At 46.5% G+C, this 71181-nt stretch overlaps 1 protein-coding gene across 1 annotated transcript; it reads left to right on the top strand.

The window, feature by feature from the left end:
- Positions 1–17189: 17189 nt before the first annotated feature.
- LOC133277071 (store-operated calcium entry regulator STIMATE-like) lies at positions 17190–52786 on the top strand. Its single transcript, XM_061468622.1, has 8 exons — positions 17190–17354; positions 30208–30256; positions 31377–31472; positions 34043–34164; positions 43525–43637; positions 44678–44761; positions 45775–45891; positions 52152–52786. The coding sequence occupies exons 1-8, from the start codon at positions 17249–17251 to the stop codon at positions 52263–52265; spliced, it is 801 nt and encodes a 266-aa protein (XP_061324606.1). The 5' UTR covers positions 17190–17248; the 3' UTR covers positions 52266–52786.
- The last annotated feature ends 18395 nt before the right edge of the window (positions 52787–71181 follow it).

Raw genomic sequence — 71181 nt, 5'->3', positions numbered from 1 at the left:
TAGGAGCCATGGCAAAGGGGGGTCTATGGAAGAGATGCCACCAAGACAGGACCGGGGCAAATATTCTCTGTTTGGAAAGCAAGAAGTTAGAAATGTCAGGGATGAAAGCTCGTGTGACAATGTCTTTGCTTAAACTAGCAAGTGTAATGTCACTGCTGCATAATTGGGATGTGTCAATGGCTGTGCTTGAAAGGTTTATTCAGGTGGGTTGCACCTCCCTGCATCAGTACAACACAGGCTTCACAGCCAGTGCTCTTGACTCCTATTTGGCTTTGGAAGAAGCATATCTACAAAACCCTGCCAGTGTTTGTAATGATGCCTTTTCACAAGGTTTCTCCAAGCATAATTCTGTGATAACCATAAAACAAGCTTCACCTATTTATAACCAGGGGATAAGTGGTTTTTCTGTTATCATGACCAGCCCAAACTGGCCTAGGAAAACCTGGAGAGCAAGGCAGAGCATACAAGGAGGAAGAGGGGGAGATGTTGGCTGTGGGCAGGTCATTCTGCATTGCCTGTCTGCATCCATGGACTGTCTACAGAGTCTGGACCATCAGCCTGATGAGGTGCCTGGGATGCAGCTCCAGCTTAGCACACATCAATAGGTTTCATCAATCTGGGCATCTCCATGTGGCTCAGGGGATTGATGGAAATGCCTAAGTAGTTGTGGTCTTCAGTCTCTGACAACTCTTATGTTCTTCTATTATAAAATGACTTGGGCCCTGCCCAGTAGAAAGATGGGAGTAGTGAGCTATGTCCATGAAGACAGATCCTGATCTGATCAGTGTGACAGCACAAGGCAGAGAATTCATGTTCCTCCTCTGCTAAGTGACAACAGGAGCCAAGATAGGGAAGGAATTTGGTTTTCCTCATGACAAGCTTTTAAATAGACTGGATTTTAAGCTCAATTTTCAAGAACCTGACCGTCTAGAAGTAGCTTTCCAGGCATGGAATTAACTTTCCGGGCGTGGATGGACCATGCTTCCTGACAGAACAGGCTCCAAAGGCACTTCTCCAGCTATTTCAGAGCACGCTGCTACAGCAGAAAGTCAGACGACAGAGCATGAAAACTTGTTCAAAAGTGTTTGCACAGCAAAAGGAAAACTTCAAAAGGAGCCAGTGCAAATTCAGACCCGGTGGGAAAGGGGCAACATTTCCCTTGGACTGCTTGGGAAATCATCCCTGTGTGCCCTTGTGAGGGCAACCCATGTGCCTACAGAACAGCTTTTGGAAGGATTAGCACCAGTGCTTGCAGGTTGGAGGTACAGAAAGGTGACTTTCTATGTGAGTGGTCACAGCCCAGCAATCCATCATTAGGCCATTCTGCCTCCCCATTCTTCACTTCACCAGGTAGTTTGAATGCTAATCTGCTTAAATGCCTTTTTATAGCTGGTAGCTGGAGGCTAGTTGAGTTGAAAAACCATACAGCCGTTTACAGGGCTGCTTTAAGACACGGCATATATTATGTATGAAGCTTTATAACAACCATCCATATCAGAGCTGATGGGGAACATGAAAGCAATACAGCAGCACTCCTTCCTGCAGCACTTTGTTACAGGTGACAAGAGATAGGAGATCCAAAGGCTGAACAAAACCAGTAGCAGGAAATTATTTTCCTAAGAGACTCCTACAGAGTGTAATGATAAATAAGACTTTTAAAGTTACTGTGAAACAAAGGGACCCTTTAATTAAAAAGAACCTGATCCCTTAAATGTTGAAGGTTGTATTCATCTGTCTCAATTAGGATATATTGAGATAACTGCATCTGAAATATTAATCCTCTTTGTAACTGGTGGAGCAAATCACCATAGGGACATGCATAGGAAACTCGTATCACTCCACGGTAAATAACAAATGTTATTACTGTGCTTGGGAATTCTAATTCCCACATTTGAGTATCTGTTCCACTCATGCCCTGCCTCAGCGCAAGGAAAACTGGCTCCCAGGACCAAAGCAGCTGTGAGGCCCCAAGGTCTGGAGCTTCAGGTGGAAAGAGCCCTATATCCAACTGAAGTCCAAGAATAAATCCTGGCCCTTAGGATTCCCCATAGGGTCACTATTCATATGACAAAATTACTACATGCACGTAGGGGTTTCGCTGCACTGGATCTGCACTGCTTTGAGCACCTTTGAATTCAACCCTAAATGAGTGCTATAACTTGGAGAAGTTTTCCTTACAAAAGACAGACTCAAAACTACCTTAAACTCACTATTGCTGTAATCTTTCCCTATGCACACAGAAATCCTAATCATCCTCCTCCTATCCCAAATCAAAGCTATCAACTCCCATCTTCATGTTTCAATGCTAATTAGAAACAGAAAGTCAGGGTTCTCCTGGAGTTTAAACAGTTTCGCTTTCGTGCCAAAGAGGAGCACAAAAGTTGAGTTTCGCTCTCAGTGGTTTCAGCTTTTTCTTTTCTGGAGAGCTCAAGAGCCAGCTCTTGTGAATTAAAACCAATTCCCATCACTAAAGGCTTCTCATTTACACCCGCAGAGCACTTGGGCCAGCTGTTCCATTTGTGTTCTCACTCCTTACCATGGTGGTCTACCTCCAGGTAAAGCAAAACTTGTATAAACGCATTATTAGAAGCTCATGAGAAACACACGTGGGTGTAATGAGACTGAATGAAAATACATGTAATGAAAGCTTGGAGGGAAAACATTCTCTCTCAGAAGAGTGTTATCACATTAGCGCTGGTTATGGAGAACTAATGTCCACTTTAAGTGGTATCAAGAGCTGGAGCAATTGAAAGACAATAAGAAGACAATGAGTAATGAATCAATTTTATTGTGTGCTGTTGAGCAGTCCTGGCTGGAAGAGAATGCGTTGGTATGGCTCAATAAAAGGGATGGATGGGAACTGACAGCAGCAGGGACAAGCACTCCCACACTTTCTGAAGAAAGAAATGATTTTTGAAATTATTTTTGCCTTAGCCAATAGGATTCTGCTGAAAAAAAAATGGGATGTTTTGTTCTGGAGTTCAGCAGACACAGCAGGCGAGCACCATGCTCTTTATGCAGAGAGAAAATACCAGCTTTATTGGAGAGACAAACTCACTTTGCACCTTTCCTGAAGCTGGCTCTGCTGGCGTCCCCAGGAAAGGTTTTGCGTCGCTCAGATCTCTTTATGGGACTTGTCTCTGCTGCCGTATCTCCCTTTTTCATACACTCCACCCCTAAGCCACCACACTCCATTTCACCTCCTAGGTTTGGTACAGGTTCCTAATTCACACTCGCATCCTGATGCACACACACCTATCCAGAAGCGTAGAACACACTAGCACTGACCTATCTAAGGCTGCTGAAACACATTCACTGTTGAAAACAGGGTAAAATGAGCCCACAGAGACATTTATTACTTCTACAGCAAGGCTGATTCCTGCAACCAAGCAAGATCGGGTGTCCTTACTCTAGGCTGAATGGTAGCAACTGTTGTCTTCCAAAATGACAGTGATGTAGAGACTCTCTGATTATTTGGGACCATTTCACACACAGGCTTCCATCCCCAAGTCACTGCTGCAGTCTTCCACTAATATATAGTTCGCCAATTTAGGCTGCCCAGATGGTCATTATGTTTAAAAAGGCACCTCCAGAGGGTGATCCCGAGCACTTCTAGGTATTGGTCCCACACAGAAGGACTTGCAGGCTGGAGAACTTCATGTCTTTTCCTGGAAGAGCAGTCCAGGCAACAGGCTTAAGATAGATGCCCAGTTTCTCCTGGCTGACTCTGATCAAGAGTCCCCAGATGTCTTTGCAGTGCTTATACGGTGAGTTTTGTCTTGGGAGTGGACTCAAGACCACCGTCCCCGTGCTGTAATACTTGGTCAGAGAAGAAAAGCCAATGCTATTTCATTTCCACCACAATGAACAACTTCCTTTTCTTACTGCTTCTTATGTTTCTATGTTTTTCATCCCTGTTTAATTCTTCATCAAAGAACAATTTAATTTCATAATCTCACTGACCAATATTATTTCTCCCCTGTGTTAAGCTGCAAACATCTCTGATAGCAAGCAGATACCATCTGGCCTTTGGGAATCCCTGGACATTCAGAAGTTTGTGTTTCAGTTGTAACATCCAGAAGAGAGGAGGCAAGAGAACAAAAATGTACATCCTACATCAGCATTAAGCTATCAGGTCAACTGTTACAACGGCGACAGCACGGGTGAAAAAAGAAGAAACAGCAGAAAAAAGTAGAAACACCACTTAGGGTGAGTCTGAAATAAGCATTGAATTCAAGAATAAATCCTTATTGAATGGTATATAATAACAGACCTACTCCTCCCAGGCAAAGAGGAAAAATGTCAGTTTTGGGACCTCACCTTGAGCTGTGTCAAAGGCTAAGATCTCCAGAGAGGTCATGTGGGAACAGATAGCAAAAGTCACTAGGCACAGATCTCCTTGCAAAAAATTAGGTTCCCAGCCTGTAGAGTTACTGTTCAGGTGAAATGAGTAAAATTTAAGTCAGTTAAGCCTTGTTTTCAACTGCATGCGCCACAGGGAGATGGTTCTAAAACTTCACACCTTCACTGGTGCAACATCATGAGAAAAACTTCGAAGAGTAGATCTGGTCTCAGGCACATGAAGTGATTTGTAAATCATTCTGATAAATACCAATTTTCTATCACTTTTTGTTACAAGAAGAACTTTTTGCTATGTTATATTATGAAGAAACACATTCAGGTTTTTCCTTCTGAACCATCTGTAGGAAAAATCACCTTGCGGATGCTACTTGCGTAGTTTACAAAAAGCCTGCAGGCATCTTTCCATGGGTACGCTTGTGTATGCTCACCTAATTATGTTCCTGAATGAACCACTCCAGCAATAAACCTTGATTCACCTACAGACGCTTTCCAACTTCCAGGAGCCATATGTCAAATCAGTCCCTAAATAGAATAACCTTTGCTCAGCTTCCCCAGGGAGCAAACACTGGATCAGAAAATCAATGTCTATTTGTCACCAACTGGCTGAGTCCAGAAGTGCTTGCTGGGGAGCTGTGAGTGTGGGGACAGAACTGCTCACCTATTGTATGGTTGTCTTCAAGCAAAGGTCCCTGGTAGCTTTGATAGGACATTAAAGTGACAATACTACATCTTCCTTGTCCAAATAGCAGGCAAATAAGTCAATAAAAAATATTCCCATTAGAAAAAGACATTCCCATTAGAAACACCTTGTCATGTTGTAAAATAAGCCTATCAGCTCATGAGAGGGAAGCTTGGTTTTGCCCTTCTACCACAAAGAAGGGAAAGACACCCTCTGCCTCAGAGTTTTAACCATCCCTTCTAGCTTTGGAGAACTCATCTATTCCTAGGAGTCACACACAGCTTGATATGTACGTGTATGACCAAGGCTCCCTCCAAAGTGTAGAGGAGGCCACCGTCCCTGCTCTGAAAGCATTGCTGTTTCCCACACTGAGATAGTGGCCATCTGATACTAGGCACCTCATTGTAGCAGAAAATGAAAAGCTATAGGTGGAAGAGGAAGCAGATGAGATGCATGTGTCAGCTGCAGCAACAGTACAAGCTGAAGCTGCAAAGCTCTTTAAGACCTGCTCCTCATCGGCCAACCCTGTCAAAATACATTGTGGGGAGGTCTGCAATGCAAACAAATAGGCAGCTGCTAGAAGGGGACAGATGGGATTTCCAGCCAAAGAAAAAGCAGGCACAGGCTGTGGTTCTTCTCAACTGACTGTGGATGTTTAGGATTAAGGTGTTCAGGTCCCATGAAGGGAGATTGCACTGTTGGAGAGCAATTAATCTCATTATTTCAGACAGCAGTATAAAGAGGATTCTAAGGAGATGTATTCTGTGATTCTAAGAGGAGCTGTAGAGAACTCCGTTTCCCTCTGCCGCCTCTGGAGGCAGCTCAGACAGGTAACAGACTAATGGTCTAACTTTGGACAGCTAAAATTGACTGAGATGAATCCCACCCCACTGATATTTGGGTCTGAGTGACAAGAGTACTGCCATACTTTATATACAAAAACCCTGACCAAGGGTGCTGCAGCATCCTTAAGGGCAACAAGAGCTTATAACCATTATCCTTCTTTCTTAGAACTGACACCACCTTAGTCCTCTCCTTTTTTATTTGCATGTTGTCAGCTTTGCTCTCTCATCTGATTTTTCAGCAGAATCAACATTTTTTTAATCAGGATATATTCTTGGTGATAATATTCTTTTCAAAGGGAAATTTGTCTTTCTTTAGCTACTTCTGTACTTGGAGTTTAACTTTAGGTAGATGTTACCTACATCCCTCTGCCTTTATATTGTATTTTTGTATGAGTTTGGATTAGATGACCAAAGACAGGTCACCGTCTTGCCCCTTGCTGCAGGCTAGTGCTCAGAAGTAAACCCAGTTTTAGATTGCATCAAGACACAGAGGTGTTTCTTTCACAGCCTGAGCCATTGACCACAGTTCAAGATAGTCACAGATGGACCTGCTACCCTTGCCTCACCAATGAGGGAGCAAGCTTGGTTCTGTTTGTTCTGGAAACCTTCGCAAGAAAGGTCCTTGCAGACACTATTGAGAAAATAATGATCATAGATAATAACAGAAATCAAGGGTTTGAACCATAATGAAATCTGCAACTAACTCTGGAAAGTATTCCAGGCAGTTATGGAAAGCAAGAACAGAGCTGCAGGGTGGGATGGGTATGTATAATCATCTGCAGTGGCTGCTGTCCTGCTCCTCCAAATAGTTTTCTCCTGCTAAAGATGGAAATGCAGTAAAAGCCCCATGACTCCTCTGGGATACAGCTTCTCTGGGCAGCTGCCAGGCATTTCAGATAGCTTTGCATCTGCACAGTGCAGGGTTTTGGAACAGAGAAAAGAATACAGCCTGGTCTGTGAGCTGTGCTCTGGGGCTCCCCTGTAATCAGGTTCAAAGCTCCTTTTGTCTATCCCAGATGTTAAATTCAGGCATGGGGTGAAAAGACACAAGTTGAGAAAGCCTAGAAAGCCACCTTTGACTGTATGTCTGCATCTCAGACACCTTACACTGGTCAAAATGCAATATACCCAATGTCCTGCAGTTTCCCCCCCAAGGCCCAAAGGAGATGGTGAGCTCAGTATGTGTCTGTATTTATACGATAATGTTTCTGCCCTAAGTTGCATGTTGACTGTTTGTGGCATGAGTCCAGTGTTTGGGAACTGAAATGTGAAAACATATCTGTAATGATGGACTCATTCAACTGAGGTTGTTTTGTATCAGATCTCATCTAAAGAGTGTTTTACAGATCTGAGCTAACACCAGCTGGGGCCAGGAAGAAGATTCCCCTTGAACCCAAAAAAAACCAGAACTAACCTAAGTAACCTCATCACTGTGTTCATTGCTTTGGAAAACCCCTGGATATCATCATAAGTGAAAAGTAACAACAGTAAAGTTATTATTTTAAACAAAAGGCGTATTTTAGAGCAACTTGTCAGGTCTCCTGCCACAGGAGAAATGAGCAGTTCCCCCCCACCTTGATATTGTCTTTGTGACTTGTTTCCTGCTTAAACAGAGGATTGAACCCAAAACAGAGATCCCAGCAGTCAATCCTCCACAAAGAACTGATTTGGGCTATTCAGTTCATCTGCCTCATGCACCATTTGCCTTCTCCAGCACAAAAACAATGTTTGTTGGATGATGTACTGGGATGAGACTCACACTGGCTTTTTTCCTGGATAGGATCCTAAGTATCCCAATAAAAACAACATAGGTCTCATGGCTTTTATTCCTCCCTCTCATTTAATGTTCAGTATGATCATTACAGACTCTCTTGTGCTTCTCGTACAGCCGTCAAGAACTTGGCAATCTCTGCACTTGACTTTTATCCTGAAGAAAGAGTGCGCCTGTTTCTCATCAAAAACCAGCTAGAAGAGGAACAAACAACAGTTTTAAGACAGCTGATGGGTTTTTAGTAATCCCTTGAAAGAAACACAGGGGCAAATTTTACTACATTTCTAGGCTGAAGTCAGGCTTCTTCCTGAACCTTAAAAGGCTTATTTGCACAATATTCATTGCATCATTTCTAAACCTAGCACCTTTAACACCCCTTTTCCTGCACACCCAGATGTTTCTCTGGAAGGAAATACCCCTTTTAATCCAAAGAGTGAAACTTAGCCAGAGGGTCTCTTCTGAAAGGTGTTTTGTACCCATACGGTTACGTCATGCTCCTAACCTGTAGCTCTGCAGCTGAGATTGCACCATATATGCAGACCAGAGTGCTCGAGGAGGGTATTAGCTTCAAGTTAGGCAGCATTTGCTGGTTTGGAAATACCTCCGGAGAGGTAACTGAGGTCTCTTTCAGGATGGCTGTGTGCAGCCTGAATCAAAATATCATCTCTCCTGCAGCTGTGAAAAATGCATGAAAGGAGGTAGAAACGATGCCTTAGCTGTAACATTTATAAAACATCAAGGACGACTTGTGAAGGAACCTGTGGTTTTCAAGTGCTAATGGAAGAAAGCCTTGGGAGCAGGGAATACTCACCAGGTCTTGGAAAATGAGCATTTGATTTCAAGACTCTTGATGAGCGACAGAACTCAGGGGGAAAGAATCAAGGTCCTCTCTGGTTCATGCTACATGGATTTTGTGCATATTTAACACTTTGTCACTTGGGTAGGTCTCCATTTCCTCATAAATAGTTACCCAGGCAGTCAGATCCCAACATCCAGTAAAAGATCTGACAGGACTCATCCAAACCCACAACCGTGTAGAGAAAAAGGCTTCCTTTTCCCTGGGGAAATTTCAGGTCTGCCAGAGAAATGGAAGAGATGTAAAGAATAAAACTGTATTTGATTTGATTTTTCTCTCTTTACCCTTTTTTTCTTGCCTGAAAAGAAGTTTGATTCCCCCTAAGTGGAAGGGTGTGAGACAGGGAGATGGGCAAGTGCTGCCGCCGGCTTAACACGATCCCTGCCTGCAATAAGCCCATGTCGTGTCTGCCGTCCAACCTGGCCTTGAACACTGCCAGGGATGGGGCAGCCACAGCTTCTCTGGGCACCCTGGGCCAGCGCCTCAGCACCCTCACAGGGAAGAGCTTCTGCCTAAGAGCTCAGCTCAGCCCCTCCTCTGGCAGGTTAAAGCCATTCCCCTTGGCCTGTCCCTACAGGCCCTTGTCCCAAGCCCCTCTCCAGCTTTCCTGCAGCCCCTTTAGGCACTGGAGCTGCTCTCAGGTCTCCCCTTCAGGAGCCTTCTCTTCTCCAGGCTGACCCAGCCCAGCTCTCTCAGCCTGGCTCCAGAGCAGAGCTGCTCCAGCCCTTGCAGCATCTCCATGGCCTCCTCTAACTCAACCCATCCACCCTCCCAACTCAAGCAGCAGTTACCTAGCTGTCCCTGAGATAGGATTATCTAAAATAGATGGAAGTTCTTAAAACCCTCAAGCAGCAGAATTTCTCCCTCTGCCCCCAACAACAAAGTTTTATTCCTAAAAAGATGTCTTGATGCCAATCCAAACCCACTTTGATGCAGTTCAAATCCCAGAGCATTCAGCCCATGCTGCAATGGCTGTAAATTCAAACATCATCTTAAGCTTGAAGGAACTTGTATCTGGCTTGCTCTTACAAAAGATGGGACCCAGCCATGAATTGGAATGTAGTATACTCCCAAAATTCAGCCCCATACCAGGGGGGTACAGAGAGCAAGCTGAAATTGTCCTGTTATTTCTGGTTTATGGTTTGAGAAGAAAGTTTAGTTTTCAAGAAAGAAATTGATCTGAAAATCAAATTTTGAGCCTTTCAAACAGTTCTATTTGTATCTAAATAGTCACAAGTTCCAGGATCATCTTACCAGCACAAACACCGCATTCTAGTCCTAAAGTTCTGGTGTGATGCACTTGCACGGTACCCATGAGGAACTCTGGTTTCAGGCAATGTTAAGTGGCATTGCAGTATTGCTGCAATAATAATTAGATGTCCTACCAAAAATGAATTCACTCAATAAATCTAGGGTTGCCTCTGGGTATGCTTAGGTGGGTGCCTGTACTCCCGTTAGACACTGCTTGGTTTTGTCCTGTCATCTGTTAAGATACAGGTATACAGGTTACTTTCATTTCAGTGGCAAAGTTGATTTAAGAACTCCCTGCCTCTTGCCCCAGCTCTGCAGTTCACCACCCTCATAGACAGTGCCAGGTTAAACTTTATTGGAGTTTCCCTATACACAAAGTGATCTGAGATAAGGGAGAGCCAAATCATGTTACTTGCAGGGCTGCTGCCCCTTCTGGGCTACCTCCAAGCTATTGCATTGGAGACTAAAATAAGGCCATGCAAACCGTTTGCTCTGGTTGATCAAATAAACTCATCTCACTTTCTACTGTGATGGAATAATTGTGGTCCACAGAAAGCGTCCTCAAGATGTAAAGAATGGAAAGAACTGCAGTTGTCCTCCAGTTTACTCAGAGGAAGAGGAAAACCCAGAATGATTTACCAACTGGCCCAAGATAATGTACAAATACGGTAGCAAAGCCAGCCACTGAAACTGGAGTTCCAGTCCAAACCCTTGACCATTAAGTCATCATCCATCAAGCTGGAGTCCTACCAACAGTACATTAACTATCTGGTCCAAGATGGGCTCTGCGCTCCAGGGGTAGAGTAGAAAGGTAGTAAGGGGATTTCTCAGCTGTCATGAGCTCTGTGCAGAACTGAGGAGTGGGGTCTGGCCTCCAATTCCTAGCACCAGTAATGATTTCCGACCATCACTGAAGTCCATAGCCACTGAGATGGTGTAGGACCATCATCTCTGTAGGGACGTAGGGTGATATCTGAGCTTGAGAGGGTCAACCCTGATGCAAACCCATCATCCCAATAGGGATGGTGGGACCTGTGAGAGGTTCCTCTGTGCTTCTGTAGGTGTTTTGCCTCCTGAAACAGGTGATGAGATGGCCATGTAAGACCAGTGGGATGTTCTTAAAGGGGTGATTTGCACAGCTGAGGTGTTCTGAATGAATGAAAGGAGAAAAGGAGATTGAAACCTGTCTCTTTCCACAGATCAACACAGCCCAGACCTGAAAAACCACTGTTACCTTCCCTTCTGACTTGCACAGCCACAGGTGAACAGGGCAAATGATGTTTGAGAGCCTCATCTCCAAGCCAAACACAGCATGTGAACAACACCACAGGCCCTGTAAAGAGTGAAATCATTCCCATTCATTCAGAGCAAGACACCGAACATCTGAAAACCCAGCTAAAGCACTTACTGGCAGTGCACAAGAATTACCTTGACAATTACTCCATGGAGTATTCTGCAATACGAAGTTTTGGCTGATAAAAAAAAATTGGTGTTGGCCTCTTGCTTATGAATATAACCTAGAACTAATTGTTAAATGTGTCAGGCCTTCTAAAACATGTAATTCAGCAAGAATGAGGTCTATCCACTATTTAATCAGCAGGGATCATTGCTGCTGGCAGCATGAATAAAGCCTCTTCCAGCTATCAGTCAAAGGAGGTTTTCTCAAGAGACCTTGTTTTCAGAGGCAATTTCTCCATCAGATGAGAAATAAAAGCAGATTAATGATTTACACGAGTGTCATCCTGGAAAGGGCAGTTTGCTGTGCCCCCCTCCAATTCACCATAATAACCATCAGCAGACCTCCTCATCCCTACCATCACACTGGGGACTTTGGGGGTACAAAACACCTGAGTGCTTATGGGGCAAGTGAGTCGAAGAAAAAGATGTTGTGCTATAAGAAACCAGCACTCATGATTCTGTGACTCTTTTCTGATGCATGGGGCCACCACTGAACTGCCTGTAGATGGAGCAGGATTAGTTCATCTGAGAGCTGACCAGAATGGTCAGAGGAAGATGTCCTTCAAGAGGGTATTTCTCTCCTGTGGTTGTGAAAGGAGCCAAGAAATACCTCAACAGGGGACACAAAGCCAGGTGAGGGGGATCTCACCCAAAGGTAGATTGTACAGAGCAGTGACCAGTGGGACTTTGGACATGGAAAAGAATCATAGAATGGTTTAGGCTGGAAAGGACCTTAAGGTCATCCAGTTCCAACCCCCTGCCATGGGCCGGGACACCTCACACTAGACCATGTCACCCAAGGCTCTGTCCAGCCTGGCCTTGAACACTGGCAGGGATGGAGCATTTACCACTGCTTTGGGCAACCTGTGCCAGTGCCTCACCACCCTAACAGTAAACAACTGGGAAGGGGTGACGTGCAGACAGTTGTCATTAGCCATTGCAATGGGCTGGATGACTCCCAGGGCTCCAAAACACCCATTGTCTTGGCTTTTCAAGCAAGAACAAAAGAAAACAAACCTCCAAAACATTTTGTCCTCAAGGAATACAGGCGGCCCTTTGCAATGGAAGATAAATACTGAACATGGGAAGATGATGAATGAGGTCTCAACACTTATGGGGTATAAGATAGAGCAGGATTACTGGAAAAAACACACTCTAACCTAGCTCAGCACCATACAGGTATTGTACATGTTTCCTGACAACTGCCACTGTTGATTAATCAGACCGGTCCCAAAATGCTTGCATTGATCCATGCTGCTACTCTTGTGTGTTGAGCCCACGTCACACTCACACAACGTGGGAATGACACAGAAGATGTCCTGTTATCCCAGTTGTGATGTCCCCAGTCAAGGTTAGGTTATAACATGTAACAGGATGTCTTTTTCTGCCCTGACTCAAGTGCTGATGGGCTCTACCACTGCTATAACTCAAGCAAATGAAAAAGCTCTCTTTGGGCCCAAAATGAACATCTGATTTGCTCAGTCACTGTCTTATCAGCCAGAAAGGAATCATGAACAGCTCATAATGGTGCTGTTCTTTTCAGAAACAATCAGGGAGATGTAAAGGACAATTCTTATAACTTTAATGACTTCTCCTAATGATTTTCTCTGTACTGGAATAATTTTGCCACAAGTTTCTCCAATGACACCTATTACTCCTGCAGGTTTTCCTGGAGTAAAAAAAATCCCCATTTCTTTCCCAATTCCTATTTTCTCAAATGTTTTCTATCCCTCTTGCCCTTCTCCAGACTCCAGCATGGATCTGTCTTTGTATGATGGCAAAACTGGGCTGGACACAGCACCTACCCCAAGTTTTGTGTACAACACTCCAGACAACCTCCCAGAACAGGATGTGCTTCCCTCACGACACCTATTTGTATTGACTCACACCTTGTCTGTCGGCCATTTACATCTCTTGATCCCCTTTCCAGCCAGGTATGCCTCCCTTTCATAGGAACCATCCCACCATGTTTCTGCGATGCCTGTTACATCATACCCCCGTAGACGTGCCCACATCTCTAATTCCTCTTGTTTGTTCCCCATACTACAGGCATTTGTATAGAGGCATCTGAGCCGAGCTCCAAATGCAGCCGGCTCATTGCCTGGAGCGGCTGGGATATCTCTACATTGCTCCGAGCATTTATTATAGGTGCTGGCAACTGATCGGGAGTGTTGGGATGGAATGATGCCCCACTCCCCCAACACATCTAGTTTAAAGCATCCTTGACCAGCCTGGCAAGCCTCCTACCAAAGCAGCTCTTCCGCTTCGTTGTCAGACCAGCTCCACCAGCCCCAGTACAGCTGGCCTCCCAAAGAGGAGTCTTATAAATGATAAGTCTTATAAATGGATTCTTTGCTAATCTTATAAATGGATTCTTTGCTAATTTTTAATAGCATCTTCCTGGCTGCTGGAATAAAGCTGCTGGTCTCTGGTTCCACAGATTCTCATTTGCCTTCTCACACTATTTGCCCTTCTCCAGTCCTCTGAAACCTCCTCACCAAGTCCCCTGTGATAACCAACCCCTGAGGAGCCAGGCTTTACTCTGCCCGCTTCACAGCTACTCTCACAGCGGTTTCATCCGGCCCTTGAATACACTAGACTTGCTTCCTCTTGTCTTTTAACCTGTTCTTGTCCTGCACTGTTTCTGCTCCTACTGTTTTAAATCTGTTTTGCTTCTAATCCTTTTTTTAAGGGTTAAAAATATTTTGAAGTATTTTCTGTGGTTTCCACTGTTTGTTTTTCTCTATCTGAGAATTCATGGATTCATTCCATCTTTCATTTTCCTCTGGCTTTCTTGCATGTACAGAATTGCCTGGATTGACTTTTTGCACCCCTTGTTACTTGAAACCACTTTGGTGTCTTGGCTTTTCTTATTTCATGTTTGCACCCATGGTCTAATATTTAAATTCAGGTTTTCTGGTTCTTTTTTCTTCTTTAATGATTTAATTTCTATTTCTGAGGGAATTTCTTGCATAACTGCTCGCTTGGTTTGTTTTTTCTCACTTTTCTGTTTTGTCACTGATATTTCTCACCTCTGTTTCTGGAAGCTCACAAAGATGAATGGATAGAATGAAGTAAATCAGCATCAACTGACCATTGTACTGTGAGCCTCTCCAGACCTTTGTCCAACCAAAGTTAGGGGAAAAGAAAAGGATCACAGCTCTTATGTTCTCTTTTCTGTCATTAATGCCAACTCTCGCTGCTGAGATGGGCTGGGAAGTCTGGACATTGCCTAGCTTCAGAGGGCATTACCCTGAGCACATTGAATGTGAACTTTCCTGCTGGGAAGACAGCTTTACATCCACTCAGGATAAACTCCACATCCCCACAGGAAAATTTCCCTAAAGAAAATACTCAGTTGAGCTGAGGGGCACCACCCCCAGTTTGGGTGCAGCTGTCCTAAGGACTGTAGTGTGTGCTGGTCACAGCCAGGCAGACACACTTGGGAATGGTGCCAGGTATAAAGAGTGCTTTCTTACATATCTCCTTTTTTAATACGCAGGAGAGATGGAAAACCTTGGGGAAATAAGGAAGGGAGACATCTGTGGGGCATGTTAGTTGCCAAATGATACAGGAGGATCTAGTAGCCAGAGCGAGCTCCCAGACTGCCCCTAGGATACAGACGAGCCCTAAGGGCTTTTTGCATGGGTTCAGAAACTCCAGGTGTTTTGAAGTGCGAGTCATGCTGTTGATAAAGCAAAGCTGTGGTTTCACAGTGGAGTGTGGAGCAGCAACAGGATCTCTGCCTCCTCCTGCAATGAGGGCTGGGATGAGGAGGGCTTCTCTCAATTGCCTTCTTATAGCCTGGGTGTTTTCACACATGGGAGGCACTGTGCTCCCTTGTAAACACATCAGCACCTGAAAACAAGGCCTCAGACAACTTTGCACTGCTGAATGAAGCAGCTGGAAGAAATCACTGTTAACTGTGCTAGCAAGGAAAGGGAGGAGGCAGCGCTGGTTTGGAGAGAGCCTTAGGAACACTGTCCCCATCTACAATTCACTGATGCATTCTCTTAGGGGTGATTTGCAGGTTATTCATAGAAAATGAAATAGGTTTAAGAAATACCAATCTGGTTTCAATGCCTTTTATTTCCTGTATGCTCATCAATTGCTGTGCCATACCTGGGCAAATAGAGTCCAAGGTAATTCCCAGATCATCATCCAGCAACCAATTCTTGCAAATGGTTCTTTAGCAGCAAATGCAAAGTGTCTGAGTAAATTTGTGTGAAGATATGCATTTGCTTACTAGATGGCTCTACATATACTGTGTTCAGCTGGCTTATATAAGGATATCCACTTTAATATTTGATTTAGAATTCAATATAAAGGCAACTGATTGCAAAACACAATCAGATTTAGCAACTCACGGGAATGAAACTAACAATTACACATATAAAATCAGCTGAAAATGAGTTAGGAAGATGAAGCTTCCAGTTTGCTGACTGAACTCATGATTAAAGTTGGGGAGCTAAATGAGCACCTCTCAGCCCAAAATACTCCTGGTGGGGGTTATTTCAGTGATGTGGAGCCAGCAGGTTGGTACCTGGGGATGTGCTGGCTCACTTGAGGGGCTGGGGGAACTCAGGGCAAGCAGGACCAGGCAGCAGGAGGAAGGACAAACCTCCAGGCAGCTTGTCTGACCAGGGCTAACCTCTACCCAAACTGCTGGCACTATTGTCCTCACCATGACAGGGGATTCCCAAGCCCACGTTTAACACAGTTTCATCCTGAATTGTAAATGGGATTTGCTCTGGAAGTGCACCAGCTCCCATGATTTTCTGGTCTCATAACGTTTAAGGCCACTACTCTGAGTCGTATGATATGATGAGATTTGCAGCCTCTTTGGCTCTGTAACTACGTCTCAACGTCAGGGTCTCAGACCATCTTACCTCAGACCACAGAAATAGAAGCTATCCTCACTAGGACTGCCCCAACCTGGCATCCCAGTCCCACCAGGCCCCACATCTCCATAGAATCACAGACTAGTTTGGGTTGGAAAGGATCCAGTTCCAAGCCCCTGCCACGGGCAGGGACACCTTTCAGTAGAGCAGCTTGCTCCAAACCCCATCCAAACAGGCCTTGAATCCCCTGCACCCCCATCTCCATCCCCCTTCCTCATCCTTGCCCTTGCCCCTGTGTCTGTGTCCATCCCCATCTCTATGCCCACCCTTTTCCCACCTCCACCCCCACCCTATTTCACATGTCCATCTCCTCCCCACCCCTGTCTCCCTCCCTGTCCCCATCTCCATCCCGATCACATTCTCCCTCCTTATCCCAATCTCCCTCTCCACACCTATCTCCATCCTGATCCCAATCTCCTACCCCCATTTCCTTCTCTATCCCCATCCTGATCCCTAGCCCCATCCCATTCTCCCTCCTTATCCCAATCTCCCTCTCCACACCTATCTCCATCCTGATCCCAATCTCCTATCCCCATTTCCTTCTCTATCCCCATCCTGATCCCTAGCCCCATCCCATTCTCCCATCCCCATTTCCCTCTCTATCCCCATCCTGATCCCTATCGCCATCCCATTCTCCCTCCTTATCCCAATCTTCCTCTCCATACCTATCTCCATCCTGATCCCAATCTCCCATCCCCATTTCCCTCTCTATCCCCATCCTGATCCCAATCTCCCATCCCCATTTCCCTCTCTATCCACATCCTGATCCCTAGCCCCATCCCATTCTCCCATCCCCATTTCCCTCTCTATCCCTATCCCCATCCCATTCTCCCTCCTTATCCCCATCTCCCTCTCCATCCCTATCATCACCACCATCCCCCTTCCCAGCTCCCTCCTCACTTCCACCCCTCACAATCTCCCTCCTTATCCCCGATCCCTATCCCTATCCCCATCCCTACCCCTAACCCTCCGGCCCCACCCCGTCCCGCCTGCTCCCGGGTGTGGCCGCTCCGCCGGGGCGGGCCGGGGGGCGGTGGCTGCTCGGGGGCCGCCTTTGTGCGCGGCGGGGCCGCTTCGTCCCGCTGTGCTCCAGCCCGTCCCGCACCTCCGCACCCCGCTCCGTCCATGGCCCCGCGCCCCGCTCACGGCTGCGGCAGTGGCGCTCTGCTGGGGCGCTTCGGGGTGCTGCTGCAGGCGCTGCTGGCCCTCTGCGCCTTCAGCACCCTCATGCGTGAGTACCGGGGGTGCCTCTCGGCCAGCGCTGCCAGGTGGCTGGGGACCCGTTTCCTTATAAACACCAAGGTCTGCGTTGTCTGTGCTGGGGTTTAAAGCGGAGTGCGGGAGCTTGTTCGCGGCGCTGAGCAGGCGGTTAGGGCGACAGATGCTGCTGCTGCTGCTGCTGCTGCTTAAAACTTGTTTCCAGCCTTAATCTGATGGTAATGAAGCACCGCGAAGTTGGGCTGTAATCTGTTCAAATCGGCTCCGCTTGCATGAGCGATTGCTCAGTCGCTCAGAAGATTTTAATGAAGCGTGAGAGCTAATGGGGTAACGTGGGGATTTACAAGGAGAAGCAAAAGTATATCGCAGGGTGGGTGCTGGATGCAGCGTTGCCTGATTAGAGCCGTAGTGGCCCGACTCGATGTGGTGGTTAACTTTGCTTTAACTGTGAAGTCTGGGGGCTGAAAGGCTGGGGAAGGAGGTTACTGGGGTAAATGGTTGCTGTGGAGGGGTGGTAGGAGCAAAACGAAGGTGGGGAGCCCTGAAACCTGAGAAGGACCTAGGATACTTTACTGGTTTGTGCTGCAGCTGCGTTTTCCTCAGAGCAACGTGGTGCTTCTCTTTAGGGTTAAGCGGTTTAGCAAAAGCTGGATAACGTGCCAGAACCCGGTCTGTTTTCCTTGTTTAAAACCCTGTGGTGACGGTGAACTAAAACTTCCAAGTTTCCTGGCTCAGTCGCTGCACGTTTTGAGGCTCGTTTGCCCCTTTCTGCCTTTTGGAAACAGCTTCCAAAGTGCTGCGGTTAACGCCAAGCTGCGAGGGGATCCTGCAACAAGTTCTTCCTGTGATAACCGATAGCTTTTTCCAGCTGGAGTAGCCCAGTTGCAACACTTCACTGCTTGTGTTTCACCAAGTAGTGACAGTAAGGACTAGTTGTGAGTGTCTGTTCGCCTTAGTGATGTGCACATATGGGTTAATTGTCCCATAAACTCCACGGGGTGTCTGGTAGAAGCAAGGACATCGGTTCATCATATCAAAGTACTCCTGTGGATGAAGGCTGTGTAACCCCTGCTTAGCAAATCATCAACCCTGAGCTAACCTCCCCCTGGTGCAGGGGCTGATAATTTCCTTGAACATCAACCACCTCATGGTTAATGAGGAGAAACTGAAAGCTGATCCTGTTGTGGTTTCGTTGTGAATCAGCTCAATGTCTGAAGCTGTGACCGAAACTGCTGGCTGGGCCCCCAAAAGCAGATGTGTTTACAGCCCTGGGATCTCAACCGCAGCACCTCCTCTGGCTGCAGCTGAGCTGGTGGTCCCTTGTTCACCCCAACTGCCTCTTATCTGTGCCCTGTTCGCTCCCCATGTCTGGAGGGTTTCTCAGGTCTGCTGTTGGGGCTGTTTGTGTACACGCTTCTAACCCACACTGGTTGTAGCAGGCTTACCAATGACTCTACATTAGACCCTGACTTAAAAAGCAGCTTTTGGGTTATTCTTGTGGCCTGTTTGGATGGGAGCCTCTTGAGCTGGTGGTGGTATGTGTCCATCTTATAGATACTCATAGATACCTGGGAGCCTTGACTGCATCTCCATCAGCCCATCATCAAGCCAGCAGCCCCAGCTGAAACAGAAGCTGGGACACTGCTGTTACTGGAGTCAGTGTCAGCCCTTCTTGGGTACTTCTTCCTTCAGTACTGTGACATCCCTGGGGGTGGATTTCTGCTGTTTGTATGTCACTTCTGCTTTAATGGGGTGTTGCAGACCAGCTTGCTTGGTGTTACAGGCCAGTGAGTGGAAATTCAGCTCCCATCTGAACCCAAGCCAATGCTTTTTGTGTTCCTTCTACTTTCAAGTACCAGCTCAGCTGTAGGAGCACCTGAATTTGAATAGTTAATGTTTCCAAATTGTGCAGATATGGTTCAGAGCACTAGATACAGGAACTCCGACTAAGGGTAACACTATGCTCTGCAAAGTTTTGCATGTGGGTGTGCACAGGACGTGCTCACAGAGTGCACATCCAGTATGTGGGTCCCAAGTATAGCCCATTGCAGGAAGGATAAGATTATATGTTTTTATCAGAAGAGTTTGTGTCCTTGTAGTTCTGTCTCTTGAGGCTGTGGAAAGAGTCTCCTGCCAAGCTGGCAGGAGAACCCAGCGAAGGAGGAAGTTAGTGTTGGATGAGTGTCTGAATGGGATGACTGGTGTGGTTGCTCCCATTGCTGTGGGATACATGAAATGCACTGTGAAAACAGGTCCCAAAAGTAGATGATGCCCAGCCTTGGTAGTGAGTCAGGAAAGCTGCTTAGTGTGGTTATCTTAGCCATCAACTGCCATAGGCAATAGTGATGACAGAGTTCATTTGAGCCTGCAAACACTCTTGCTTTTCCAGCAAGAAGGCCTTTAAGGCTGTAGCAAAGCCTAGTTCCAGTATGTCTTGGGGCTTGCTGGGGTTTCAACTTTACCCCATTCAAATGACAATGAGTTGTTGCCCTTCCCATGTGCCTGTGGTGGCTTTGGAGGCGCTTTGGCTGTAAGGATACTTGCAAGAGCCGAGACACAAATACTAGAAAGAAGAGGCAGTGAAGCCAAGCAGATGTGTGTGTGTGGCAATCCAGCTTCCTCTGCAAGAAGTAGCCCTTAGGGAGGTCAGGACTTGGAGGAGTGTGGATAATTGTGCAATCCCATCTGAAGTCATTCGTAATGCTTTGCCTTGATGCTCACTCGTGTAAGTGGAGAAGGCACGTTGCAGCCATCTCTGCTGCAGATGCAGGGTGTGATGTGGGGCTTGAGTCGCTGTAGTTGCTGCTGTTTAAACCTTTTGAAGCAGGTTTGGGGAGTTAAAGGATCTTTTCCTCCATTGTGAATGGAAAAAGCTTTCCTTTGAGCTGGTAAACTTGTTTTCTACCCCACCACAAAGGACATGTGTAAGAATATTTATTGCTCTCCCAGCTTCCTCTTTCTGAAACTGTCCTGGCAGCTCTGAGCTGAATGAGGCTTAGCAGCACTTGTGCTGCAGGTGTCAGAATAGACTTGGCTCTTAAAGAGAGCTCATACTGCCAGACAAGGAGAGCTGTGTTGGACTGGTCTGCGTATCTCTGCACAGTGAAACCTGGTTTTCAGCTTGACATTTGAGGATGTCTTGATGCTGCCTAATGTGGCAGCAGTGTCCCTTTATCTCCTCTTGCACATCACTGCTGGATGCATTCTTCTTGCTCATCTTGCCTTGAGTTTAGTTGAAAAAAGCAGAGCTGTTTGTGGCACGGACCCTGGTGATGGAGCTGCTTTGTTAGCACCTTGGTGGTGTATTGCGCACTGGTCCAAGCAGCTTGTCCTGAGGCAGGACCACAGAACAGGAGTTTGCCAGATTTTCTGTAAAAGAAGCTGTGGCTCTTGGCTATAGGAAACTGCTGGTAAAGAGCATAAGAAGTATCCCTTGCTCTATGGTGTGTGCTTTCCTGGTCTCTGTGGACTTACCAGCTGGCCTTGCAGTGCATTTTCCGCCAGGGTGGTGGGATTGGTTAGTGAAAATGGGAAGCAGCATCCTAATGTATGGAAGGGCCTGAATTTTGAGAGGGACTAGTAGAGGCCCTAGGAGTCATCTCCACCTGACAAATCAAGCTTAAGCAACCTGTTGTGGCTTTTTAGTAGGCCATGTAGTGTTAGGAGAAAGTGTGATGGTTTAAAACTAAAGGAGGGTAGATTCAGACTGGATATAGGGAAGAAATCTTTTGCAGTGATGTGATGAGACACTGGCACAGGTAGCTCGGAGAGGTGGTGGGTGTCCCATCCCTGGAAATATTGAAGGTCAGGTTGGATGAGGCTCTGAGCAAACTGATCTAGTTGGAGATGTCCCTGCTTGCTGCAGGGTGCTTGCACTAGATGAGCTTTAAAGGCCCCTTCCAACACAAACCTTTCCATGGTCCTGCGCCAGTTCTAAGTTCAGGCTTGTCGCTGTATGTAGTTTGAATTGCTGCTGTTTCTGTGCTTCAGAATTACCCCGAGTGCTTTCTGGGTCGTGTTTTGACTTTTGCACTGAAAATCTCTCTTAAGGCTGGGTGGAGTGTGAGTGCGTGTCAGGAAAGCGAAGAAATGAATTGTAGAGCAGCGGATCTGTTCAGGCTTCCATTCCGTTTTTAAAGTCAGTTTAAAGGGACGTGAAAGCACTGTACCGTGCCCAAGACGGGCTCTGCTGACTTTGCTGCTTCTAACACAGCCGTGTAGCTGTGTTTGATTTTGATTATTCACACACACATATGTATTTAAATGGCAGCTTCTCCACTGCAGATGCTTTCCCTCTAGGGGAAAACAAAGCCACAAAGTTTAACTGTGTCTCCGGAGGTGCTCTGTGGACTGCAGTAGCCCCTTTAAACGTGGGTTTGTGGGTTAAGCAGGAAGCTACATATGGCAGGGCTCTCAAGACGTTTTTCTGCTTCAGTGCATCTGAAAACTGGCTGAGCTGGAAAGCGCACGTTGCGCATTGTAAGCTGGAAGGGCTGTGCTGCTCTTGATGTGCTTCATTGAGCCACATGCAGCTTTCGACAAAGCTGTTGCATTTCAGCTGTTGATGATGTTGACCTCTTCTTGGAAGTCGCCTTTTGAGCAGCAAAAGCTGCCCTGAGGCTCCTGGTGGTTTCTGAAGGAACAAGTGGTTGGGGTGAGCTGAGAAATGAGCTGGTGAACTAGAGCTGCATGCGGAGTTATCCATCACCCAAGGGTTGCAAAGCACCTTGCTGAATTCATTCTGCAGCATGTGGTGAGCAGGTGATAAGTGGTTTTTAACCCTGTGCAAGAAACTTTACAGGGAAATGAGTCTTCTGTGATTTCGATTGGAGCAATTAGAGCTTTAAGGAGGAGTCTGTTAAAAGTCCAGCTGATTTTTAACAGCATTTATGAGAAGACTGCATGGCAGACTTTAACAGTAGCTATCAGCCCAGTTGCATCACTTTATTCTTCAAGTGGTGGTCTCTCAATCTTGGCTCTTATGGTGTTAAGATAAAACGTTTCTTGTGTAAACCCTGTTTTTCAAGGCACTGACTCGAAATGATGCTTTACCTGGATAGGGTCACTACTGCTTCCCCCAGGACAGAGTTAAATAAAACACTCTACATTTGAGCTGTAGCCCAGCTCCAATCCAGGTCTCTTACAGGCGTTACTGTGTCATCTAATGTATGCCTTGTTCTCAATATGCAAAGCATGGCTGATGTTTATGATCCCAAAGCTGTGGTTTGTGACCCCCTGGCATTTGGCTATAATGATGACAGTAAAAATCCACATTGAAAGCAGGCACACGGGGTGGAGCTTAAAGCTGAGAACCAAACCAAAGTATTGTATGGCCTTCATTTGGGCAGTTAGGGTTTCCACATGGATCAGTGTTCCAGCTGAGGCTCTTAATACATCTCTACAGGGGGGATGAGGGGGAAGTGGTGCCATTTTGTGAGTTCCTGAGCTTCCCCCGCACTAGACCTGCAGATGACTCTGGATCTGTGTGGGGAGTAGGAACATATGGGCTAAAAAGAAAGGGGAGGGGAGATCAGCTGTTAGCTGATATCTCAAGGAGGAAAGATATTGAAGTCTTTGGTTCGGAAAAAGCAGAAGTATTTCTTGTGGCCCCCCTACATCAGCCTCGCTGTGCAGCACCCTGCAGGGTTTTGTATAGGGCTGCTGCTCCAGCAGACAATTCCGAATGCTCAAACGTGGTCCATGTATGCTCCTCTAACAAACTTTCTAGTCCACAATAAAACCCCTCTTCTTACCTAAAAGATGCTATAGAACAGCTCAGCAACAGCTGAGTATCTTCAGCAGGAGCTAGCTCAGTCTGTATACTTTCCTGCTGCCTCATTTCTTGCAGAGCCAGAGATAACCCAGAACGCATCATCTATTCCTATTACTTCCCTAAAGTATCCCCTCTTCCAGTTTTGCTAGGTTCTTGAAGCCTTGCTACGAGGGTGTTTGGGGATGAAGGACTAAACACGAGTGCAGACTGGAGGATGTTAAGTCAGTAGCGTGAGTCTCCTTAAACCACCGGTAGGACTTTCTCTGCTCCCTGAACTGATGGAGGGTGAGTGCTTTGAGCCTCTCCACACACTTACCTCACAAGCAGCACATTGGCTGCTCTGTGCAAACAGTGGCTGCTGCTTCCTCCTATTGTGTCTGGGTTTGAGCTGCCTGAGTAGCTGCATGCTCAGGCTAAGAATAGTGCAGACCCCAGGGTTTTGGTCTCTGTATCCTGCCTGTTGGCTTCTTTCCTGCCTGGGGCTTGGAAAAAGCCTGTGAAAGGGTGTGTCCTTCAAAATAAGTTGAAATTGTGTTATTGGAGACTGTACAGCCTATAAATAACATGGAGGGTGGGCAGGGGAAGAGCTGCTGTTTCCTGCCTGGTACAGTAGCGCTGGGTCCTCTTCTGTAAAGGCCAGAAATAAAGTCCTCGTCCTCACTAGTGTGGTGTTGCTCCAGAGATGGGCTTTATAGTGGACAGTTCAGCCTTTCTCTTAAAAGCAGGTAACCAGTTCTTATACCTTAGTATAGGGGAGTTACATGTGTCTAGAACAGGCAAAGCTGTCCCCTTCTTTGTGGCTTGACTTTGTGAACAAAGACTTGTGAAGGACTTCATCCATGCTTGCTACAAGCATGCTGATGCTTAAAAAGGCCAATGTGGGACAGGCAAATCCGGTTGCAAAAAGCACAACGAAAGGTCTCCTTGGGTGGTATAAGTGGGGCACGATTCTTTCTACGTTGTCTTTTCTCCTCGAGACTAGTTGTATGGTGTGTCTCCAAGTCACCCTATTGAAGGCCAAGGTGGACCACTGATGGTAGTCAGTATGGCCAAGGCTGAGGCTCCTTTCAGGGAGTCCTTATATCTTTCTTTGGGGCACTTCTCTTGCTGCAACTTCTTACTGCATCAGGAAACACCATAATAAATGTCTACCTGTTATTACTCTGAAAAAAAAACAAGAGAGAATGGCTGTCAGGGAGCTTTTATCTTCTAGTTTTCTGACGATTTACAGTCCTATAATGAAAACCTCTCCTCCCAAACGTGCTTCTTTACATTTCACAGGTTCTCATTTACATGTCCAGCTTCCACCCAGCCTGGTGGCCCTGAGGGGATTTCAAGTGTGTAAGGCCTTTATCCTCCTTGACTGAAAAGGAAGGGCTTGGCACTGTTGTTTCCTGCCCTGCCCTTTCTCACTCATAGGCAGGGTATGTCTCTCATTGTCACTCATCCTCCTTCCCTTTCAGTTTCCCTTCACAGCTTTTTATCTGCAGTAACCAGAGCCAAGTAGGGGAAGAGTGGTCGCTTATGAGGACAGCAGCTCCAGAAGGCAGACTGCATCTCTCTGGTGCTTGGCTCCTGTTTAAGGGGATAGATATGGGACCCCTTCTTCTGACTCCTCTAGGAGCATCTTCTTCCCACCTACCCAGCCTTTCCTTGGGATGCTTTGGACCATGTGGCAAGTCTAGATGGTCACACAGCACTTCACCTCCCTGCTGCATCAGGGCTGTGTGCCTTGGAGCAGCCTCTGTGCTTCAGGTTGGGACTTCATGATGCTTTTGTTGATTTTGAGCACTGTCTTTGAAGCCTTTCTGAAGGCAGTGCGCTTCTACAGTGTAAGCTGGTTTACTGTTGGCATCCACCTCTTTTACTGTTAATTGAAATTTAAATGGGATCACTTGGAATTAAATCAGAATGGGCTCAGTGCAGGTTTGGGTCCTGCAGGAAGAACCTGGACAAGCACTCTCAATTTTCCTCCATTCAGCAGCTTGTATTTCCATGGTGCTTGCTGTAGCATCCTGCTCTGTTACAAGGGCCCTCAGCCACGAACATGAGGTCTTCATCTTTATTTCACCCAGCATCTGCCATCAACCTGTGACATCTCTGCAGCAGCAGTACCACCACTGGGTGGTTTTGTGCTGTCGGACATAGAACTCCTGAATTTGCTGCTCTTCAGAACTAATAGCTTTGCCCTGCTAAAAGGGGCAGCTCAGTAGGCACTGACACCAGCTGGGACTCACCTTAAACATGGTGCAAACACCCAGGCTTTACACCACCAGTAGCACTGTGAGTTGAGGCTGATTTCTCGAGCTTCCCCACTTGAACTCAATCCTGGAGCAATTGTTCCCAACCTGTACTCAACTTTGCTGCTTTTAGACTTTACACATTTGTCTGGAAGCTTGCCTGTACCTCTGGTACACACTGGTGTTTTCTTTCCCTTGGAAAGATTGATGGGGAGGGAAAGGGATCTAAATGTTTATGTGGATTTGACTTGCTTTTAATGTGTTACTAGGGCTGGTTTCTTGTTTAGTGTTAGTGATGTGAAGTCCTGTTTTGTAGTGATGATGTGAAAAGGCATGAAGTGAGATTGGGCTTCCTGCAGAGGTGTGCAGTCACATTGCTTCCTTGCAAAAGCCAGCTTGCTTTACAAATGGACAAAGCTGAGGAGGGAAGCAGAGTTAGAATAGAATCATAGAATCAACTGGGTTAGAAAAGACCTTTAAGATCATCAAGTCCAGCCTTTACCCCAGGACTGCCAAGTCTACCACTAACCAACCCATGGCACTGCATGCCTCTCCATCCAAAATAATTGATACTGTGGCTGTAGCACTGTTAGGAGGACAAATTCCTGATAACTTCTGGTATAGACCCAGGGCATGCTAGTCTCTTATTTAATCTAATGGGACGTCAGTTCTGTCCCATCTTATGCAACCCTTTGTGCACTAAACTCAATTTGTAGTTGGGTGTAGGTGCTAGAACGTCAATATCCCATATTTGTTTGCTTGATGCATGCATAAGATGCACAGCTTGGGGTGGACTGGTCTGTCTGAGCCATAGCAGCAAACCCACATCTACAGCTGGTGGAAAACCGAGTTGACCCCAGTGAGTAGAGACACGTTTTGAGAAGAGCAAAGCAGACTTCAGCCTTTCTCCAGCCTCAGCCAGCTGAGCTGTGCATGCCATGGCTTGGAAGGGAGCAGGGACAGTGCAGTTGCTGCTTAGCCTGTTGCTCCAGAGCCCACGTTGCTCCCAGAGCACAGAAGCAGCAGTGCTGCTTCCAAGTGGACTTCGTCAGCTCCTTGAGTGTTTAAAGACCTGGTGCTGTTTTTATATGGATTTAGCATCACCCCCTACCCTCTGGGTGACGGCTACCAAAGGACTCTGCTGCCTCTTCAAGCTCTGTTGATCTTGACTGGCTTCTGGTTCAATTTGGAGACAGCCCGCTGCAGCCCTGCACAGTAAATGCCCTATTAAGCAGTTAATTATTTCTCTGTAATACTAGCTTTTATCTTTAATACAACAGTTTTACTGTCTCTGATAATTACACAGTCTCGGATAACTCTTAAATCTAATGAGGCATGACAAGCTGTGTTCAACAAGGCAAGACACCATTAACTTCTTGCCTCTTACTTGTCATCTTATCGCACTGAATTACTGTATTTCTAGCCTGAGTGGCTGTGGATATGTAACATGTCACTTCTCATTAAGAAAATACTGAGAATCAGCCCTGGTGCTCTCATGGTCAGGTTAGTGGTCAGCTTGGTGGCCTGCAGACTCCTCCAACTGCAGCATCATGTTCTTGGCCGCATGAGCTGAGCAAGACGGGTTCAGTTTAGGTACTTCTGGTTCCTCAAACAGCTAGGTTGGTCCATGGGTCTCTTGTTTATGGGCGAGTGAAATGCCAGTGGCCTTTTGAAGGGCATCAGGGATGATAGACCTTGTTTGTGTTGATGGAAATTACTGCTTCATCAGGGATTGTAGTGATAGGACAAGGGGTGATGGGTTGGAACTGAAACAGGGGAAGTTCAGGTTAGATATAAGGAAGAAGTTCTTTACTGTGAGGGTGGTGAGGTGCTGGCACAGGATGCCCAGAGAAGTGGTGAATGCTCCATCCCTGGCAGTGTTCAAGGCCAGGTTGTACTTGGGCAGCATGGTCTGGTGTGAGGGGTGTCCCTACCCATGGCAGGGGGGTAGAACTGAATGATCTTAAGGTCCTTTCCAACCCAAACCATTCTATGATCTTGTGCTGGGATTTAGCTGGATAAGGGAAACAATGCGGTTTTTCTGGACAGGGATAGGACACACACTGCTGCATCAGTGCCTGGTGTAACTTGACATGACCTCTCCTTCATTACTCAGTAATGTCAGTAATGAATCAGATCGTTGGAGTGCTGGTTTTCTATGGGTTTGATAGTGTCACTGAAACCCCTCCATGTGCTTGATTGAAATCCTGGGCTCTGGGGATTGTCTTTTCATATATTGTGCTCTCACCCTGCCAGTAAGAGTAGCACAAAGTTGTACTTCTGGAATGTTGAGGCTCAGGCAGGGAAGTTCCTGCATCCTTCCAGGCTGGACCAGGAAGACCTTTCCCAGTGGAATGAGCCCAGGCTGTCCCGTGGGGCAGATGTGCCCAAGTGCACCTGGGCTGAGCAGGTCAGTTAATTGCTGTCTAGACAGAGAACAGCAAAGAGCCCTTTGTTTGGGATGTATCCATCCAATGTGTTGGTGCTTTATCCCAGCCTTTACTGAGCCTGCTGCTGGCTCTACTTCTCGAGGTGGGTTTGCCTTCTGGTCTATGTGTGAGTTGGGCCGTCAAAGCTGCGTATCTATCTCCCCACTGAGCAGAGGAGGAAAAGCCTTATTTCAGGTTATAACCTGAGTCATTGAGTCATTCAGATTCCCTGTGGGTATTTTATGGGTTGCCCATGGGACTAGCTACTGTGGCGTGCCTGAATTAGATCAGTTCCTGGTTCTAAAAGGGCATATTTTTTTTTTTTTTTTTTAGTTGGAAGCGATTTGCTTCTCTGCAGTTTAATTAACTGAAAGGCTAATGAGTAAGAAGAATGTGAATCTGCAAGAGGGCTGGATATCAAGTTGTGTTTAAAATTGTGCTGGCCTTAGCAGCAGTGTTAGTGATCTAAACTGGGCCGGAGGTGTTGCGTGTGCCCTGTTCCTCCCATGGGCAGTAAGGAAACTCGTGTCTATAGAAGTGCATCTCCTTACCCTGCTGGAGAGCAGAAAGAACATGCAGCTCTGATGTCCCTGCTTTTATCTGTGTCCCCATCTTCATATCCACAAGTTGCCCTGGGAAGTATCCTCATGTGCCAAGAACTGTCGGCAGTGAAAGGAGTCCCTTTGGCTGCACATCTGAAAGCAGTGGCAGATTACATGAAGCTGGGTGGAGATGAAGAAAGAATAGCTGTGATGAAGTGGGATGGTGGGTGTGTGTTCTGGCTTCTGGTTGCTTTTAAAAGGAGCTACAGGGCTTCAAATTGTGAACCCTTAGTTATGATAAAACCTAATCATGTGTTTGGGCTCCTGTAGTCTGTGTCCTCTTCAGTACTCACTGTAGTGGTTTGCCTGGTTTTGGGCAGAGCTGGGCTGTGTAGCAGGATTTGGTGATTGCTCACAATAGGTACTCCTGGGGTGGTTTCTCTAACGGGGTCGTACATTGCATATTGATTCATACTCAAGTGTTCTGCTGCTTTCAGGCTCCTGGTTTCACTAGATGGCACCACCAAGCAGCAGCTCTGCCCTCATCCCCGTCAGGATGTTAAGAGAATGCACTGAATCGTTATTTTTGACCATTTCCCTCCCAAACCATCACAGCTCCTTATTTTTAACTCTGGATCCCGTTCAAGCTGGCAATGTGTATGGGGACTGATTGTGACAGCTTTAACCTGCTGTCGGTGACAAGGAGAGTGATTCCAGCAGCAGAGGCAAGGATGGGGAGCTGCATCCTGTGTCCACCTGAGGTTTGGAGGCAGCGTAATAATGATGTCTGTAGCTCTAGATGTAGCTGTTGGCAACCTTACCACAATGCAAGACAGTGCCACTGAATGCCCTTTACTTCTGGGGTATCACTTCTAGCTGGAGTGATAGCAAACCAGTCAAAAATGACTTCTGCATGAGATATGGAACTTAGTATTTTCCTATTAGCAGCTCCTGTTTGTGCATGTAAAAACTGGTTGGGCCCAAGGAGAGCATCAGAGCTCTGTGTCAAATTAACTAGGACCTTCTGAGATGCTTCTGCAGTGCTCAGTTCATGGAGAGCTTGGGAGGTCGAATCCCAGAATGATTTGTGTTGGAATGGACCTGCAAAGCTTATCTAGTCCAGTCCTCCTGCAATGAGCAGGGACATCTTCAACTAGACCACGTTTCTCAAAGCCATGTCCAACCTTGACTTTTCAAGGAAGGAAGAGTTGCATCCATTATCTTTCTTAGGGCATGTTTTTGGTGGTACTGAAGCCATGTGTCTAAGACCACTGCTCCACAGTGGTAGCCAGTGGGCATGCAAAATACTGTGTAATGAGATAAGGTTTTAAGCCTAGCTGGCATGGAGCCATGTCAGCTCACAGGGGGTTTGGGATTGGCATTAGTACCTTCATGCTGGAGATGAGCGCAGGGTGCTGCGTCCTTCAAGGTCCTCTGGTCCTGTTATCTGCAAGAGGAGATGGCTTTATTTCCCTGCTGTGACCCAAAAGCTTAGTGAACTCATGGGCTGTAACCATTTCAGTGTCGGTACCATCATTTGTTTGCCTGGAAGAATTACTAGGGCTGGTAGATGGTGATGATCCCTCCCTAGCTTCCCTTGGGTCGCTTCCCATGGCATGAGCATGCTGCTGCTGAAGGATGCCAGAATCAAACGCCTACCTCCCAAACACCTCTACTGTGCCTCCTTCTGACCTGTGGGTGCACGATTTCTCTCTGGTCAGTTGGGAACCAAGTCGCTCGGATTTGCTCAGCTTTAGACTGGGAAATACTGAGGGTGCTCCAGAGTTCTTTGACTGCTTTTGCCTTGAAGGTTGGCACAGCCTGCACTTGTGCATCGGTTCAGCTCTGCTGGTTGATGTAACCTCTCTCATTCTCTTTGCAGTAAAACGATTTAAGGAACCAAAGGCAGAGAGGCGTCCCTGGAGGATATGGTGAGACTTTAATTTGGGGGTTGATTAGACCATGTATATGTAATACTACTTTCTCTTGTACTGACAACCTTCTAGGCCCTCTGAATATCATAGAATCCCAAAGTGGTTTGGGTTGGAAGGTACCTTAAAGCTCATCCAGTTCCAGCCACCTGCCATGGCCAGGGACACCTTCCACTAGAGCAGCTTGCTCCAAGCCCCTGCGTCCAACCTGGCCTTGAACACTGCCAGGGATGGGGCAGCCACAGCTTCCCTGGGCACCCTGTGCCAGCACCTCAGCACCCTCATAGGGAAGAGCTTCTGCCTTCTGTCTAACTTGAGCTTCCCCTGTTTCAGTTTGAATCCATCACCCTTTGTCCTGTCACTGCAGTCCCTAATGAAGAGTCTCTCTCCAGCATCCTTGTGTGCCCCTTCAGAAACTGGAAGCTGCTCTGAGGTCTCCACGCAGCTCCTCCAGGCTGAACAGCCCCATTTAGTCATTAAAGGAAATGCTCTCCTTCCAAGGACACTTCAAAACAGTAGCTGGTGCTCCCTAGAAGCAAAATTCTCTGCCTAGCTCCTCTAGAAAAGCTTGGGTTTACTGTAGCTGATGGAGCAGAGGGGGTTTGGTCCCCTCCAACCTGCTGGCACAGGAGCTGTCTCCCAGACAGGGTCAAGTCTTGTTCTTCAATTCAATAACCATTTTGGTGTCCCCTGACCCAGCTCAGGCATAGCTGGGTATTGCTACCTCTACAAAGGATCTCTGTCTATTGTGGGGTTTATGGGGTTTAGAGAGGTGGGCATATGGGGTGGGCTTGAAGTACAGTCAGGGCAGCTTGGCAGCATAGAGCTACCAGTCAGCATTAGTGAAGAAAAGCCTGTCAGTCTCCTCAGTTTGATTCTTCCTCTATAATAACTTGGGAATTCAACCTAATTCCCTGTGGATGGGTACAAACAGATGTAAGTTGCTGGTATATTTATTTATATTCTTTTTCCTTACGTATTTGAAGTTGTCCAAACTGCCCCTTACCACCACGTAGAGCTTCTTGGACATCAGTGCGTCTTGGAGGGAAGCAGATCCACACAGGGCCATTGCTCTGCTGCTGGTGCTCCAGGGCACTGATCCTTTTGTCTTTTCTTCCAGGTTTTATGATACATCCAAGCAAGCAATAGGCTCCCTCTTCATCCACTTTGCCAATGTTTTTCTGTCGGATCTCACTGAAGAGGACCCTTGCTCTCTGTAAGTATATGAGGTGCTTGCATTCACACCCTGTATCTGGAAAAGGAAGAAGCGAGCCTGTTGGGAACTGCCATGCACGGTGGAAACTGATCTATTTGAAGGACTAAGTGGGGATAAACGGTCTTGAGCTTGTTTTCAGGGTATGGATTGTCTAATGGTCTTTGCAGTCTGATGAAGTGATGCGGTCATGCTTTTGTGATGATCAGAAGTGTCTGGAAATGTACTGGCAAAAAAACCTGCAGTAAATAATGAAGTGTGGTCTTGAGGAATTGCCACTGAACACAGCCAGCTTGTACCCAGGTATCCAAGAAGCCCCCAGCATCCTGGCCTGTATCAGCACCAGTGCGGCAGCAGGGCCAGGGCAGGGATCATCCCCCTGTGTTGGGCATTGATGAGGCCGCACCTCGAATCCTGTGTTCAGCTCTGGGCCCCTCACTACAAGAGAGACATTGAGGTGCTGGAGCGGGGCCAGAGAAGGGCAGTGGAGCTGGTGCAGGGCCTGGAGCACAAGTGTGATGGGGAAGGGCTGAGAGACCTGGGGGGTTCAGTGTGGAGAAGAGAAGGCTCAGGGGGGACCTGATGGCTCCCTCCAAGTGCCTGAGAGGAGGATGGAGCCAGGAGGGGCTGGGCTCTGCTCCCAAGGAACAAGGGATGGGACAAGAGGAAACGGCCTCAAGCTGCACCAGGGCAGGTTTAGATGGAGCTGAGGAACAATTCCTGCCCCAGAGGGTGCTCAGGCATTGGAACAGGCTGCCCAGGGCAGGGCTGCAGTCACCATCCCTGCAAGGGTTCACACCCCATGGAGACGAGGCCTCAGTGCTGTGGGTCAGTGGTGGCCTTGGCAGTGCTGGGAATGGCTGGACTGGATGAGCTTAAAGGGCTTTTCCAGCCTGGTTGGTTCTATGATTCTATGTCAAATGTCCCATCTGTTGGCACCCCAGACTTTGTAATTTGGCTGGTCTCAGGGCTGTATTGAGAATGTTTTCCTAACCATGTGGGTGAAGGTCCAATGTATGGATGTGGTTTTCAGATATTCAGTTGCACCTACCTCTTGTAGTCCTGGGGTGGGGGCTTTCTAAGCCAGCTTTTGGACTTAATATAGAAGTGCCACCTTTATGTCAGACCAGCACTTCACAGCTGCAGATTTAGTTTAAGAATTAACTTTATCCTGTTTTGATAAATTCCTTAAGGCTTCAGAGTGCTGCTGAAAACCTCCTGGCCCACCTCCCTTTTATGTATTAAAGTGCAGCACATCTATGTTTCTTAAAACAGAGACAAGTTTGGGGCTAAATATAGCCTCCGAAATGATTCGTTGTTGTTGTTTTAAACATACACTGTTAAAATAAACCTGTTCATACTTGTGAAAAGTGCCTTTGGGTTTCAGTGTGTGTTTTGGGTTTCCCTGTGCTGCCTGATTTAGCATCATGAAGAGGCAGCTGAAAACCCTGCAGCCCTGGCTCTGGGCTTTGAGGCTCCTACACCACGTGTCCTGCCCAGTGTAAACCATCAGAGCCTTGTGTTTGTATCAGAAGACTCTGATTTCAGCAGCTTGTAATAAGCTGTTCAGAGACTTTGGATGTAGGAAACGTTAATGTTGTGATTTCAAAAGCAGATAGTTATTTTTGGTGTCTATGTTGAAAGGTAGGGTCAAGTTCTAGATAAGGAAATGTTTGTTCCTGTAGCTCTGTGCTTGGTATTGTCTTCATGCTGTAGAAATCTGGCCTCGTCTGACAGCAGAGATTCCAGTAATGGAAAACTGGCCAGAAAACATGAGTTTGATACTTTTTTTCCTGTGGAGTTCATTAAAATACCAAGTCTTGGATTAGAGCTTGGGCCCTGCAATCTGCATAAGGTCTCCTGCTGGTGGTGCTCTGTCCAGTGAGGCTTAAACCTCCAAAGCTGCAGAGCAAGTCCATTGAGCCCGTATCTCCTGACAGGGGTGGGTTCAGCTCCTGGATCTGCAGTGGGAATCTGAACTGGAGGCTTTGGGGGACCCCAGGGTGCCAGGAAGCTGAGCCCAGGACCCATCACCTCTCCCAAGAGCTTCTGCCTCTCCATCTGTGTCTGCTCATAGGAGCCTCTTGCAGCTGCTCACTAAAATGGACTTTATTCCCCTCCTGCTGCACAGCTGGCAGAGCAGCTGTGGTGTCCAAGAAGTTTCCATTTCCTTGTATGGAATTCCAGGAATGTTTGGTTCTGTTTCCCTGTAACTTGGGATTTCATCCTAGTAAGGACAAATGATGCTGCAAATGGAAAGCCTGCTTTCTGGGGGTAACTCTTAAGCAAGGCTAGCCCAGGAAGCATTTAATGCTGTATGCATAAATGAGTGATGCCAGAGACCTGATGGAGCCTGCTCCCCTTTTTGCTAAATAGGCTTTGAGCTAAGAAATTGCTGGTAAGGCTGTAGGAAAATCCAGTAAAAGAGCGAGGAAGTGAGCTTGGACTATGAAATGGGAATTTCTTTTAAATCTTGGTGTGTTTTTTATGGATCCCCATACTGGAAAAAGAACATTTTTGAATCGGAACACAACTGAAACCTGAATTTTCCTCTCCTGCCTTCTTTTCCTTAGCTACCTTATTAATTTCATCCTTGATGCCACGCTGGGGATGCTGCTGATCTGGTTTGGTGTGAAAGTTGTCTCCTGGATCGTGCAGCATAAGAAGTACACGTACCTGGTCTTTGGAGAATATGGTAGGTGTCATAACCATAACTGCTCCCAGCTATGAATGGGGAGAAGAAAATGGGAGGAATTACAGCCTGGGGATAAAACATGTGTTATCTCTTCTCCAGGGAGTCATGGAGTGTAGCAGTGATCAGTGTATTGTTAAATGCTGGCACATCACTAGGGCACAGGTACCTCTGCTGCTGCCTTGCCAAGCATACCTGAGCATAGCAGGCTGGTGATTAAATCCTTCAGTGGATAATAAAGCCCAGGGCATGCATATGATAAATTAAGGTATTTGGGGGTGGTGTTGGTGACTCTTGTGGGGTTCCTTCAGGGTTTTTTTCCTAGCCTCTTAGCTCAAAGCAGGGAGGAGCTCTTGCATTTGCCTTGAGCTGTTGTAGGTATCAACAGTAGGACCCAACCTGGCCCCAGACCCGAGTTCTCAAATGACTTGTCCAGGGAGGTTGTGAATGCTCCATCCCTGGCAGTGTTCAAGGCCAGGTTGGACGAGGCCTTGGGTGATATGGTTTAGTGTGAGGTGTCCCTGCCCACAGCAGGGGGGTTGGAACTGGATGATCTTAAGGTCCTTTCCAACCCTAACTATTCTATGATTCTATGACTTGTGGGGTTGGGGGAGTGAGGGTTGCCAGATAACAACAACTACTAGTAGTTATTATTATTACTATTATTAATAATATTGATAATAATATATGCATGCCAGGGTCTTGCTTCTGTCCTTCAATTCCTGCCTTGAGGCAAAGTTCCAGCTAAGCCTTTCTCAGCCAGCCCCACTAGAGGGTAGCACTGCTCTTTAGAAAGAGCAGAACCAGCTTCAAGGGGAGCAGTGCTGCTCTGAGGCTGCAGGGAAGGGGAAATGAGCCCTTTGTCTGTTTGATCATGGAATGGTTGGAGAGGACCGTAAAATCATCTAGTTCCAATCCAATATTTTTTGTTATTTGTTTTATATTTTTCCATATATTTCATTATATCTAATACAATGACAACTTCAGCCTTACTCTAGAAAATACACCCTATTCATACCAGTCACAGTCCTACCTTTAAGGTGTTAATCATTAAGTCTGTTCCGAAGGTAGTCTTGTTTCTTTCTATTTTTAGTAGCTGGTCTGATAACTGAGCTGGTGGAACCTGGCCCAAATGAGGATTAGCATATAGACCCTATTAGCTTGTGAACACTTATTCAGGGTTGCATTTAGCATGTGTAAATGGGTCATGACAAAGAATGGAGGGGGTGGCTGGGTTTGTGAAACAGTAGAAGCAGCTACTGGGTAGATGACAACAGATGGGTTGAAATGATGGGATGTGAGAGGAAGGAAGAAGGCTTAAGGGCAGCGGTGATCTCCAAAGCAGGTTCAGCATCCTGACGGCATCTGTCTGGTGGGGACTACCTATTTTTCCTTAGTGGCTTGTTTCTCAGAATGCTAACATAACACATGTGAGACAGCAGAAGAATCCAGTTATTCTTGGTTCATGGATGGCACTTTTTCCTTTTTAAGCAGCAAGGACTCGAAGCCCAGCCACAGCCATCCCAGGGCACAGCTTCATGTGCCACGTCTGCAGTTGAGCAGAAGCAAGCATTCAAGTATATTGACAGCTTGCTTTAACCTTGCCTAGCAGTAATGAACTTCTGTTGAGCTGTCCCTGGCGCCTTGCAAGGGCTGGCTTAGACTGCAGAAACAGTTCACTCCTCTGAGGAATTCTTGCTTTCATTAATAGTAATAGAACTTACTGCTGTTGCTTGAATTTAGCTCTTGAATTGGGGATTCAGTATCCCATCCAGCAAGCACTGCTCTTGGCACAGGTCTCTGGCCAGAGGGACCACAATGGGGAAGTTAGGTAGGAGTCAAGGGGCATGTGTGGTGCTAGCCTGCTGTAGGCCTAGGGAAGGAAAGCACTGCTGTCCTCAGCTCGGGTGTTAAGGAGCTTCCAAAACAGTTTGGAAGATGCCAGTAAACTCCTTGCAGTTTGATACAGGCTCCAGCAATAAGATTCATTCTCTGGTCTAATTGCTGTACCAGACTTGGTGTTGCTTCCCTCAATCCTCCTAAGGCCCAGAAACATCTCTTGCAGTCCTGCAGAGGAGGAAAGGTAGAAGGGAAGCACCAAATCCGTGCTGAGTGCCATTGCTCCAGCTATCAGAAAAGACTAGTTGTGTCTTTGGCCAGTATAACCAGTACCCATCTAGGGTGTGTACTGGGCGGGAAGGGGTAATCTGTTGCAGCTGCTTCCTTTCTGGCCCTCCAGCTCTTGGTTGCATCCCAAACCACTGCAGTTATCCTTTGGTTTGGGCTCCAGTGGTTCCTTCTGCTCTGCTGCTGGTAACCCCATCTCCACCACCTCAGGTGGTTCTTCCTTGTGCCACCGCAATAGCTTCATTAACAGAGAAGCAAAGAAAAGGGAAGGGAAAGCACCTAAATCTGTGCTGCTGTTTTAAGTGTCCAACCATCCAGAACTGTTTAGAAAGATCAATTACTTCCATGTGTCCAAAACCCAGGAGACAGCCATTCTGAGATCAGCCTCTCTCAGCCAAAGGCTGCTGCAGCCAGGAATGGCCTGGCTTTTAGCTAGTGGAGAGTCAAAGGCTCCTATAGGCTTCTGTTCCTCCGTCTTTGCCCGACAGCTTTTGATTGCTCTTTGGACTGCCTCTAAGCACAGGAAACAGCATTTTAAGTGGCTGCCTCTTCTGAAGATGCTTGGCTCGAAAGATCAAAGATTGGAGAGCTTTATTCTTCAGCTGGGCTCAAGTAGAGAATGCTGGTTGCCTTCCACATACTTAAAGCTAACAAACTCCACAAATGCTCTGTGCACCGTTGCTGTAGCAGGGTAGCAGCAGACCATGTCTACGTGCTCTCCCTTTAGGGGACTTCTGCATGGAAGAGAATTCAAGCTGCAAAGGACCTGGGAGGTGAATACTCAGCGTGTTGGAGGTACTGCTGGGCTTATACAGACTGAGCAGGGGAGATGCTGGCTGGAGTCAGAGCATGCAGATGAAGCCTGGGTCAGCTTTGTGCCCTGCCTTCTTCTTCTTCCCCTATCCCAAAGCAGCAACCAGACTCCCAGGGGGGGAATCTATGGATGGCCGCAGTGTCCTGGCATTTTAGTTGTGTCTAATAACGCTAAAGCATTACTTAAAAGAAATACTCCAGTAGTTCTAAAGTAAGCAGATGCTATGAATTTGCATTAAGAGATGGTTTCTGCAGTGTGCAAGTAAAATGCTCTAGGGGAGCATTAAGAAACAAGGGGGAGAAAAAGAGGGTGTTCTTGCTTGAAAACATCTCCCTGGATGTTGGCTTGTCTATGACTCTGGTTGCGGTCACTGATTAGGCTAAGCTTGATGCTCTGTGCTCATCCACCGTCTGGAAAAGGAAAGACGTGTTGCTTGGAGGCCTTTAAAGTCTGTTTAGTGCCCTGTTGAACTCTTCTGGTCAAGCTTAGTTCTAGGAGACTGCTCTGTGCCAGCTGCTGAGTTGAACTGAGGATCCGTGTAGGCTGCTTTTGGCCCTGTTGTGATGTTATGGAAATGTTGTACAACAGCTATTCCCACATCCTGGAGCAGCCAAAGGAGCTGGCTGCTGGGGCTTGAGGAAATACTGCTGAAAATAGCCCTAAGCTGAGGGGTGTCCTGTCCTTAGCGTGCTTGGCCTTTCTGCCCCAGGACCAGGGGGGAAAGAGGACTGAGGATCCATCCTCACATGGTCAAGTGTGCGGTCGGGTCCCTTGCTCCAAGCAGGGGTGCAAACCTTTGAACCTGCTGGATGGAGATGACAGCAGCAGTGTTTATCCCATTACAACAGCAGCGTCTCCAAGGACCAAAGGGACCAGAGCAGGGACACAGCAAGCTGGGGACTGATTCCAGCTGTGCAATCACTTCAGTTCAGATGTAGAACATGCCAGAGAGGGTCTGGGGTGTCTGCTGGACCCACCTGACTGCTCTGGTGCATCAGATCCCAACCTCTGAAAACCTGTTCTTGGCCTCTAAGTGAGCACTTCTGTGCAGTTCAGATGCTTTTTCTTACCCTCCTCTGTGCTTTGTGCTGATAATTACATCCCTTGGGTTTGGAGGTAGTATTTTGGTGTACCTTAAGAGGTGTTCATTGACTCTTTCTGTCCCCACCACGCCACCCAGCACAACTTTCAGTGCTCTCAAATACTTGTTTTTCTCACACCCACCCCAACCCCTCCTCTTTGGCTGTGGTTGAGCTTTTTTCCTACCTGCACAGTCCCCAAATGACTGTAAATAAAGCTGTTTGGCAGCAGCCTGTGAGCTATGCTGACAGCTTGGTACATTAGACAGGGTAGATTAAAACCAATCCTGTTGTGTGGTAACAACTCCAGTGCCTCAAGCAGAGCTGCTTTTGCTGTGTGAGCAGCTGGGCTCCCACACACAAGAGGAATATCCCAGACATGCATTCGGATGAGGTTCTGATGGTCCTAAGTCTGCGTCAAGGAAGTTTTTGTGATGGTGGGGGGCACCAGCAGTGCTTCTTGAAGAGCAAAGTCTGAAATGCAGTGTGTGCATCCTTTGGGGTGAAGGAGGATGTTTCTATCAGGGTGGCTATAAGTAGGTTTATTAAGCTAAAAGGAGAGGTTGGTGGTGAAGTCAGGTCATAGAGTTGACATGTCCGGAGTTACCTTCCTGTTGGGCTGGGGACAAGAAACTGGAAGCGTTCAAAGGGAGCATGATGCATGTGACCTCCTAAGAGGTGTGATGTGGAGGCTGCAAAGATCCTCTGGACCAGTTCCCCACTCTCCTATGAGGAAAGGGAAGCTCTGGACCCAGAAAAGGAGAGCTGTTTGGGGGTTTGTTTGGTGTGTTTTAGCCTCTAGGTAGCAGATCGGGTTTTGCTGGCTGGCAATGTTATGTGGCACTGACAGTCTTGTTGGTGCTCACCTAGACTTAAGTAATGAAAGCACTTCATGCAAGGTGAATCCTCTCCCATCCACAGACCAGAGCACCTCTGGATAGTGCTGTATCCATTAAAGACATTAAGTTGCATCTGAGGGTGCTTCTGCCCATCTTGCTGTAGGAAGTCAGCACCTAAATTTAGGTGTGTGGCTAGCTGATGCCAGCTCTCCAGTCTTGCTTCCTAACTGTGGAAGGAGATGTGGCCAGTCTGTCTCATGGGCTTGTCCAGGGACCGCACCAAAGGCTCCCTCTTCCACAGTGAGATGCCAGTAGGTGGTGATTTGTATGTTACTGGCATTAGTCAGAGTTAGATGGATTAGTGGTGAGTTAGACTTGGATGGCAGCCACTCTGCTGTGGATCAGTGGTCCTTCTAACCTGCCAAGGTAAGGAGCAGCCACCTGAGATACTTGGTGAAGAGGAAACGAGCCACTGATTTATATCTATTTTATACATATATATATGTATACACACTTGCAGTCCCATGGGACACGCTGCTGTTTCATTTTCATCTTTGTCTTGAGTTGTATTGATACAGATCAGCCTCCTGTCCGTGGGAGACCAAGATGCAATCAAAAGTAACTGTGAAGGCACCCACTGATCATCCTGTCAAGGGCTGGAAGTGGGGTCCCATCTAATTCTGTGCTCCAGGATGGATTCCTGTACAGGAACATCTCATCTCACAGTCTGAAAACAAAGCTCGGAATGGAAAAGGAGGAGGAAGGGGTTGCAAAACTAGCAGGTTTGAGCTGGTTAAGGTGATTAGAGCAGACAGCCAAATCTGGCCTCTCCAGAGGTTTGTAGCTCTTTCCATAGCTTTCTGCTGTCTACCCTGGGCATGTAAGAAGTGCTGATGCTCCTGTATCTGTGGAGGAAATTGACAGCATCTTCTTTAGGTGATGCAGAAAAGACCAGAGTGAAAAAAAATCGTATTTGAAGCTCCCCGTTGTGATGGAGGCACCTTTGACAAGGTGGATGTGGTGGGTTGGAGAAGGTGTGGGTCTGTCCTGCCTGGTAGTTCAGGTTTGCTGTACCACTTGTATGTACCTTGTGGACTTAGCCAGTGAAGCTGGCCTCACTGAGGCACATAACTGGGGTTCTTTAGATGGGGTATTGCAGTTGCACAATAAAAACTGTTCTCTAACAAAGGGAGAAAAGGTTTCCCATTTCCAAACGTTGCTCAAGAAAACTCAAGCTATTTGATGGCTGGCTTCTTAAATAAAAGTGAAGGGAAAAGTTCTGGGGTTAGGAGCTGTTAACCCTGGAGACATGGGCAAGCCTAGGGTGGTTTAAGAAGCAGGTTGTCTTTTCTAGTGTCTGTATCAGCCTGGTTAGCCAAAACCCGGCTGGGGCTGTCTAGCCCACTGTGTGCAGAACCAACAACTATATTCTACTGTTTGTGATGTTGGCAGGGGGGCTGGAACTAGGTGATCTTTTGGTGCTTTCCCACCCAAACCATTCTATGAATGGTAGTGACCTCCCACCACCAAAACAGTGTGAGGGGGTGCAGGTATTTGGGAGAGGTCTCAAACTTGCTGCTGCTTTCTGGGCACAAGGAGGTAACAGAGGGCAGTGATTCACAAGTGCCATCGTGACTGCAGTGTAGAAGAGCCGACTTGCAAAGGGTGCTGTGGCTGTTTGCCCTGTCTCCCCATGGGCAATGGAGCACAGCTGACAACACAGAGCAAAAGGGGAAGAGTTCAAATGCAGGAAGGACACGATGGATGTGTTTGTTTTCTCCTGGTTTGTTTGTACTTGGGTCTCTGGGTGATGTAGGAGCAATGGTCAGTCTTGGGATGCAGGGCAGAGAGCAGCACTGTGCCTAACCTGTGGCAAAGACACAACGTACCGAGTCTATCGGGGGAGGCTGTCCATGCTTGAGGAGGATCAAACCTCCCTGATGTGGCCTTTAACTGCCCGTAACACTGCTCCTGTCTCCTCCTCAGGCCACCCAATGAGCTGTTGCCTGCCAAGGAGCAGATGTGTGCTCCTGAAATCCTCTATGGGCTCTGCTCTTTGTGCTCACGTGTAACCTTCCTACCTCCCTTCTCCTTCCCTCCCTCTGTGCCTGCTGGTCCGGAGCTCTCTGCTTGCTGTCCTCAGGCTCAGCAGCCTTTCTGTACCCTTGGTCCTCACAGTTCTTCCCTGCTTTGCTTCCCTCTCAATCGTGGCTTGAGCAGTTAAAACGCTGGGATGCAGGGTTATCCTTGGCACAGAGGCACTAGCCGGATGCCTCTGCTTCTTAGCTGTAGCTTTGCAATGAGGCAGATGTTTTGGTACGTTGCTAACAAAGGGTGGATTAAGGAAAAATATACATATGCCCTTGCTGGGAAGCAGATTCCCCTAGAGCTGGGCTTGGTTGGATAGCAGCTCTTAGTAAGCCCTGGTATGACCTGCTGGTCTTTATGGCCACAGCTTATGCAAACCTCTGCTGTTGTCTTCCCCTGCCGCATCTCAACAGTGCTGTGCCGAGAAGAGTGGGGCAGAGCTCCCAGCCCCTGCCATCCCACAGCGCTGCCATCTCATGGTGGGTTGGGTTCCCTTGCACTGACGTAACCCAAATACGGCCGAATTCCTGCCAAATTCCAGCCCAGTCAGTGTTGCTGGGGGTTATCTTCATATTGAAGAGGAAATGCTGCAGCTTTCCTAAGGCAGATACTGTAGTCCAGATTTGCAGACCTGAGATATTCTGATGAGCCTGGGAAGATGATAACCAGCTGGCAGGGTACTCACAGAGGGCTGAAGCAAGCGCATGTAATAGATACGGCACCATTACTGTTGTTAGCAATACAAGTATGCTTTTACTTATTACTTGATGAGTATCCCATTGGAAACATTCGTATTTAATTAGCGTTGATCCTTTCTGAGTGAATTGATCTAAAACCCCAGGTGATGGAGCCCCTGTCTCTTGCCCAGACAGTGAGTATCACACAACCACACATTCACTTCGTCAGCAAGAACATTAATTCTGTTCAGGATGGAAAAGTTATGCTTCTTGTGTTGGAAATGGTAACCAAAAAAAGCCTTCAGACCACTGCTGGTAACTGAGTGGGTAAGGCTTGGCAGGGAGCAGATTGCAAGTGATGTCTTTTTAGAGAGGAGGATGCAGGATACCGACTGGTCTCCTTGTATAGAGGAGGGTCAGTCCAGGAGTATCTTGTCTTTGGGGATTGTTTTGGGATTAGTTTTAATTTGGAAGGGATTGAGCCTGCTGTTCCAGTCAGAATACTCTGAGAATTTGTAAGCTATTTCTACAAGGCCGGTAGGGGGAAGAGTTGGAAGGGTCCCTCTCTGTGGTCTTTTCCTGGTTTGCAGAGGTGAGAAGAAATGAAGTTTCTGATACCTTGACAGAGGGGTGCCAGAGAAGGGCAAACCAAATGACTGATGCCCCAAGGCAACACATGCTTGTAAGGAACTGTCTGAGTGGGATGCTTTCTGGGTTTTCAAGCTTTCCCTATATAAAGGATTTTAGTGGTCTGTGCTTTGAGGAGATGGGATGCTTACCCATTGCACAAGCAGAGCTTCTTCCCTTCAAATCCCTGTATCCATCTAGCTCAAAGTAGCTCAGCACCATGGGGAGGATACTGGCAATGTCCATCAGCTGATGGAGAGAGGAAACCTGCATCTCCAAGGCTGTATCTTTCCCTCCAAGTGGATGAGAGCATGTTGGTTACCCAAACCAAGGCTCACAAAAGTTGATCCACTCTCCTTATTGTTCCTAGGAATGACTTCTCTATTAAGCACTTGTGATATTACTGAGCCCTTGAGAGCCCAGGAGCATCTGCAAGTGCTGGCATTGCTGGATAAACACAGGGAATTTCAGGTCTTTAGGCAGAGCCAGAGCTGTATCTCTCCCCTTTTACAGAAGCTGCCTGCCTTGTAAGACACTTGTAGGGCTTTGGCTCCAACAAAGCCATTGATCTAGGAAAGATGGGTGATGCAGGAGGAGATGCAAGGCAAGCAAGTTATTAGTGGTGGGTTTCTCTTGGTGGATTTCAGAGGCAGGTTGGTGTAATGGAGAGTGGGGCAGGAGGCAGATAAATACAGGTAGTGTTAGCATCTTCTGGGTACATAGGGCTTTCTGAACCATGTCTAAAATCTGTCATTTGCATGTCCTTCAGATTAACCAGAGGTTTGCTTAATTCCTATCTTCATTTCAGAATCAGCCCTAAAAGGAGTTGGAATACTTGAGCTTAGAGCTTGGTATGTTTTGATCTTTAGCCAAATAATGACCCAGCAGGGACACTAAACCTCTCTACCCCAGCCATGTGCTCCTACAACTATAGCTGGGAAATCTCTCCACTAGTGTCAAGTTTGGTGTTGAGTACTTGTCTTGCTGCAAAACCTGCAGTATGGAAACACTTCCCTGTCTCTAATCAGCCCGGGCATCAAGCACAAGGCAGCTCTTCTGCAAGGGCATCTCCTCCTGCCTTCTGTCTCAGATTTGACATGCTGTTTTCGCAGGTGACCCTCCACAAGCTGCTGCCTGGATTGGCCAGTGTGTCCTCTACTTGCTGATAATGGTTTTTGAGAAGACTGTGATTAGCCTTGTCCTGCTTATCCCTGGTTGGACAAAGGTAAGCCTCAGCTCTTGTAGCTTGTTTCTTGTCAGCTTTGCCTCATTAGTGGTCTCCATCATCAGTCTTCACCACTTATGACTTGTTGACATCCCTCTGTAGTCATTAGCTCTTACTTAGGTTTGGGGAAACATGGCTTTCCTAACACTTTGGCTTTTGGCACATTTTCTTGCTGCTCAACAGCTAGAGGAATAAGATGCTGCTTTTATTTCATTTTCCATCCTTGGAAGGATAAAATGGGCTGGGCTGGCAGCTGAACTACTGCGGTTCTGCTAGGGGATTTCAATATGATCTCTTCAAGTCAGTTCGTGTTGGTATTTCGTGATCCCATGCCTAAAGCAGGGGGACCCTTAGAGAGTAATTTGGAAAGAACTATCCATGTAGTATGCTGTCCTCCTCAGCTGCTTCTATATGGCAGTTTGTGCAATGGTAATTGTGTTGGTCACAAGTTTCTTTTTTAAAAGCTAAAAATAATAACCTGTGGCACTTGTAGCTGCACACTTGATGGAAGTAGGTGTGATGGGTGTAAAAGGCAATTTTGGGAGTCTGGGTAACTCCAGTTTTAAGTGCATTTACACATAGTGCTCACAAGCTGATGTGGCTTGACTGAGGACTTAGTTACAGCAATCTGGCAGCACTTACCTGTTCCTGTTCAGGGCTTGTCCTTCAAACCCAGTAGCCTGCAGTGCTCAGACTTGAATGTGAACATGTTCAGCAGCACGCACTGCTTGATCCAGAGATGCTTCTGGATTCCTCGCCATGCTTATCACATGTGGCTGGCAACCTCATTTTGCAGCAAGGAGCCAACTCCCACTAGTAGTTGTTATGGGTAGTTATGCTGAAAGACTAGGAGTACTTCTTGCTCTGTACAAAATCATGTGTTTGGCAACTGGGCTGAGGGCATAACCCATGTTATCTTTCTAAGAGCTGGGATAAAGCAAAGGCAGAGCCCTATGTAAGACACTGCTGGTGTAAGAAGGCAACCAGTTTGCAGCAAAGAGCTCTTCAAATAATGCTTCTAAATGGTTTCTCCTCTGCAGCTTCAGCAAATCCTCTTGGGTTACATCCCAAACCCTCACCTGGAGCTCATACTGGTCATGCTTGTTGTGCCTTTTATAGTCAATGTAAGTAATGATGCTGCAAGTGCTGGGTGGGGTGGTTTGGAAATCATGGTCCATCCCCATGGGGAGCTTGGGGTTAGCCTGCAGTGGCTGGGCCAGGGTGGGGAGGAGTGGAAACAAGTGTATGTGTTGTCACAAATATACAGATCTGTCACTGCTGCTGGCCATGGTCTCTCTTCTCAGTTCGTGTTCCCTTGTCCAGGCTGCTGGGTGGCTGACTTTATCTCTTTGAAGAAAGCTGGGGCTCCTTAGTTGAGGGCTACAGGCATGGGGATGCCCCAAATGCCTTTATGTTCCTATAGGATGGCTTGTCAATGGTGACCTTTGGCAACGTGTCACTAGCCATTTGGCTAGACTTCAGACTGTGTTACAGCAAGGCAAAGTGTTCAGGTTACCTAAAACTAGCTCAGCAAAACCTCTTGAAAGCTCACTTTTTTCCTGGTTGCCCTCATTCTGAGTAATGCTTGACCTGCTGCTCAGTTCCTGTTAAGATGGGAAGTGAGAAGAAGGCATTAAGATTCAGATGCTCCATGTGCAAGGAGTGAGTTGAGCTCTCTTTCAACTCGTACCATGAGCAGTGTGATGAATGCAGCATTGGCGAAGTTGGGTTTGTCTGCCTCTGCTGCCACCCTCTCTCTGCCATGTCAGGGTGCATTTCCTTGCCTGAAAGCAAACTCTGGTTGTCAAAGAACTGACCAGGGGCTGGTGCAGGCAGAGCAGATGACCCATGGATGGAGCTTAGTTCAGGGTTTATCTCCTGGTGGAAACTTGGCTTGATGTAGTCTCTTTTTCTCTGGGTCTTCAACAACTGTGGAATCAATATATGGGAAGGGACCATCTGCATTTGACTTATCCAACCCCCATGGGCACTTTTGATGCAGGGTTAAGTTAAATATTAAATTAGGTTGATCAAGGCTGGACATCTGGAGAAACCAAAAGGAGAAGAAGTAGCTGTGATTGAATCACACTGTATTTTGGTCTCTTAAATCTACTAATGTAATTTGTTTCTCCCCAAGGCCATTATGTTCTGGGTTGTGGACAGCTTGATCATGAAGAAATACAAGCAGAAGGACACCGTAGACATTAATGGATCCATAGAAACTCCTCATGCTAGGAGGACTGAGGAATCTCGGGTAAGACCAAAGTGTTGAGACCCAACTGCAAGCTTGTAGTAAAGCATGCAGACCATACTACAACATAACACCATGTTGCCTACACCTAGGGTGATGCTTCATGAATGTGGGTGATGACCCTGCTAACTGACTTCCCATGCTTGCAGCTCAGGTCAATAGAGGGCTATTTCCTGGGAGGGTCTTGTCCTATGAGCAATACCACAGCCTGTGAAGCATTGCTGAAATATTAGAATCATATATAATAGAATCATAGAATGGTTTGGGTTAGAAAGGACCTTAAGATCATCCAGTTCCAGCCCCCCTGCCATGGGCAGGGATGCCTCACACTAGACCATGTTGCCCATATTGCCCTGAATGATGCCAGTATCTTGTGGGGGATGCTTTTGCACTAACCTGGGTGGGGCTGTTGGATTGGCAGCTGAAGCTGGTGCATATCTGCACTGTTGCTCTCAACTTTCCTTGTTTTAATAGTAATCAATCCTCGCTTAGAGCTTGGTTTCCCTACTGGTATTGATAGAATCCATTTATTTAGAGGCTGAGGTGTAGCCTCTAAATGTCAGCACTTGGTACTTCATCAGCCAGTGATGGCCCCTTAGCTGTAGAAAGCTGTATTTTGTGTAGTTCAGCTTCAGTTACGGATGGAAGGAATTCTCCAGCCCCAGGAGATGGTCGTGTCAATGACGCACAGCGTGAGCAGGTGGTGTTTGTGCTTCTCATTGACTTTTGGGCAGAGATCACAACCTGAGTCACTGGCTTGAATTCCCTTCCTTCCTCTGGCACCCAGACCTGGTTTCCAAGTGCTCTGTGTACAACTGCTGGTAGCCTGCAGCTCGCTGCCAAGACTCACTGCGTAAGAGCTTCTGGCATCACAGGCTGGCTCCAGGAGCAGCTTCTGCTGAGGGATTTAGGATGTACAGAAGTACCTTTTGCTCTCTGATATCTTTTTGATAGAGTAACTCAGCTTTTGTGCTGGGCCAGATGGCCTGTTACTGGTGACATTAAAACACACAGAGGTGATAGTGTTTAAGGGTGTGCTTGGCAGTCTGCACCATGGATTCTGTGTCTCAAGGGCACAGTGGGGAAGCATGCGCTGCTCCTTAGGATGCAGTGTCAGAGGAGGCAGGGAGGGCAGCCAGATGTGAGCAGCTGCTGAGACAAGTGAATCACTCTTCCTGGCCTTGCCTCCAGATAAACCGTGGTAGCTTGGCAAGGTCACTAGAAACATGCAGCTTCCCAAGTGGTGTGTGTGGTGGGAAATCTTTTCCCTCCTCTCTCCGGAACAATAAAAGTGACCTGAGCTGGGCAGTATCAGCGTGACTCGATGGTTATGCATTGAAGCCAAGAACTCATACCCAAGACATGAAGATGGATTAACTCTGGGTGTGAACTTGTCCCTGGTTATGGCACAGTCTGGGTTTCTTGGTTGTGACTGATGTCTGAGAGTGGTACTTCCTTAGAAGAGCTAGCTTGGAGGTGTGCTCAAAATGTAAAGCTCATGGTAAAGATCTTACTCGCTGGATGTGCTGGTGCGTTTCTGAAGGTTTAAGATCAGCTAAAATTACAGCAGATAAGAAGGAGGTGACATCTCTAGTTGAGACACCACCCTCCTTTCCAGCATCTAGTCTCATAGATGGTGTTGCAGCTACTGGTCCTCTGTGGAAAAGAAGCTGCTGCACCAAAGAGGGGGCAAGAGTTTTGTGGCCTCTAGTTTTGCATAGTCTGAAGGGAAGATATATGTTAATCTCCAGAAGCTAGGAAAGTCTATTCTGGCAGCTCAACCAGATGGGTTGTTTCAAACTGCAGAAACAACTCCCGCAGTCTGACTCCTGCTGTCAAAGGTTTCTTCCATCTTCCAAGCACTTGAATCCTTTTCTCAGACCATGTTTTGCTGAGATCTTCAATGTGCAGGTCATCTGTCCACCTTGAAATCCTACAATCCATCGCTGCAGTGGATCTACTCTGGTAATGGAGCTACTAAGGGGACCAGTTCCTACCTGGAGCAGCCTATGAGGACTGCCTCCTTCTTGCTCAGTTATGTTCCTGTGCTTCTGGCCCAACAAATAGTTTGGGCAGAGAAGGAAGCTAATGAGGAAATACAGAAGTGGGTGACCTGCTCTTCCAGCTCTGTTTCTTGGCACTGGGCTTTGAGGTATAGCTCCTGCTTCACGTGTCAGTTTCTTAGACCATGAGTTAAAGATGATGTTGGCTGCCTGAGCCCTACAGTTGGACTGACTGAATTTTAGTCTTGAAAGAAGAAAACAAGGGTTTTCTGGGCTAATGCCCTGTTCAAGTGGGGGAATTTCTCCTCTCCCTGCTGCCCACTGGAGGAGGAGGAAGGAGGGGCTGAGACGGTGTCTGTACAGAGCAGTTGGCTGCGGCCATGTCCTGCAGTTTATCAGGGTTCATCAGAGCTGTCTAGCAGCAGGCACCAGCAGCTCCCCATCATGCTGCCTTTTTGAATTTCAACCCTCTGCCTATCTTGCCAGTAGAGATTGTCATTGGTTTCACTTGAGCTAGCAGTTTGTGTTGGCAAGAGGAAGGAGAATAGGAAGAGGGGGCTGAAGTTAACCTGTTAAAACCCCACACTCAGTGTCCTCTACAGGGACAGTGGGAAAACTCAGCTTTGTCCTTGGCTTGGTAGATGAAAGAAACACAGCAACCAGCAACCTTGACTTACTGCCTCGTTGGCTGCACTGTGGACAAAAGAACTGGCAGCCTCTTGTGGCCTTTAAGGCTGTTCTGGTGAGCCACAGATGTGGTGATGGGCTCTTGCTTATATTGGAGCAAATACTGAACTTCTTTACCCTGAAAGGGACAAAACCTCCCTGTTTAGGGCTGGAAGATTTTCACCCTTCCTTCAAAGGCAGTCTTAAGCTTTCTGTTGTTACAGATAGATGTTCACAGTCTGTTTATTTTCCTTCCCTCTCGTGGGATAGAGAAAGATCCCTCAAGGGTGTCAGCCTGAATCCAGTGCTGTTCAGGCTGGGGAAGTGCATTCGTCTGTGGGGCCCTTATTTCTCCTTTGTGCGTGTCCTGCTCTTGACCCGAGTCTCCTTCCCTTGCCCTGGCAAGTGCCAGTAAAATTTAGATGTTATCAGAGATGTCTTTGTTTCCTCTGCTCAGGAAAACAAATTTCATAATGTTGTGTTTGATCTTTTTTGAGCTTGTTTTGTTGCTTTGGTTTGGTGTTTTCTCAAGGGAGGGGGATGAGTTTCTGCTCCTTTCCTGAAGGATTACATTATCGGAGACAAGCCTTAAAGCAAAACTTGGTCTGATAACAGTGGTACTTGTAAGACCCATTGGGGTGAAACTAGAGGCTAGTTTTAAGGTTGGAAGGGAAGCTAATACACTACGTGAGGACCTGCCTTTGGTCAGTATGGAGTTCAGCACCTATCCTCATCCCCTTTGTAGGAGCTGTGACTTCTGGCATTCACAAGACTGAAGATGCTGATGAATGCCAATAGCTATGTTGCTTGTTTTTAAGTATTGAAAAATACTCCAAGAGTGAGTTTGACTTGCTTAGTGCTTAGCTGAGCTGGTTTTTAAGTATCTCCAACTCAGGGTGAACTCAGATGCCTGCTACTTATGGGGAAGCTGAATGAAGGTGTGCGTAGAGGTGCCTCTGGAAGGAAAGCATCCCACTTTTCAATCTTACTGACTCATGGCATCTCATGTAAGCTCTGATGCAGGAGGGTGATGGGATGGTTCTTACACCTCCACCGGGCTGGTGGGACTTAACGCAGTGGGGAAATGGCCCCGGAGCTGCTTTGTTTAACAGCTCCCTGTCTGTCAGTCTCTTCCTCTGCCACTGAGATGGCTTGGTTACCTGTAAGGTTTGCTTAGATGGAGCACCAAAAAAGTAGGCAGCCTCTTCTCCCAACAGGAGTGGTTGGCAGTGCATGGGCAGCCCTGTTTCACTACCATGACCCGTGCTGTTTTGCAAGCTGCTGGCCTCCTGGTGTGGGGAGGAATGCATGAAGTATTTTGAGGACTGCTGAGTGAGACAGTAACTCCTTGTCCCGGGACTGGGAAACCATGGCCTATTCCCTGCTGTGATCCCGACCTGGATGCATCTGCAGGGAAACTGCCTTGTCCAAGTTCTGCTGAAGTCTCCCAAACTGGAGTTGGGTTTGAAAACAGTGTCTGAGGGTATGTCCTGTGACTGTCATAGTGATGAGATGCTGTCGTGTGATGAAACTGCCTTGGGGGATTGTAGGAAAGTTACATGGAGGGCTGTAGGCTCAAGCAGCTTCCTACAAGCTGTATGGTGGGCAGGTAGCAGCCTGAAGGGGTCTGGATGTGCAGTGCTTAGTGCTTGCTCAGTCATCTACACTTGGCTGTGAGAGGATTAGAGTTTGCTGCTGAAACCCACCAAAATTACCTGTTCATCAGGCCCCAAAACTCATCTGTTGCAGGCCATCAGTTCAGTGAGTTTATAATGCTGTGTGACTAGCTGCCTGTGTTTTCAGGTTCCACAGCATCACAATATTAATGTGATAAACAGAGGAAGTCTTTACTTGGGAAAGATGGAAACTTTCCTGTGTGTGTCTTGAACCAGCAAAGAATTCATTGAGACCAATGGCGAAGGACAAGAATCTGATCCGTTGCTGTCCTTTGAGCATCTTAAGTGCTGCTGTGAGGATAACAACGTTAGATGGAGGGGCTGGAGTGTGCACATGAGGGTGGTGAGGAAATCTTCCCCTGCGGCTCTTCTGCTCCTTTGAAGCCATTGACTCATTGGAGTTTGTTTTTCCTGTTTAGTCATTTTGTTCCTGTGGTAACTGGCTTCGTGGTGCTGCCTGAGTGCAAACAAGTGGAGGCCACTGAATTCACAACTAGGCATGGAGATAGCCACAGATAAAACTAATCCCCTATGCTTCTGGTTTTGTGGAACGCATAGTGGGCTCTGGGACTGGTTGAGCTGTTAGGACAGCCTGCATGTGGATGTGCTGGGTTGAAAGCCCATGTAGCATCCTTGCCTTGTGTCTCTGAGCTGGAAGGCTGCTGTGAGTCAGGCACAGGGAGGATTCACGGTGCATGGGTTTGGAGCAAAGTGGTACCTGCCCCTTGTACCTGCATCTGCCGTGACCTAATGATGCTGTTTGGGTTCTGTGGTGGGGAAAGGGCTGCTGGCATTGCTTAACTAGAGAAATAAAACTGGAGACCCTTGACTGGGCTGTTAGACTTGTGCCCCTCTGAGCTGGGAGCTCTGGTGACCTGGCCAGGTTTCTGATGTGGATGACTAGTGTTTACCATAAATCCCATGATTCAGCTGAGGTTCTGAGCCCTGCTGGGCATGATAAAAGATGTAGATGACTGCACTTTATCTGTGCTTTGAGGCAGCTGCTGACAGGGGTAATGGCAGTAAGGGCTTCTTTTGCTCAAATCTGGGTGTTTGAGGTAAGAGGGCTAGGATGGTGTTGAGCAACCAACAGCCTGTCCAGCCATGAATATTACCTATGTGAACTTGTCCCTCCAGCCTGCTGACTGGAATTGGGCTTCAGCTCTTCTGCAGTCAGTGCAGCCATACCCCAAGTAAAATCCGGCCTCTTTCCTCTTCCAGATGATGTGGCTGGAGGATGTCCCACCCGTGGCTCTGCATTGTGCGAAGGCTCCAGGCCGGTGGCAGCTCAAATGAGCTTGTTGAAGTTAGCTATTGCGAGTGTAGGTGCTCCTGGAGGCCATGGGCAGCCTTTTGATCACGCAGGAAAGCTGTGGCCTTTCTTACCTGGAAGGTGTCAGTGCTCTGTTGTGGTTCCCACAGTTCAGATGGTGCCAGCTAGAAATAAGATGCTCCAGTCTAGGACACCACTCCTGATCCTGCTGGCCATGGCTGCAGCTAACCCTGTAGCTCTGCTTGCTCTTCTGGCTGAGCTCTGGAGACGGCCAGCAGCTGGGACCTGGAAAAAGGTCTGCATTTGGTACAGCTTATTATGAAGTACGTGGCCTGGTTTTTATGTACATCTCCACTGAGGATGCAGCCTGGCCTGAACATGCATGTCTGAGTCCTGTCCCATGGTAAACAGCTTTAGCTGTCTGAGGTCCCTTCCAACCCTAATTATTCTATGATCATCCTGGTGTCTGCACCCAAATCTGTTGTTGGAGATATGGTCAAGATGACCTTCAGCACTTAGCAATATGCCAGAGAGGATTAGATCTTGCAGCATCCCCCTCTAGGGATGCTTGGCCCCTTCAGCAAGCAGTATCAAGAAGAGCTGAGAACTTTCACTCCTTCACCATGTCTCTGTTCTCCCTTGCAGGTTTTACTCTCTCCAGACATGGATTTTGATCAGTCTGAAAGCGACCAGGATGTTTCAGTACTGCAGGGAACAAACCAGAAGATGAAGCAGCCCAGCTATCAAGTGGTCATCTGACAACACTGAGACAAGGAAGGTGGAGGGAGGGAAACAGCACTGTGATCCTCGAGCTGGCCAAGGGAATGCTAGCTGATCCTTATGGATCTGCAGAGATCCTTTTGCCTGCCTCAGCTATACCTATCTGCAGTTGTCTCTTTGGGATGGTATCTATGCATCCTGTACAGGCTTGAGCAGCATCTGCTTTACCTGTGTGATCCTAAGACACACCCATACAGGCACGTTGGGGTTAGGGCTATGGACATGTACTTCCCCTGGCTGGCCAGCTGGGTGTAGTTTTTTGTCAGGGCTAGAGTCTGAAATCAGGAGATTGTCTGCTTTTTTTAATAGGCAAGGAAAAAGATCTGTCCTGTGCTACCTGAACTGTGACACTTTTATATGCACAATACTCAGAATAATTGGTTTGCAATATGTATTTAAATGCCTTGAATTGGAAAGGTTGTTTCAGTGGATCTGATGCTTTTTTACTGTTTTATAAGGGAATGCAGTAAATATCTGACTGAAAATCTTCATAAATGAAATGCCTTCATGTGCTTCATGTTTTGCAAAACCCTAACGCTGTGAGGATGAAGGGGATCTGCTGGAATTTTTCCTCACCGGCTCCTCTCAGGACAGATTATCTTTCTGCAGCAGGACTATCCTGGTAAAACTGGGGAAGAGCTGAGGCCACAGTGCTCTGTTTCTGTACAGGGGTTGTACGAGCCGCTTCAGTGCAAAGACCTGATGCTTCAGCGTGTGCTGGATTCCAGACTTGGCCGGACTTGGAGACTGATCCCAGCTGCTGCCTTATAAGTGGGCATTTAGTGGGCAGTAGAAGTTGACTAATTTCCTTTTAGCTAGTTTAAAATAAAACTGATGCTGCAAGGGCTGGAGCACTGCTTGAATGGAGCCAGGCTGAGAGCTGGGCTGGTTCAGCCTGGAGAAGAGAAGGCTCCTGAAGGGGAGACCTGAGAGCAGCTCCAGTGCTTAAAGGGGCTGCAGGAAAGCTGGAGAGGGGCTTGGGACAAGGACCTGTAGGGACAGGCCAAGGGGAATGGCTTTAACCTGCCCGAGGGGAGACTGAGATGAGCTCTTAGGCAGAAGCTCTTCCCTGGGAGGGTGCTGAGGCGCTGGCCCAGGGTGCCCAGAGAAGCTGTGGCTGCCCCATCCCTGGCAGCGTTCAAGGCCAGGTTGGACACAGGGGCTTGGAGCAAGCTGCTCTAGTGGGAGGTGTCCCTGGCCATGGCAGGGGTTGGAACTGGATGAGCTTTAAGGACCCTTCCAACACAAACCAAATCTCTGCAGGACCTGATTTGAAAACTAGATCTGAGGAGTCAAGTGAAGCGCTATTAACCAGCCTTCATCTTCTGGGGGTAAAGTAATGGCCTCTGTCAGGGCTGGGTCATCCCAGGTGTGGTACCTCTTGCTGTCAGTGTGAGGTGCGGTGCTTTGCCCTGGCTCTTTGTTAACATACTGTATTCATCTATAAACACACAGAAGTTCAAACCGCTTTGCAGCTCTCCTGGGAAGGGAGAGGGAGCACAGAGCAGTTGCACAATGTGCTCGCAGGCTGGGTGATAAGACCCAGCAGAGTCCAGACAGTGAATAGCCCTCAGGGCAGGGCCTGATCCAGGGTCAACTGAAGTGATAGACCCAGCTGAGCCATAGATGGTTCCCAGAAGCACTGGGTGGGGATTAGCTTTTATTTTCCCTCCTTCCCTTGTGTTTTCCCAAGGAAACATTCCTTATTAAGGAGTAGAAAATAAAGGATTTGGGGTTTTGGACTTAGATGTATTTAGACTTTCAAAAGCTGAGCTGAGAGCATGTGAAGTCGTTTGGGTTTGTGTGAGTTCTTTGTCTTGCTTCCCAAACTTTAAAGTTTGAGTAGAGGAATTCGATGCAAGTCAAAGTCTTGTGTGTCCTCAGTGAACTAGACACGCTTGGTTACACTCGCAGCTGCTCAGCCTTATACTGTATTGCTGGAAATGAAGTAATTTTTTGTTTCTTACTTAAGGGTCAGAATCCTACATCAGATGGCTTTGCAGCATGTGCCATGCAGCTCTCTGAATACATTACTTATATTGCTTAGTGAAATCAATGCAACTTTTGCTTGTTTGACAGAGTTCTGTGCTGATAAGGGCTGGAGTAACTCGTCCTGTTTAAGGTCTTGGCTGAGAATAGATTAAACCAGTTTCCCTATTAGAAATTAGTTTTGTTCTTGCTATCGTGCTGCACAGAGCAGTGCTGCAGTATGTGAAGAGTGCAGATTCGGGCACAGCAATGTCCTTGTCCTAAAATGGAATGTGACATGATCTTCATCTTGGCCCTTACCTAAGGCTGGCTGGGAAGGTTCCCAACAGGCAACAGCAGGGTAAGTATGATATGGGGGAAGGTTGTCCCTCTTGAGCAGTGCGTGGCCAGTGTTGTTTCAGCAGCCCTAAATTCAGGAGTCCCGTTCCCTTGTCTGAAACGGTGGTGTGCAGTCGTTTCCATTGCACTCCGAGTGATTGCTCAGCCCTCATTCCTCAGCCATCTGAGCAGCTTGCAATGCAATGGTTTGCAGTCTTTAACCATATCAACTGGGAAACTATGTGCTCTGTGACACAGTTGGAGAGGAGAAGCAGCATGTGCCTGTATGTGTAGTCATTGCAGTGTGCTTCCTTAGAGGTCCCTAGCTACCACAAAGGGTTATGAGGACTGATCCTGACGTGTTCAGAGAGAGAGGGCAGTGTTGTGATGCTCACTTTATAGTTGGGAAAGCTGAAATTTGCAGTCCAGGACCTGTGCCTTTGGCTTTACTGCTCTTGGGGCAGCAGGAGCACAAACTCTGGCTTCTCGTATCCTAATCTACTGCGTTTAAAGGCTCAATCACTCTTTTCTGTGTGGTTAAATTCTCTGTTTAATGTGTGACTAGAACTTTAGGGTCCATTAACCTAACACGCTTGTTGCTGCCTACCACGTGTGGAGAGGCTGAGGAGCATCACTGACCTTTAATTTTCGACTGAAATTACTTCAGTTCACAACCTGTTGTTAACTTGTGAGTGGGTCTTTCAGCCATACAGTAACATGAGCATGTCCAGCAGCATAAAACATACATAACCTTACCTTCAAAGCTCATTTTATCTTCTCCAAATGAAAGCTTCACTGCAGTGTTCACTGTAAAATATTTATTGTGAAATAACTGGAGCCTAAAATGAGAACTTGGGTATATTGCTCCAGGTGCTTCATACAGCTGGGAAGTTGGACTTGATTATTGTTCTCTTCAGGCCCTGGAAGAAGTATGTTTCCTTGGCTGGCATAGGAGGAAGAGAAGTAATGATGCACCTGAAGCATTAGCAACATGCGTATATGTATATATACATATCTATATACAGATGAGACAAGAGGAGACCTTAAGCTAATCAATCCCCTTAGCAACACACTTGAACAGTTAAATGTGGGAGGAAAGTAAAGATTTCAAAGAAATTTCTTCAGTGAGGACAGTATGAAGACGATGGGGCTGTCTGTAAGTTCATCATCACTGTTGTCTGCACCCTGTTCTAGTGATATGGGAGGTTGCTTGGAAATGATTATCTCTCTTTCCACTCTTTTCTTGGCTGGAGAAGTCAACTTCACAGATGCTCTTTCCCATCTCATTTTTGGCCCATGTGCATGCTGCAGAGCATTAACCTCTTGGGTTATTGCATGCCTTCATTTCTCTCTTGTAGGAGAGCTAACATAGCTGGCCTAAAGCAGTAGGTTTTTTTATGTTCTGTTCCCTAAGCTCAAGCCTTGCCCTGAATAAGCATTTTCCAGCAATTAAATCTAGCTTGTTGCTTTTAGCTAGTTCCTTTTTTGCTGCAGTACACGGTGTGAATAAGCAACTATGCTTGCTGCCTGCTCTGCTGCCACAGGGCTAGCAGTACAAACCAGAAGACAAAGCAACTGGAAAATCACCACCCCAACCCCAGTAACAATATGATTAACTATAAAATATTAAATATGAAAAAATTAGTAAAAATTGAACCCATTTCTGTAGCTCTCTGGCAACTCTGTTTCCTCTTAACACATGGATATCATTTAGTTCCTGGGGATGCTTCCACACCCACGCTCTTTCAGCTCTGGAAAGGCAGAGTATATATGAACTCAGTTTGGCCTTGCCATCTAACCGTCTTTGTAAGTCCTCTTTGGCTAAGTTCTCTATTAAAGAAACTTGCTTGTGGCTGATCTATAGCATTATTCAGTGGTGCCTCACTTTGAAATAGACCACAGCCTTGCAGTTTGGGGTTGGAGGCTTGCACCACCTGCAGAGGGGGTGGCTGGCGGACCCTTCCGTAACCTCCTGCCTGCTGTGCACAGATTCCTTCAGCATAAGGAAGGAGAAGGAGCCAGGGGAAATTGGGATGAAATTATTTTACAACTTGGAGTAAATAAAGACCTTCTCCCTGATTAGAAAAGCAGCTAGAAATGTCTAAGTTCAAGATGCTGTTTGTAGGGTCAAAAGCTGTCCTGAGGGCTGGTTCATCATCTTTTAGAGAACTTAAATTTCTGCTAAGCAGAAGGGATGCTTATGGAGGTGGCAGCCCTATTGGAAGCTCACAGTGGAATTTGTTTCCCTGAGGGAGTCAAGGTTCAAGCTATCACTAAACCTGCAATGTTACATAAATGAGATGCTTCATGGAATGGGAGCCTGTACCACTCCTGTTGCTGCTTTTTAAGCATGCAGCCTGTGCACTGAGACAGCAGTAACCCACATGAAGGTTTTCACCACTGTTTTAAGGGTCTGCAGGGGTTTCAGAAACATCATGCTTAGTGGTAAATCCAGACCTCATCCTAATAACCAAGAAAGCAATGCTGTCTTGTGGCCTGTTGATTTGTAAGGTTTTGACATCTTTGTTACCTCTTCGATGCTAATGGGGCACTACAGATGAATATCCAGCCACCTCTCCTTTTGTCACCTCTTTGATGCTAATGGGAGATGAATATCCAGCCACCTCTCCTGTCTCTCCCTTCTCCAGGGATCATGGTTGGAGCAGATGCTCCAAGTTACAAAGCATAAACAGAGGACACCCAAGGATGTCTCTCTAGACAGGCACTGTGCTGTATGATCTCTGCCTCTCTCTGTGTGACTCACCAGCCCCTGGGTGTATTGCACAGATCCCTGCATGAGTTAATTTTAAGGCCAGCAGCTCTCTGCATTGCTTGACATGAGTCCTCGACCACTTCTCCCCTCATTCCTATTGGGAGAGCACTCATGCTTTTACCATGTCTTCAACCCTTACACACAAACACCCCAACCTCCTTGTCTTCAGGAATTTGATGAACTACATCCATCTAGCATGAAAGAGAGACAGCTGATTTCCAAGGGCAAAAAGCCTTGGTTTCTTTGGCACCAAAAAGTAAAGAAACCTTCATAAGTTGCCTAGCTCTAGAGGCTTCAGAAGGGAGCCACTGTCACACACGCTGCTGCAATGCATGGCTCTGGTCCGTCTTAAAGGCTGTTACTTGTCCCAAAGCTAGTCCCTGTGTCAAAAGGATGAGAAGCCAAATAGTCTTGATAGCTCCCATCGATCAGTTTGTCTGCATTGTTTTTGGCAGACCAGCACTCAACTTCCTGCTGGCCATTGCAGATCCTCCTCTGCTTCCATACCACAGGAATGAGCTGTCCCTTCACTTTCAGGGTGTTGGTAGGGTTTGGCTTCAATGCTTCAGTTTGATTCTGACCAACCTGCTGATGACTTGTGTTTAGAGATTCCTGGAGAAGTTTTAAGTTCGTGGTTCAAGAACTGACCTGCAAGGCAAGATAAAACGGAGTCCGTGACTGGCTGTTTTGTGCCATGTTTTGAGGGTTCTTCCTGTATGAGGTTCTAAAGAGCTTCTCTGCAATAGAAAGATGAATCTAAGTCCTGCAGTTCTTTTCTAAATCTTACAAACACAGAGATTAGAATAAAACCCTATTTCCTTTTTCACTCATCAAGACACATTCGCTTTTTGAGCTGCTAGTAGTAAGTTCCCTCTGTGGATCATGATTACTAGAGAATAATAACTCGTACAATGCCCATCAGCAAGAAGAAGGAAGATCTAGGCCTGAAGCCCCAAGTTTTCCTGGGGACAAGCTCTTTTACGCCAACCATAAGTGTGGATTTAGAGGTTTGTGCATGCAAGTGGCCTGAATCCAAAACCCCACTCCTGAAGGATCATTGGCTTAATCTGGGGGTACATGAATGGACTATATCTTCAGTCTTAGGGTTCTGCACCTGTACATGGCCATAAACAACACTGCTTTTTGTTGGCAGAAAGAAATCAACCATCTAGTCATTCTCTGAGCCTACCTAAGTCCTAGTTGCTCTCAAAACGTGGACATGGCTTTTCTTTCCCTTCATGCTTGAAAGAAAGGGGCCACAAAAAGTACCAATTTTCTTAATCAGGCTGTTCTGAATTAGGGATGCTGTTAAAGAATCTCTTACTGGGGCCTTATTCAGGGTTCTCGTGGAATATTTGGTTTCTATCTCTGTATGGGGACCATCAAGCATGTGTATTCTAATGACACCTGTATTAATCAACCACAAAAAGACTGGAAATGTGAAAAACGGGTACAGCCACAGAGCTAGGATAGTAGGACATAGCTCATACAGCAAAAGATGGGAGAAGAGTTTGGGATAATAACAATAGAGAAGATGTTTGAGAGTGGACACAAAAGTCTCAACTGGGAACTTAATCCCCACCTGCACTGTTCATTCCTGTCTCTGTCCTTTAAAACTGTTTGGAAGGATCATTTTTGTCTGGTTTACAGCTCTGAACCCAGGAACTTGTTACCTACCCAGTAGCCCATGGGAAACAGAAGAGAGGCCTTTACTGTTGGAGATGTAGAACCCCAAGTGATTCCTCTGATATGGGGCTGGCTGCTTGTAACGGTGGATGAGGATGACAAAGCTGATGGTGTCTCGTATCGTCACAGTGACGTTGGAATTGGCAGAGATGGACACCTCGAGGCTGCTGCTTTGCACAACAGCCCTCCGACCACAGGACAGAAGAAGCCTTTCCCCATCATCCAGGATGATTTTTTTGGGTGTGATCTCTAGGTAAGATAAGTGGCTTATTGTTGAGGATAGTGATGGTGCTGAAGTAAGTCCGATGCTTCGTGCGGCCATTGGGTGGTGCAGGAGCTCCAATTAATTGCCCATTCACAGTTACACCTTGTAGGAAAACAATCAGTAAGTGGAAGCTGAAATCAGGAACAGGTATATTTGTCTCAAAGATACAGACCTTGCAACTGAGAATATGAAGATTCACCACCTCATGCTCGATTATTTCACCTAAAACAGTATAACCAGTCTATCATAAGCTGATTATTTTATACAGAGCACCTAAGTTTACCCAAGCTCAGAAATACTGGGAGGTTCTCCCAGCCCCATTAGTCCTGACATTGTGTACACAGCGCTACAGGATAGAACCAGCTGCTTCACAGCACAGTCACTCCCTAAGTTCCAACCTTAGATCCAATTATGATCAAGATAATGATGTGCAGGGATTTTGAGCCATGTAAGACAAATACTTATCTTCCTGACTGCTCTAGCCTGACCAACCATGGCATGATTTACCTAAACTACCTATTTGTTGATGCATAGCACATCGCCTGGGCAAACATACCAGATCTTGGTGGACTAAGAAAAGCTGCTGGCAGTCCTGCTTCTCCTCATACCACAACTGGCACAGGGACTGAACTTCTAAGGTACTGGGGTGTATGTGAACGCTGCTGTCTCAGAGCATCTCAGGGTGGCAGGCAGCTGCGGTTTGATGTCCCTTTCTAGCTGACTCCTAAGAAGCAAATTAGCCTGGGAAGCCACAGAGTAAAGGTTATTACCTTGGGCAACACACTAACACTGAGCAGGACCTACAGAGCTCCTTCTCAGTCCTGACCTGCAACCGTCTGAGCTGAAGTGCTGAACCTCCTCCCTTCAGTTTCCTGGCTGTGTAGGGAATCCAGGTTCTATTTGTGTCACTGCAGAAGAGTACACCCTGCACTCCTGAGGGGTTATTTCCAGCCTCACCAGTGCTGCCTTTCCTACTTCCCTCAGTTTGCCCCAGAAGAACTGCTTTTGAGTAGTCTAAGGTGCAGATCCCACTGAGTCAAATAAAGTTTATATGCCTATGGTAAGATTCCCAATGATTTTAATGACTTTTGTGACTTGCTGTCCATAAGACAGTGTCTCACTTCCCACAGGCCTCTGGACAGCTACTAGACAGTAAACAATAAAGGAGGAGACTTGTTGCTAACCCAAGCTATGAGCAGTGAGATGAAGTATTTCCATATCCCATCATTGCTGGGGGGGGGGTGTCTCTCATTTCTGTCTTCATAGACTCAACTTGCTAGTGCTACAAAGTCTAATTTCCTCAAGCTTATTCTGCTTTTGAGCCACAAAATGACTGAAGTGGTAGAACAGAGTCTATGAAAGAAGTTTGCCGGGAACTGGATCTTATTCACTAAGGCATGAATACAGAAGTATGGAGGCTAGACCACTGCCAAGCAGAACAGAATTCTTATAATTTGATTGTGGGGTTATTTATCTCCTTTGTAAAACAAATCTGTGCATTGTCTCTGGTTTTGACACCCCTTCCTCCCACAATTCCCCTGCTTCAGGACATAATCTGCTTATTAGCTGCCCTGCTTAGAATTCCAGATCAGATCAGACCCCAGTTTGGGCCCCTAAGGATCAGACTAGCTTGGGCAAAGCAGATCCTGAATAGTGTGGGTTTTCTTAAGGCTGTTCATTTTAGCCTATTTGGATACTTCACTCTGTCCTGAAGCAAAAAGCATTGCAAGTAAAGAGGTAAGTTCCAACAACAGAGCAATTCTGGTGATTCCAAATCTTTTATTTGCCTGTTGCGACTTTGTAACTAGAGAGCTGATAAAGATGCACCATCAAAGTAAGGCAATGTCTCCACACCAGAAAGCTGATCCTCTGTGTAATCTCTCACATGGAGGCAGCTTGTGCAAACACTACAGGCAGGATGCAAAATGCCTGTGGCTGTTTGTTCAGCTGTTGTAGGACTGGTCAAGTGCAACCCCCAGACCATACTGGGTTCAATGATCCCAGGAGGAATTGAGCTCTCCAGTCTAGCTGGACTGAAGAGGTGCAATGGTTCCCATGCGCTCAAGTGCATCTCTTGGCTGTTTATGTGTAATCGCTGTTCCCTTGATTTCAGTCAATGAAGACCTGAAGTAGGAAAAGTTTGGATACATATAAAAGACAGCTCTTTCTATTATTAGGTATATACTCTGTTGGCAAACACTTCTGTAGGTGAACTGTGTATGTAACAGTGACCAGGTCTCCTCCTTGCTTAGGATAAAGTTGGAGGTCAGTAAGTGCAAGTGAGCAGTTTGCCTCCCTTTCCAATCTGGCTGATTAGAGACAGGTATGCACCATTTTTCCATTGCCTGCCCAGAAAAACACCTTTTTCTAATGTCCCTTTCTTGCCTATGAAGCACCTTGATGCTCAGTCTGGTTGCCAGAGAGCTGGTCTTACACTTCAGTTTTCCTTCACAAATAGAATCATAGAAAGGGTTGGAAAGGGCCTTAAGATCATCTAGTTCCAACCCTCAAGGAGCTGCTTTACTTGGCTGCTTACCAGATTCCTTATGATCAGAAACCAGTCAGAGGATGTCCCCTGGTTCTCCATTGATACTGAAGCAGACAGAGAACTTGCCGGAGGGGAAATCTGTGACAAAGTGAGGGTCTCCATCAGCTGAGAAGACATAGAAAAAAAAGAGACACATATTAGAGACTTACACAAAACTGCAATGTCCAAAAACATAACAAAACTGCTTTGAAAAGTATCTTTGTCCCTGTTTTTTCTCCTAGTTTGTTGTTTTTAGAGGGCTGGATGGAGTTTGCCAGGAAATGCCAAGTTTTGCTTTGTTTTTTCACAAAGATCTGTTCTATTTTGGTTTGGTTTTCTCACGGAAGAGGTTGGGGTTTCACTGGAAACTCAAACCCCAGAGCAGTCCCATTGAAAATCAGGATATTTTCTTCCTCGAATATAATTTCAGTGGGAGTTATCATGCTGAGTTGTATACCACTCCATACTTTGTCAGCAGGCTACATCCCCGACAGCACACAGAAATGTGTCTTCTAACCAAGGACTGCTGCATGGACACACCTCACACTGAACCTTCCTGGTCCTCAGTATCAGATTAGGGCAGTCAACAGCAGATACTAAACAGTCCCACAGTCTTAATTTTCCAACAATCCTTGATTTATCAGCTAGCAGATAGGTGTCATTGCTAATAAGACAAGCCCAAACTTTAGTTTTTAAAGTAAATTTGACCTTATCCAGTGAAATTCAGGTCAAAACTCTTGAGCTAGGCTTATTCTTCAACATTTAATGGTTTTTGACTAGTTCTAGCTTCCTGTTCTCCCCTAAAATCTATAGAAAACTCAAACATGAGTATCAAGTGTTGTAGACCATCTGCCACGTTTCCTTACATTTCTCATTGCTGATCCTCTGTGTGTTTTGGTTTTGTTTTCATTTTCCTCCCTACTCTGCAGGTCTAGTAAGTAGGATTGTGGCTGATCCATTGGGATGGTTATACCACAGTGGCATGCAACTGAGATTTCCATAAATCAACCATGATTATTAAAGGCATGAAAACTGGCACTGACCTGAGGTTTTGGAGATTTTAATTTTCTGTTTTTCTTGCTGTCTCTGTATACCTAGAAGTGAGGAAGGAAGGCTGTTACAATTCCTTATTGAGCAGCAGAAAGAGCCATAGCATAACAATGTCCCAAAATTATTCAGCAAGACTATGGGCATATTCCTGTCGCTACTTTAAGCTTCATTTAGAATACCAGTTTTTCTTCAGTAGTTTCTACAGAGCAGTGAAGTGCTTCAAGGGGTTGAATCAGCTTCCTGAAAGGTTTGCTTAAGGTTACCCAGCCCCTAATTAGCAAAATCAATATAAAAATCTCACCTGTTTACCACCTCTCAGTTCACTGGCTACATCATCCCAGTTGCCAAAGTCAGCAATGAGGCATAACCTATGTGAAAAGATTTCTTACCAGTACATGGTTATTTCCTCTCATAGCTGGCGGTGCTTTGTGTCCCTGCGAACTCTGCAATTTTTCCCCAATACCATCAGTAGAAGGGCCGATAAACTCCCCTGGAGCTAGTTCTGGACAGAGCCCAACCTCTCTCATCTTCAGAACACTGCAGGGAGTAACAGAATTGTAAGTCCGCATCACTGACTTGGCTTTCTCTGATACATGGACAGACTCCACAACTCGTTAAAGTTGTGAAGTAGGTATGAGCACTAAGGCACATGGGGGATCATGCCTCCAAAGGCATGCGCACCTCAGCGTCGTTTCCCCCCAATATTTATCCTCTAAAGTTATACATATGCATCAGGTTACACAATACATATTCATGTCCTATCCCCGCTTCGTATTAGAATGAGCTAAAAGATCCTTTGCACTTGTGCAGTGCCTCCTGGTGGTCGTGGGCGAGGATCTCAAGATGAAGTAAACGAGTCTTTCTCGAGCCTGCAATTTTCACCCCTGGTTGTTACGCATGCTCCCTGGAGGCTTGGTCATTGTCCAAAACGCAGAGCAAATTTCAGCCGGCCTGCGTGTCCAAAGGATGGGAACCAAGTCACTGTCCCTACCTCTTAACAATAGCCATGTCCTTACATACTGTTCTAGCATACACAGCGAGTACGATATGCATGAACGAGCAGTAATATTGTTAAGCAAGCGGCTTAATCCTAACCCCCCTGTACACCCTTCACATCAGTCCCCCCTTTTCTATAAAGTTAGTAAATTCTTTTACTAATACATAGATTCTTTTCTTAGAGAGCTTTTATGAAAGGTATCTTTTAGTGCTTTACCATGTGCATTTGACAAAGAAGTTAAAATCGCCACTCGTTGCAACATCCTCCAATTCCAAACGAATAACACAATAGAGAGCATAAAGTTTATACCAACTAATATTAAAAGAACAATGATAGGGTGAAGTAACATATTTAGAACACCAGTCGCAGTGGGTGACCACCCAAAAAGTAGATCCCACCAGTGATGACTTGTATCTTGTCTCTTACTCTTTGTAAGACCCTATTTATTTCTTCCGTATCATGACGAGTAGTAACTAAGGTTTTCTTTCCATTTTCCTGTACTTCTTTTAGAATGTCAATCAGGGTGTTTTATTAATTGTCTTACCAGTGTAAGATTCATTCCAGTGGGTGTGGGTGACAATTCATGATATATTGTATAATTAGATTCTATCAGTTGATGGGATATAACTGGCGCTAAGTATGTAAAGTCACACTCAATTATTTTGATAAAGTTACAAATACAAAGATTGGAAGAATTTCCAACAGTGATAATTTCATCATCATATATCGTCACAGAAACACAAGCAGTTCTGAAACAAACACACCCCGGGCCAATATATACGAGTACAGGTTTTTTTGAGTATTGTTTGGATGGACTTCAAAATGACAGATGCCTTGTTCTGTACTGAGGCATATGTCCTTAGCATCGATTGTGTTTCTTCTCGAGCTTTTACAGTTCTAGTTGGAAAGGCTTCTGGCCAACCTGAAAAAGTATCTGTTAATACCAACAAATATCTATAACCCCCTTTTCTTGGCAGTTCCGTGGAGTCAATTTGTCATTGTTGTCCTGGCCCATTACCCCTCCCAATTTGGCCTATCTTTGGCCTAGGGTTTTTTTTTTGGAATTCATTTGGAGGCAGAGATCACATTATTGAGTTACTTGGATAGTAGCATACTTGGATAGTAGCATACAGGTTTCCAGCTATAATTTTGTTTATTAAATCTTTATGCAAGGCATCCACCCACCCCCCCCCCCCATGCCCACAAGTGTGTTTCTTGATGTTCACTCCTTACTAGGGACCATAACAAAGGGGAGGGGATAATTATTTTTCCCTGTGTTGTGCTAGCCCACCCTTCTTCATTGAATGTTCTGCCTTGGTCTGTGATTAATTTCTGATCTTCCTTATTATAATTTGGTTTACCTTTCAGGGAAATTTTCCCATCAGGAATTAGGGGCTCTTCAGTTGTTATCTCACCTTTTGCTGCTTCTTTTGCCTCTCTGTCCACCAGCTTATTTTCCTCCTCCAACTCTGAGCTCACCTTCTGGTGTGCCTTGATGTGTATAATTGCTACCTTCTTAGCCAGCTGGACCGCTTCCAACAGTCACACTATTTCTTGTGTATGTTTAATGTTTTTCCCTTGTGAGGTTAATAGTCCTCTTCTTCCCAAATGGCTCCATGTGCATGCACAACCCCAACTGCGTATCTTGAGTCTGTATAGATGTTTATATTCTTTCCGTTTGCTATTTTTAAGGCTCTAGTCAGAGCAATCAGTTCCGCTTTTTGTGCAGAGGTGTTTATTGGCAAAGGTCCAGATTCTATTACCTCTCTGCAAGTGGTAATTGCATATCCAGCATGTCGTTTTCCACTGATGACATAGCTGCTCCCATCAGTAAACCAGGTTTCTACGTCATCTAAAGGGGTATCCTTCAGGTCTGGACGGCTGGAGTATGTGGCCTCAATGGTTTCCAGGCAATCATGGTGTACAGGTTCTCCTTCGTTTCCACTGAGGAAAGAAGCTGGGTTGACAATGTTAGTTACCACTATCTCTACATCACCTTGTTCCACTATGACGGCTTGATATTTCAGGAACCGCTGAGGGGAAAGCCACCGTCCACCTTTCACTTCCAGCACTGCGGACACTGTATGGGACACTAGCACTGTCATTTTCTGGCCCAAGGTAAATTTGTGTGGTTCTTGGATATTCAGCATGACTGCTGCAACGGCTCTAAGGCATCCAGACCATCCTTTGGCTGCTGCGTCTAACTGCTTGGACAGATAAGCAACTGCTCGTCAGTATGAACCCAAGTTCTGTGCCAGTATCCCCAGGGCAATCCCCTGTTTCTCATGGCAGAATAGAAAGAATGGTTTACTCATGTCTGGAAGTCCTAGAGCTGGTGCCGACATCAGGGCGTTTTTCAGTTGGTGGAAGGCTTGAGTGGCTTCCTTTGTGCACTGAAGATTCTTGCTGTCTTTTACGATTAGTGCATATAGAGGCTTAACAATTAGTCCATAATTGTAGATGCACAATCTACACTATCCATAATTCTTTCACCGTCTGGGGTTTTGGCATTTCACATATTGCCTCTTTTCGGTCTTATCCCAGTGTTTGCTGTCCAGCACTAATCTCATATCTCAGGTAAATTATTTTTGCTCTACTATCTGGGCTTTTTTCTTGGATACCCTATATCCCTGGAGTCCCAGAAAATTTAAGAGGCTTACCGTCCAGGCAACACAGGCTTCTTCTGTCTGGGTGGCTATTAAGATGTCGTCTATGTATTGCAATAACTTCCCTTCTTCCAGTGGAGCCTCCCAGGACTCTAAGTCTTTTGAAAGTTGTTCTCCAAACAGGGTGGGACTGTTCTTAAATCCTTGAGGCAGCACCGTCCACATGAGCTGGGTTTTGTACCCACTCTTAGGGCTTTCCCATTCAAATATAAAGATTTTCTATCTGGCTTCATGGAGAGGGAGGCAAAAGAAGGTATCGTTCAGATCTAAAACAGTAAACCAAGTTAACTCTGGTACCAAGCATGTTAATAGGGTATATGGATTTGCTATCACAGGGTAAAGCTCCTCAGTTACTTTGTTAACAGCTCGTAAGTCCTGTACCACTCGGTATGGCCCGTCAGGTTTACCAACAGGTAAAATAGGGGCGTTAAAATCAGACTGGCACTCCTTTAGCAGTCCTAATCGTAGGAAATTTTCAATTATTGGGCACATTCCTTTCCTATCTTCCTTCTTCAGGCAGTATTGTTTAATCCTGACTGGCAGTTTTCCCTCTTTGAGCTTAATCTGTATCGGGGGTGCATTTTTGACCCTTCCAGGTATGTTTGTAGCCCATATCCTTGGGAATACCTGATCCAGTATATCTTCCCTGACTTCTCCCTCGACATGGTTAGTAACCAAAACTAAGCTTAACATCTTCATATACTGTTGATCGTTTACTTTTAAAGTGATCTCGCCTCCTTTGAAAGTAATGGTCACTCCCAAGTGTTCTAACAAATCTCTCTCCAAAAGAGCTTTTGGGAAGTTAGGCATATACAAGAATTTATGAATGCCCCATTGCTTTTTCAATTGGTATTTCAATGCTTTACAAAAATAAGCCTTTTCACTTTGGCCAGTTGTTCCTTTTATCATAACATAATCTTCTCCTAAAGGTATCAAGGCTTTGTTTAAAACTGAGTATGTTACTCCCGTATCAACCAAAAATTCCACTTCTTTTTCTTGTCCCCTAGCTTCACTATAACCAGTGTTATCTGTTAGGGAAGATTCTCCAGGTCCCTGTCAGTCTAGTTCCAATTCAGTCACCGGAGCCACCCCATGGCACTCCCCCTTGGTTTTCCTTTTGTTTCTTTTATTTTTTTTTTATTTTTTTCTCACATTTACCCACCCTGGTCTGCAGTGGCTGCAGATGCCTGCCTCTGTAACAGAACTTCTGGTTTAACCCTTTCTTAACTCTGAATGTGAATGTGCTGCTTGTTGCCAGTGCTTGTTGCAATCTCCTCCTCCTTATCAATATCTGATACGACAGAGGCAGAGGGTGCTCCTCTCTGAAGTACCTGTGACATATAATTTTCTAACCTATTTTTCTGAATACTGTTTTTTAACTTTAAACATCTTTCCCCAATATCACAAGCTGAACAACATCTCTTCATCTAAACTTTCAGTTTTTCCCTGTCCTTTTCCAAAGCCACAATTAAGGGATCTGGCAGAGCTATGTTAATTTTGCATTCAGTCTGTCACTCCGGGTGGTTTCTTAAAGTGCAAAACATATCTGCATACATTACTTCATCCCATTTTCCTTGCCCCCTCAAAACAACATTAATTGTAACAATGTATCATAGCTCAGAGTTCCATTTTTAGGCCATTTTTTCTGATCTTCCAAAGTATACAAAGGTCACCATTGGTTACCATATTTTACCAATGTTTGCTTGTTTACCAAGCCCCCAGGAGACCCAGTTCTTTCCAATGTGCGAAAATGCAACCCAATGGGCTTTTCTTCAGAATTCCCTTGTTTTGACCAGCTCCCATTTTAAACAATCTTTTACAAATCTCTATAGCCTCTCTCTCCCAGTGCTCTGCAAATGCACTTATAAAAATGTGAGAGCACCTACACACAAGTTTTATGATATTCTCAGGGGGTTCAGGAAAATAGTATCTCTGGGTTCTGCAGATCAACTCCTCTGCTGTTAGATAATAGTTTCGGTTCCAACAAAATTTACACTGTCCTAATATCCATGGCAGGTTTCACTGTTTAAAAGTTATTATGCATCCATATGTGAGGCTATAATTCTCTGATTTCTCTTATACAGGCACTGGGGAGCAGACAGGGAACTCTTCTTAACCTTCCAATTAGTCACGGTTTACTTTTGTCTACTTCTCCCCCAGCATTTAAATCAGAAACAAGAATACAAAACAGAACAAATATGCTTCGTCTGTCTCCGGCCACTCTCCTTGAGGAGAACACGGAACCGCGGATCAAGACTCCACACTCGCTTCGTAGCTATGCCACGTCTCAGCCACACACAGAATTCTTGAACACAGGGATCCCACAGACACACACAGCGGTTCTGCTTACCCTTCTCCTGCTTCTGACACAGTCAGTAGCAGGTCTGTCCTGGCTCCCAAAACCTGGGATGCAGTGGAGACCTGGGTCAGCCTGCCTGCCCTTCACCTGCTTCCTACACAGTCATTAGCAGGTCCTTCTTGACTCCCAAAACCTGGGATGAGGCGAAAACCCAGACTCACCCGATCCACCCTCAGGATCGCTAGCGGCTGCTCTATCGGTCGACAAGTCCCCAACCTGCTTGCAAGCCCTACCTGCCAAGGGAAACTATGCTGTGTGCCAAACGTCTCCGCATGCCTTACCAGCAGCCCCGGGCCACACATACAACTATAGGCCCCCTAAAATACAAACCTAAATTCCAAGGCCCCCTAATTACAAACCTAAATTCCAAGCATACCGTTTTTCCGCATCCGGCGCAGGTTGTTGTCTGCCCACACAATGAGTGGACGAGGAGCGGAGCTCCTCCAGGCAAGTGGCCAGGGGCGCCTAGGATGTCCACCACTCAGCCGATCCTGCAGCCGAACAAACATCTCCTGCCTGGCTCGCCAACTTGATACGCCAATAGACTCCACAACACATTAAAGTTGTAAAGTAGATATGCTTTATTCAGCGCTGAGGCACATGGGGGATTGCTCCTCCAAAGGCATGCACACCTCAGCATCGTTTCCCTCTACATTTATTCCCTAAAGTTATACATATGTATGAGGTTGCACAACACGCTTATACATATTCATGTCCTATCCCTGCTTCGAATTATAATGAGCTAGGAAGTCCTTTGCGCTTGAGCAGTGCCTCCTGGTGGTCGTGGGGGAGGGTCTCAAGATGAAGTAAAGGAGTCTTCCTCGAGCCTGAACTTTTTACCTCTAGTCGTTACACATGCTCCCTAGAGGCTTGGTCATTGTCCAAAGTGCAGAGCCCATTTCAGCCAGCCTAGCCATCCAAAGGAGGGGAATTAAGTCACGGTCCCTACCTCTTAAAAATAGCTATGTCCTTATGTCTTGTTCTACCGTACATGGCAAGCACGATAAGAATGAACAAGAAATAACACTGTCAGGCAACTGGCTTAACCTACCCCCTTGTATATTGCAAGTACGATAACTTGTCAGGCAAGCAGCTTAACCTACTCCCCTACACACCTGTTAACCCTTTGCATCAAAACCATGGCTAAGCCAGACTAGACCAGTCAGCGCTTCTACTCTGAGCATGAAGCTGAATTAGAGTCCTCCATCTGATGTTGCCAACCAACATTTCTATGACCCTATGGTAAATGCACCTTCTGTCTTCTCCCACTGTACCCCAATACATTCAGTATTGTCTAGGAAATTATAACAAGGCAGTGGGTGGCCAAGTTCCCTGTGCCAAGAATTATACATGGAAGCCTTTCTACACCACAAAAACAAACCACATACCTCAGAGAGCCAAGAGGAGGACACGTTTCCAGATGCCTGGTTCAGAATCCTCTCAGGGATAGACACCAACTACATGGGACCCCATCAGCTCATCCCCCCCCAAAAAGGGACACTGATGATACCCAATGGTCTGTGCACCAACTCAGTTCTTCTGCTAGCCATGCAACATCACCCCACCGTGAGAACTGTGTGGCAGCCCCAGGTTGTCCCTGTCTGCAATAAATACAGGCTGTGTTATGGCACATTAATTATGCTGAGGGTAATTTGTGGTTACACCAACAGGAGGATTTCCAGTTATGCTGCTGGCTCACTCTGCATGGGAGTTAGGCTGTTGATGTGAGCGGAAATATGTCAGACCAGACTCCAGAGGAAAAACCTCATTGCTACATAGGAAGAGCAGCCCCTTTGCTCAGGGTTTGCTTTGGGTTGTGTCTGTCAGACTTGGCATCACCCCCTGAAGCCCATGGATGCTTAACTCTACCCCAATGCTTAATGGACAGAACAGTGTAGGATAGCCTGTACTTAGCAACTGCAACCTTCAGGTTGTACCTTAAGTGCTGTTCTCCCAAGCCAATGTAGGCATCCCTGTTCCAGTGACTCTGTGGAGACAGTATGGACAGGCACACTTCTGACTGGCAGGCTGCTTGGTGACCAGGCCCTGGGAGAGGCAGGCTGGGATGAGCCTATGGTAGAAACTGTGGACCTGCTTGAGTGAGTCCAGAGGAGACCACAAAGATGCTCAGGGGGCTGGAGCACCTCTGCTATGGAGACAGGCTGAGAGAGTTTGGGTTGTTCAGCCTGGAGAAGAGAAGGCTCCAGTGAGACCTTGTGACAGTCTTCAAGTACTTAAAGGGGCCAACAAAAAGTCTGGACAGAA

This window comes from Pezoporus flaviventris, unplaced genomic scaffold (assembly GCF_033815535.1).
Source record: "Pezoporus flaviventris isolate CSIRO_AGI_PZ_B2104156 unplaced genomic scaffold, CSIRO_AGI_Pfla_v1 ptg000049l, whole genome shotgun sequence".
In the NCBI taxonomy this organism is placed as follows: Eukaryota; Metazoa; Chordata; class Aves; order Psittaciformes; family Psittacidae; genus Pezoporus; species Pezoporus flaviventris.
This window is presented reverse-complemented; position numbering and strand designations above follow the sequence as displayed.

Bases quoted from the DNA above. Each gene is read 5' to 3' on its own strand.
- LOC133277071 (XM_061468622.1), top strand. From the start codon at position 17,249: ATGGCCCCGCGCCCCGCTCACGGCTGCGGCAGTGGCGCTCTGCTGGGG. The intron at 17,355-30,207 runs GTGAGTACCGGG...TTCTCTTTGCAG, and splicing joins CGCCTTCAGCACCCTCATGC to TAAAACGATTTAAGGAACCA. The intron at 43,638-44,677 runs GTAAGCCTCAGC...TCTCCTCTGCAG, and splicing joins TTATCCCTGGTTGGACAAAG to CTTCAGCAAATCCTCTTGGG.